At 40.2% G+C, this 61,923-nt stretch overlaps 2 protein-coding genes across 2 annotated transcripts; both read right to left on the reverse strand.

The window, feature by feature from the left end:
• Window positions 1–442: 442 nt before the first annotated feature.
• On the reverse strand, window positions 443–2,557 carry ptger3 (prostaglandin E receptor 3 (subtype EP3)). Its single transcript, XM_083911272.1, has 2 exons — window positions 1,636–2,557; window positions 443–892 (listed from the first exon to the last, which is right to left on the reverse strand). Exons 1-2 carry the CDS (start codon window positions 2,485–2,487, stop codon window positions 566–568), a joined length of 1,179 nt encoding a protein of 392 aa, XP_083767398.1. The 5' UTR covers window positions 2,488–2,557; the 3' UTR covers window positions 443–565.
• A 1,546-nt stretch (window positions 2,558–4,103) lies between these two features.
• On the reverse strand, window positions 4,104–9,135 carry zranb2 (zinc finger, RAN-binding domain containing 2). Its single transcript, XM_083940525.1, has 10 exons — window positions 9,018–9,135; window positions 7,596–7,648; window positions 7,397–7,505; window positions 7,126–7,208; window positions 6,956–7,032; window positions 6,625–6,768; window positions 6,380–6,537; window positions 5,790–5,849; window positions 5,122–5,271; window positions 4,104–4,909 (listed from the first exon to the last, which is right to left on the reverse strand). The coding sequence occupies exons 1-10, from the start codon at window positions 9,071–9,073 to the stop codon at window positions 4,852–4,854; spliced, it is 948 nt and encodes a 315-aa protein (XP_083796651.1). The 5' UTR covers window positions 9,074–9,135; the 3' UTR covers window positions 4,104–4,851.
• Between the last annotated feature and the right edge of the window lie 52,788 nt (window positions 9,136–61,923).

The raw sequence follows: 61,923 nt of genomic DNA on the forward strand, positions 1-61,923 counted from the left end.
ATACATTTCATGTAAGATATGGCAACGCTATTTACAACTTAATATAAGCAAATTTATCATTTCTTTCTTAATTTACATACATTAAAAAAAACACTTGTCCCTTAGCTGGCTTATGGCTTCAAGTTGTTGAGAGAAATGACTCAGTTCAGGGGGTAAAAAGAGCATGAGATGCATCACTTCCATATAAGTCATTTTAGAGTCACCCTTATTCAGTTCTTGGGAGATGTTATCAAAAGTGAAAACAAACAATGAGGGAGTTGCGGTCAGCCACGCTGCAGCCAAATGCAAATGGTGACACGGTCATGCATCCACATGCTAGTTAGGTGACTTTGAATGGAATGGGTTGAATGCAAAACAAACGCACACAGAGCAGACTTGGCTGCTTCTCATTAAGACTAAGACCACTCTTGTCTCCCATTGCACAAAATCCTTCTGCGGAGGACGCCGTAACACTGAATGTTTTTCCACGACACATCCAAGAAAATCGTGTATCCATTTTCACATCCATTCAATCTGTCCCGGCCTCAAGCTATGCACGAGATAGAAACTCCTGTGAAAGGTTGACTTAGCTACACTGTGGTTTATGGAGGTTGTTGCTTTCTTGGTTTTTCTTGTTAAGAGCATCCATTGCCGTCTGGGTCTCCTTCTGTTCCTCTATGGAGCAGTTGGACACTGCATTAGCCATGATGCAAACCTTGCGGAGGAGGATCTCCCTAAGGAGCAGATAGACCCAAGGGTCTAGGATCTGGTTGAGGGAAGCCAAGCGGATCGCTGTCAGAAAGAAGTTACAGTCCAACTGGACGTCCCGGCTAAAGGTTTGATTAGAGGTCACTGCTGTTGAATTGCACTCGTGTGAGGAAACCTGGTTGGAGATCATCATCAGCATCAGCACCTGAGAGGGGGAGGCAGGCATAATGTTCTTTGGTGAAAATGTACCATTGAGAAAGCCTTTCAGGTTAATTTTATATCATGTGCAAACTTGTTGGCTGAGAGATATTTAATGTCACTGAACTCAAGACAGGCACTCACTCTCTGCTATCACTGCTACCACACACTATTTATAGCCTTTTGTGGGACTATTAAATCTGTGCCTGACAATGCATGATCTCATACCACACTACGCAGACCCCCCAAACAGGAATCGCTAAGTGGATTGCTCCTTAATGGAAAATGGCAGCAGATTTTCAAAGGAATCATACGTGACAGCGTTTATCTGACTGGCTAGTATGGTTTCTGGGGCAGAGAGAAAATAAACAGAGTAAAAGAGGTAATAGAAGTGACTGAGTGAGTGATTGAAGAAAACAGTAAAGTGTGATGTGTGCAGTGGCTGCTCTTGCTTCCTTTCACTGCCCTGCCAGCAGGAGATGAAGCATCCCCAGAGATATAGAGATCTGCAGCTGTTTGTGACAGGCAGCTGACAATAAAATCCAATTACACTGTGAATTATGAAACTGGACAATTTATTATATTAGTACATTGGCTTTCACTGGATGCCACTATAAAAAAAAGAATTCAGTATTGTTTAAAAGATATTTTAGGTATGTTATATTATATCCTCAGTTTCATTCTGCCAGAGTGACCATTGGTGGTGTATGCTGTGAGAAATGTGTAGGCTGCAGTGGGCTAAAAACATACCAGCAGAGGAGACCAGCATATAAGCAGGACGCACATGATCCCTAACAGTTGAATGACGGTCTCCGTGGTGAGCCGTTCCCACTGCTTAGAAGACTGAGACGTGCCAGACTTTGTTTTACACCTTATTACTAAGCCTCGGATCGTCACTACATTGCAGGAAAGTGTAACAAGTAGAGAGAAAATCCCAAGTACAGCGAAAGTGATGGCGAAAAAAATATTGCCCGGCACTTCCCTGTCCCCTGTGCTGATAAAGCACCAGGTGCCCGGCCACTGGTTTGTGTATTTCCCGACCCCTGCAACGGGTAGCAGCGCAAAGAGCAACACAAGACACCATATGACAGCCAAAGTCTGTTTTGTCACACTTGTTCTCATGTGATTGGAGTACCAGTGGGGATTTGTTATCGCCATAGCCCTTTCAATAGCCATGGCGCTGGCCAAGAAGAGAGAGCAAAGGCCAAAAGTTGTCATGCACACACCGAAAAAAGCGCACAATTTTCCGGATGAGTCGATACGCTCCCAATTCCGATCAGCTCGGTAAACCGATATTACTATTGGACTTGTCAAAAGCTGTCCAAACAGGTCAGTGAGCGCAAGAGATCCAATGCAAAGCAAGAAAGACTTTTTCCTTTTATTTTCCTTTTTTTTGTAAGAGATATACACCAGAATAAGAGCCAGTGAGTTGCCCACCATGCCAGTGATCATCATGGTTATAGGGAAACCAACTGACACGGATCCACGACTGGAGTTTTTGGTGACATTGCTTTCGCGCAATGACTTGGAGACGTTGTAGTCCAGCATCCCCCCGAAAGTGGTTTGCAAGCCTTCAAGAAAATCACAACCGTCTTTAGTCATCCTTTCGGAAAGAATACGATTACATTCAGCAGATTACCCATGAAAGTGTCCGACATCCTCTTGCGCTCCAAACTACTCCAACCGAATGCAGTGCGTAAAAGCGCGTCGGCTCCTTTACGCGCTGGAGGCGGGACCTTTTAGAAAAGCGCAGAGAACAAGCAAACAGCGAGGTACGTGGTTTTGAATGTACTTATTAATTTATAAACCCGATTTTTGGAAACCTTGTAGGACATTTGCGATAGGGTGATCTCAGTTCATTCAATTTCTATTTATAAATACAGACTTGACCACGGCACTTTAGATCAGTGTAACACTATCGCATACACCTGCTCCGGACCCAAGCGAGTCATGATGCCAGAGATTATCAACCCATCTTGGTGGAGAGAGCACACTGGCGGACTCTGATAAGATATGGGAGTAAACAAAAATGCTCTGCGCCTCTTAGGCAGACAGATCACTTAAACATTGTCCTTGAAAGTTTGAGAGCTGAGACATCTCTGCTTGGTGATCATTTTAGGGACATTTAAAGAAAATACGGCATGCTATGCAACATTTTCTCATATAAATAGGCCGATCTACGTCAGCTAATACAAGTTTAGATTAAAAATGGTCATATTATAGCCTATTGCAAGGTGCGCACATTGTTATTGTGCTAACCTAGGACCAGCTATATACCTGCTGTTTTGTTAGCGTGTATATATATAAAACTATATATATATATATATATATATATAAAACTATATATATATATGCTAACGAAACAGCAGGTATATAGCTGGTCTTAGGTTAGCACAATAACACTATGGGCACCTTGCAATAGTGCCAACTCATGATAAATGTGTCCAAAACTTTTCAGTTTAACAAGTTGTATCCGGTTTGAATGCAGTCCGCGGCATGTTGTGTCAGACCCTGAAAGTGAGTAAAATGTCAATACTATTAATGTTTGACTTACGGCTTGATTAATTTCACTCTATATGTAGGCTATCCCACCCACTGTTAAAAGCAGACTGCATCTTTGGGTATAAATCACCATACCAGCAGCAACAACAATGCCACCTGTTGGCCACAATGGGAACGACAGCACAAGAGTACAGCCCAGTGTTAAGTATTTAACTACTCGGTACATAAGCCGAAGTTTGTTTTTTTAAACGTTTTTAATCATTAGCTTGAGGTTGAATTGAGCCTAATTTAGACAGACTACATTATAAAGTCAGATTGAATTTGGATCGCAGGTTAATGGAGCAAGATGTTCTATGATCTGCTAAACAACAACAAAAAAATCTGAAGCCATTTAAAGTCACATTAAGTAGGTAGTTAACACATTACAAAAAAAAAAAATGTCTTACCTGGCTGTATCACTGGAAATAAACATCTACCTTGGAGGACACTAACGTCAGGATAACTGTTAAATTTAATCTGTATGCCAGCTTCACCTCTTACTTGACAACTTCATTGATTTGCCCTGTATCCTGTTACCATACTTGATTCACTACACTAGAGATAATCTGGGTTTAATTACACACAGATTTAGCAGATATTTCAACAGTAATCATCAATGCAGGTCTCTCTAGACTTCTCAGCACTACCTTGGCTAAATCAAACGCATAACGAAGAAACAATGTCCACAGGAGTTTATTTACATGAGTACATTTGAGTTGTTTCACCAATAAGAAGACTGTATTGCCAAATTCTACTAAGAATCGGGATGTACTGTATGGCGATTGTTATTTTGGATGTACTAATTTGGAGCATGAATATCAGTAATGTCTTTAATTCAATAGTTTCCCTGAAGTGACACATTATGGGGAAGAACTTTGAGTGTTAAAAACAGGGGACAGTAAAGGGAAAAAAAACAACACTAAACAGCTAAACCAAAGAATGTTATCAAAAAGTAAAATACTTACCTTGAAAATACAAAGCAAAATATAGATTTATAGAGATAATAAAACAAAGGGGCATGTATTCATTTAAAAATAGAGTAACAATTTCAGATGTGTCCTAGGGCCAAAAAAGGTTTTTAAAAAGATGTTTACTTCAATTTCCCCACATATGAGTAGAATCAAATGCTGTCACAACTGACATACAGCCTCTTCACAGTTTATATCTGATTTTCTTATGGGACCAAACAATGTTTATTAGACACCTGCAGTCGCAGTCAGAGATCGGGGTCTATGTGGTTTTAAAAAGGGAGTTTGTGATGATGGGTAACGCCAGAGAGAAGTCTTGTTGCCTGTTTTTTTTAAGGGATATAAGACTTTTCAATGAGAATGGACAGCATACAGAAATGATGTGGTTGTTTGTCCTTGCAACAACATGCATTTTTCTACTAAGGTTTATTGTCTTGTTTTAATGGCTGTAATAAAGTTATTTCTTTTTTGAACTGGAGCCAGAATGGGAGGATCCAGAGGACTGTCCGCGGCACCTGAAATCACACAAACATCATGGGAAGAAGAACAAGGTCAGCAGGCTCAACTATTAGCTTTCATTTATGCAAACTTGAAACAAGAACATAATAAATTATATTAAAAAAACAATACAACAAGGCAAAATGTGAAAATATTGCTATAAATCTGAATTCCCACAAGCGATGCGACAGATGGCTAATAATCAGTGCTTTTCCACAGAAACCCAAACCTTTCGGACGAACGTGATCTAGAACGCCTCCGCTTGCTCTGTCCAGATGAGGACCTGGAGCGACTGCGCTTCTGTCCCCTCTCAGGTGAGGAGGAGGGTGAGCGGGACCTCTTCTGGGGAGAGGAGCCCTTTCCAGACCTGGAACTGGATCTTTTGGAGGAATAAACCAAGCACTGAGGTCAGTAAGGTCAATACAGAGTCTCATCAGTGTGGGTATTTATCAAGCTTCTCTGATTATAAGACCACCTAACTATGGTTCGATGGTACTGAGTACAATTTGACTCGAAACACTGAAGAAAATGTTGAGCTTCCCCTGATTATTGTGAAAGCCAGCCCCACTCATGAGAGATGCTTGATGAAGATCCCAGTGTCAGACTTTTGAGCCTCAGTGACGTTAAAACTCAGTTCATGTAGTCAAACTGTGTACTCTTCATACTCTCAGACACAAGTGAAACTTGAAATAACCCTACATAAAATGATTGACTGTTGGGGCAGTTAATAAATTTCCTCATGATTTCAGACCAAAATGATCATTTGCAGTGTGAAAGAGAACTGCCGTGAAGTAAGCACTATCCAGTCTTTGTTCAAACTTAAGCTAGGACTGTTCTGGAGCTTTCAGCCCCCTACATACACTCTCTAAGGGAGAGAGTGTATGTCACCTCATTCACCTGGAGTGGGACCTCGAGCGAGATCCAGACCTGGAACTTGATGAGCTTCTAGAGCGGGACCTGAAAGACAAAAAACAGAACCTTTCCAATATTTTCTGAACAAGAAAAATAGCTAGATGATTAACACAGCAATGAAATCGAAAAGCATTTAAATTGTGAATATTTGAATAAAACGTATTCTTGCCGTAAGCATAACTGATAAAATATTAAAACAAATATTCAGACTAACAAAATATGCAATTGGGGGTTTGCAGAAATAACCGAAAAAAAGAAAGACAACTAAAACCTGTACAGGTAACAAGTGCAAACAGAGAACCGGAGTGCGTTTCAAGACTACAATATGAACAATGCATTCCTTCTACAGACGCTTCAAAACAAAAACATAAGAAGATATTATCATCATCATAATCATTCCAGTCTGCACTGCATTCCAGTCAAGTTTCTAACACCACAGAAGGGGAGGGGTTGAGAAAACAGAAAACAACAAATCATCAGAACAGGACATGTAATTGATGATCAGTAAATCAGAAGGAAGATTGAGCTGATACTGACATTTTGCCCGGAGTTACCCTTGACCTGTACCCTTTTACCTGGACCTCGACCGTGAACTGGAGCTGGAGGAGCGCGAGGATGAGCCAGAACGGGATGAACCTGAGCGGCTGCCTTTTTTCTTTGCTGGCTTGTCCTCATCACTGGCGTCAAGTTCATACTTTGACAGGTCTCCGTCATCGTCCTCATCTTCTTCATCCTGGGGAGGAAGTGTGCAATATTACATTGTTATTAGCTAGTATCATATTTCTTCTTTTGAATTTACAGCTCGAGCCACCAATCTTACATCCAATTTGTATTTGGAAAGGTCACCCTCATCCTCTTCTTCCTCTTCCTCCTCCTCTTCTTCTTTTACTACTTTCTTTTCAGTTTCTTTGGTGGAAGGCGTGCTGTTGCTCCTTCCACGGAACTTTTTCTTTTTCCTACCAAACTTTGACATTAAAACAGAGAACATGAGCTTATCAGTAAAAATGATAACCTTGGTAAATGCAAATTAAGTAAAAGAGTTTCAGATTAAGATTCTAACGGTCAAAACATTTTTATGCTTGTTTGTTACCTACTGTATGTCAGCGAAACAGTTTCAATAATCAAACATTACACTTCCATGTACTACTCACTTCATCATATTCACCGTCAGATTCCTCACGTTCAATATATTCCACATTCTCCCTTTCATTGAAACCTCCGCCATAACCTGAAAGGCAAAGATAGAGGGGAAAAAGCGATCAATAACCTGTTTTCAAAAGTACAAAAAAACCCGGCACACACTATGTTTTTGTTGGGATACCTGTTCTCTCTTCAAGCTTTGCATATTTTGGAGTGTTACACATGTTGCACTCTGACCTCCTAGCCCAATTGACATTGCCGCATCTGTATGTGAACAAGAGGGAAGGAAAATAAAAAAATCTTTAAAAAATCTTAAAACATGGGCGGGAAATATTTGTCGTTTGATTATTGTATTCTGTGTTCATCAACATTTCCAAATAAAAAGCTATTAAAAAATAAATAAATACATTTATTATTATTTTTAAATCGTATAATTCACATTGAACACATACGTTTTGCATTGCCAATCATTGGCACTGAAGAGGCCTCTACTCTTCTCAGCCAGCGTTTTCCCAATTTCTGTTCCTCCAGCTTTCATCATCTTTGCCTCTGTGGTTTTCTCTGTGAAAGCAAAACAATTATTTAGTATCTTTTTGTCAGAAAACATTATGCTTCTGCAAGACATATGTATCTGCATAAAGAAGGACTCACCCCTGCCACATCTGTTACAACTCGTTCTTCTAGCAAAGTTCACGTTTCCACACCTGCAAAAGCATAAATAGTATAAATAGTACATTGTAGCTTAGGCTTGGGCTTGTCATCACATCATCCAGGCATGAGATGAATGTGCTACAAGCAGTGGTGGAAGAAGTACCAAGAGATTTTACTTAACCCTCCTATTACCCTTAAATTTCACTATCACCATTATCCTTCGGGTCAATTTGACCCCAGCAATTTAAACATCTAAAAAATGATCATACTCAAAGAAGTTACTCAAGTCTTTATGTCAGGTACTCTGTGTATTTGATGACTAGCTAAATAGCATTTAAAATTAAACAGCACCCCAAACACTTCCTTATACACCCAGAATATCTATAACGTGACTTCAGAAATTACCGATTCACAGATTTTTTTGTGTGTGTATTATTTGTAAGTGCTATTTTGTTGAATTGTATAAATACTCTGTTACAAGTAAAATTCCTACATTAAAAATGTAGTAAAGTAGTAAAGTATTAGCATTAAAATCTACTTAAAGTACAAAAAGTAAAAGTACTCATTATGCAATATTGCCTATTTCGGAATAATATATTATTGTATCATACTTATTGAGAGATTAATGTAAGTATCTAATGTTGCATCTAATAAAAGATGAGGCTAAATTTATAACAATGTATCCTATTGTATTAGTTGATAACAATTTGTATTAAAAGAATCTGAATCAGTAAAGTAAAGTAAGTCACCAAATACATGTAATGGAGTAAAAAGTACAATATTGGCGGAGTAGAAGTATAAAGTAGCATCAAATGGAATTATTCAAGTACAGTACAAGTATCTCTTAGTACTTGAGTAAATGTACTTAGTTACTTTCCAACACTGATTATTATTCATGTGCCACACCACCACACTAGCTTGTGTTGTGCAGCCTGTGTCAAAGGCCTGTGCACTGACAACAGCTGGCTTGTCTGTCACTTAAGACGTTTTAAATGCAGCGTGTGTGCAACATGATACTGCTGACCACCGAGGTTAGACTCTGCACATGACGACTTTGCTCCTACAACACTGTAAACACCACCCACAATAATGAACTCTCACAGTCCCACAGAAGCTAACGAGAGCTAGCTTGTTAGCTTATAAGTCTGCGCACACTGGCAACTTACATTAAGACTTCCCTGACAGGTCACTCAAAAACATGCCCTCACCCTTAGAGCACGACTGATAAGCCGTGTTTATTTCGCATATAATACCAGGCAAAAAAACAAGGTAAAGGGGAACTAGTTTGCTCAGCTAGTTAACGTTAGCCCAGAGTGCTACCAGGCCTAAAGCACGACCAGCAAATTAATCAAACACATGCTGCTACAATTCACCAGCAGGTGCGTACACATTACATTTATTCTAAATGCGAGGAGCACCTACTTTTTATCAGGACAAATCCAGTCCCCGTCGCTTACTCGGAAACTCTTCCCCGACATGTTTGTGCCTGTGACACTGACTCGTGTGCTGCAGTTAGCTCGGCGCTTCTTCCTCCTACTCCCTCCACTGATGCATTCACGTGCTTTTCAGTATGACTTTAAACTTGCTTTTTTTCTGCTGCTAATTTGATTACCCGTGTTTGTAAGATATTCTGTGCACAGTGCAAACGGCCCATCATAGTGCTAGGTAATGTTTTGGAGAAAGCAAAACCACTTTGTGTAGCAGTGTAAGGATACACGTAGCCTTTTATTCTGTAACACTAACGAATAAGAAGCACACAACGATTATTATTCTTTTCACGTATTCTGAATCAATACATTGTAAATATGTATGTATAAGTTGTTGTGAAAATCAATTTACCACAAACAAACGACTTTTTTGCAAGCTATTGTCACAATTGTACTTTTTTAAAAACGGAATGTCAAGATTCCGGAAAACACGTGAATGCAACATTGACAAAGAACAACCCTGTTTTTCTTGAGAAACATTGTATCATGCAAACAATAATAATAAGCACAAGGTACAGGTTTCCTGCAATTGGGGTTGTAAGGTATAAGGCTTAGACCTACATTATTACATATATGCATCACACACACACACACACACACACACACACACACACACACACACACACACACACACACACACACACACACACACACACACACACACACACACACACACACACACACACACACACACACACACACACACAGTACAATATGCCTATAAACCTGCTATTAGTAGCCTATCATGTGTTGGATAGACCCTCTTCAACACACATCATTTTTATTTAAAAAGAGGAAACAATGCTTCATAAAGAGAGGGGTAAACAGTTAAAGTTGTTTAACATGTATGTATTTGTTGTCTTTTTGTTTTTTATTCTGTTAGGTTCATGACTCATTTATTCTTAGTCACTATTTCTTTCTCTTTGTCATTGTGCAATGTTTGCTCTAGGTGCCTCACCTTAATGCCTCATCAGTCCTCATGAGTTTGTGACCCTGATCTTTCCAGTTCTGACTTCTTGCAATACCAGTTGTTGCAACTAGATGGCAGTTAATGCCAACATTTAACACTGCACATATTCAGAAACACCTCCCCTCCCCCTTTGGTCTATGTCATCTGCTCACACATTGTCAGTGATTTTGCTTGTTCATCTAAATAAGGACAGCTATGGTGTGAAAAAGTAACTTCAAGAGGGCTAGAGTGTATGTGCTTGCATGTACTCATATACAAATATCTAGTATCTTAATATACTTTATACCACAGCAGTCTCACGGATAATAGCTATCAAGCAAGAGCAAGCAAGAGTAAATATTCAATTTGGGTTATTAATTTTGTGAGTTTTGCAGAATGTGCTATTCTTTACTCTCACTGTCACAAAAACATTTAAGAGACCATTACTGTCGGCTATACGTGTCAGGCCCTGGTGTAGTAATATTATTAATACAATTGTGCTGGACATATACTGTCAAGCTTTAAGAACAATTGTTTCAGTGCAGTATGTGAATTATATTGTTGCTTTGTTTAGTTTTGTTATAGGATCTCCATTAGTTTTCCCGGGGTCCACAGTGAATCATTTGGTGTTGCTAAAGCCACCCTTGCACAAAAAAAACGAGGATTCTCAAAAGATCTGCAATACTATGGGACAGGTGATAGTAAGATGCACTCTGACATGATTGTTTTTTATAAATATCCAAGCACTATAATACTTGACTGGGTTACGGCTGATTTCAAGTGTTAGAAGTAAGTTTGGGAGTATAGGCTGTCCATTTGTTAAAGATGTCTGCAGTAGCATCATTACTAGTCAGAGTTCATCTAATTTCCCACAGAATAGATTAAAACGGAGGACAGGGAGGGAGTCTTCTGATGGTTTTTCTGTGTCTGTCGGTGCTGAAATAAAATTAGCAGATGGATAAGTAGTTGAAGTTTATGCACAGGAAGAAAAAGATCTGGCAGGGGGATATAATTCATGGTTTAGATATTCACATTATGAACCATTGTCATTTGTGCTAGGCTATATAATCCCATACCCATTTATAAACCAATATGTACTGTAGGAATAAAAACCCTAATCATGTCGAGTTAATTACCCTTAGTTCTTTAGTCACGAATGACAGCATCATTCGATAACAACAGAACTGTCAATCAGATGTAACCTTGCAATTCCATGGGAGATAATTTTACTGCCCTTAAAGGTCCCATATGTGGCCATTTTCAGGTTGGTTTATACATGTTTTGTTTTCTACTAGAACACGTTTACATAATTTAATATAAATAAATATTTATATAATATATATAAAAGTATAAATATATCTGCATTTACTCTCTGTCTGAAACACCATTTTAGGGCCTGTCTCTTTAAGCCTACATCCTGAAAATGCACATTCTGCCCTGATCGTTCAGCTTTCCGGATCTTCTACGCTCTCAGCATCTCTGCACCGTCATTGTAGTTGGAGAATAACCGTAACGATACTGTAGCTGCACTTTCTACCTATATATTGTATAGCTGGGACATCACAACCATAAAAAAGTCCTCACGGCTCATTTAAAGGCACAGTTTCTGAATACAGACTGTATGCATTTCTCTATGGATAACACATTTCAACACTTTTGCAGTATTTATAAAGCACCTCAACCTGCTTTATGTTTAAAAAAATATATAGAAAATTCACTTTTTTCGACAATATTGGACCTTTAATATCAGGGTAGTTAAGATACAGGTAGTAAGACCCCAGATGCTGTTGAACTACTATTAATAAGGAAGGAGGAAAGGCTTTAAGTCATTTCTATTGTGATAGTATTATCAGTGGCTCCAGTTTAGATACAAAGCAGAGCTAAGGCGGATCTAGAAGCGTCCTTGTTCACCCAATCTGCTGTCAGTCAAAGGCAAAGACTCTTGGAGGTCGCTGTCACAGCTGTTCTGTGAACCTGAGGCCACACCAGCAGCCATTTCAGTGTTTCAGCTGGAGCCTACATTCTTTTCTTGGGCCTCTGTTCCCTTTGCCTATTTTTGACAGGGGTGAAATGATTGTTGATGCATGTCGTTTGTATCTTGGACAAGATGGGCTTTATTTAATTGAGTACACTCAAGATGAACTGAACACGACTTTTTAATCATAATGTTTCAATCATCATGTATCTGTTAGGGAGACATGCACTTGATTTATGAGCCCCGCGCTAGGTTTATTATGGCTAAGGGCCAGCAAAAAATATGTTTCAGAGGCACAAGGCACATTTTATAGTTCATCCTCTTCTGTTAAAGGAAATGACTCTTGGACCCTCATCAATTTAATTCATACACAGAGACAAGGAATGTGGTACTGCGTGAAAACAACAGCCAGCCCTCACATATTGTTATTTGTTTAAGATGAGGCATCCTCTCCATTATGTTCTTGAGTTTTCTTTACTTCATTGAAGTCATTTTTCATAAAGGAAGACTCTTTTCCTCTCACTGAGATGGCTCATCTCTACTCACAGGTTTCAGCTGAGGATGTACTTTCTGCTCGCTTTCATTGTTGCACAGAAAAGAGTGAGAGGAGATATGGAGCAAATAAAGCCGTGGAAAAACTAATAAGGAGACATTGCCAATGCAGTGGGTATGTTTGTTTGGAGCACTAGAGTTGCATGAAAGATTCAGCAAAGAGTCAGGCAATTAAATAGCACTTAGGTAAACAATGTCTAATTACATTAAAGTGGCTTCACTGGTGGTAATTCTTTCTTAACTTAACTGTGTCCTTTTCTGGCCTATGTACAGCCAATCAGCTGATTAAGTCCTGGGTCAATAAGAGAGATTTGTCATGGTGTCAATGAGGCTTTGGCTAGGCTGACAACGTTTTCTAGGCCAGTGGCTGGTTACGGCTGAAGGTTCATGCACAGCAGAGTCTCTGACAAGGAAAGGCAGCCATGTATGCAGGTTCGGAAAAAACCTGCTGCAAGTCACCAGGGCCTTCCAATACTGACAGATGGCAGGGAGCTGTTCCAGAGAAAAAAGGGGTACTGTGAGAGTTAAAGGCCCATGGACGTTGTCACCATCCGCCCACCACTCTTATCTCAGTATCATGATTCAGCATTAATCACACAACCACACACAAGTTAACTGTTATTTTTTTATTATTTAATATATTAATGATCAATCTCAAAAAGTGGGGGAAAAAAAGGAAATAGAAAAATATAGAATTATACATACATAGCTATACACATACAATATACTGTATACAGTACATATGCATACACCCACACATACATACCACAATATAAATACATAATTGAAAATGTTTAAATTGAAATTTAATTGTGACTTCAAAATCTATCGAACCATGGATCAGTGGGGCTGTTTCCTAACTGAATGTTATGTGATAGTGTGCACTTATGAGGCATTTTTGTATTTTTTTCTGCACATTTGTCACAGGACAGTCCAAGGGGCGGAAAGCCGGGCCTGTGTTCAGACTTTAGTGGTGGGAGGTGAACTGCAAGGTGCCAGCGAACCACATCAGAATTATGTTATGCAGACTACTGCACAGTGAAACAGCTCGAGCTGGGAGATGTGCTGCTGCATTGTAGCGTATCTCCCATCCTGTCACCTGGCCCTTATCACTAAAGGACATTCATTTTGGGAGCCAGAGAACAAATAATTTCAAATCCAGGCTCACACCAACTGTTGTAAAAGCAATCTGCAAAACATGATATGTGTGAAACTTGGCGAAGACTTGGTAAAGGCTGGTGGTTTGATCCTTGGTTCCTCCTGTCTGCATGTCGAACCACTGAACCCCACGTTGCTCCCTGGGCGCTTTTCAGCAGCTCACTGCTCCTAAGGGTTGGGTTGAATGCAGATTTAAGTTGTACTAATGATTATATGTGAACACTGATCAATAAAGTTTAATGTGAGAGTGATAAATCTACAGTTTAGTTGTAATAAAATGCAAGATAGACTGATCATCAGATTTTAGGTGCATTTGAAGCCAATTGATCATTTTTTTAGTCACTATAGATGATGCCAATGCTTTGAAATTTTGTAAAGATTAGAAGAACTTTTTCAAAATCATGTCCTTTAAACAGAAGCATGTTTTGAGCAGAGACAGCCATATTTTCAGCTTGCAGGTGATCTGGAGCATTCCTCACTGACAATATCGATGTGTCAAGTCCAGCCAATCTTGACAGACCAGAGAATTGGAGGAGTGATGTTGGCACAAAGTCTGAGACCAGACATTGTTCTTCAAATGGAAACAGAGAACTCCACAGATAAAGTGTTTACAGGGTGAGAGGCGGTCTCACTTGATGATTCCCTTGTGTCTGAACAAAATGCAATATCTATACCCCTCGCTTCCATTAAGGCAAGGCCAATGGGACGTTCTCAAATGTCATTTTTCAAATGGTTTTGTCAGGTCTGTCTTGCAGACTCTTGTTTAATTGCTGCACATCACTTTTGGAGGCCGCCTGAAAAGGAAAGAAATCAATGTCCCTCTGTCCTGCTTCAACCCAAGGCAAGATGAAGTGAGTATCATTCACCCTGCACCCCTTTGTGTCAACAGAATACAATTTCCATTGTAAACTATATTTAACCCTTTTTTAAAAACAGCTTAATGTGTAATTAGAGATATTATAAGATGCTATTCTTTTTGAATGTTAAAATACATATACAATATTTATAGGCAAAATCCCCCCCTCTAGTGGAACAACATGGGACCTTATTTGACCGTCAAGAGACAAATAATGTTTTGATCCTGTTTGAATTGTGCCATGAATTACACATACAGTATAAGGTCGGTCAATTTAAAAGATAATTTTGCAAGCCAAGAAAGTCACCGTTTGGCATAAAACTACTAGTTCATTGAGCTGTTTCACACAAAACTAAATGGTACTGTGACATTGACAAACTGTGACTTTCTGTGCTTGCAAAATTATCTTTTAATTCATAGTCAAAAGTTATTTGTCACTCGCCATTCACGACTGTAAGATATTTCTTTCCGAATTAATGTCCTGGGGTACACCATCCATCAAAATCTCCCTCGCCGAAAGGGAGGGACTTCACCTCTCTGTTTGGTAATATTTCACTCTTTTCAATGGATGTTGTATATTATTGTGGCAGAGGAGAGAAAATGAGATAGAGGTTGAGTGAGGGGAAATTGACAGATGGAAAGAGTAAAAGGAACAGGAGATGGGTTCACAGTAAACAATACTCAGACTGTAATTAAGTGACCTGACTTCAATTAGAAGCATTATGCAGGGAAAATTGTTTTTGTGGTTTGATGCACTCAACCGTGCATTTGATCCCACAGTTCTTCTACCGTTATCTTTAACCTCCCACAATTCATTTCTCTTTATTCACTCCAAGTTTCACGTCAACACCTCACTCCCGGGCTGACAGTTACTGAAGAGGTAATCTGATTGCCTTTTAACAATGGCTAATGCAGGAAAATGGGAAGCGGCTTCATCGCAGCCTTGGCCTATGCGTCATCTGACTCTGCTCCTGGCTGTGACACAGTCCTGACAGTGGGGTGATTAATGTGATAGGTGGAATTTGTCTCGTTATGTTGACACCGGCTAATAAATGCCTTGTAAACAGCCAGTCACAGCTGTTAATGCATCATCATAATCCAGGATTAGGAGGTGCCAGGCATGGCCAATAAATGCAATTAGGTGCTGACAAAATTAATTCGCCCATACTCTGACTTTCCTGCGCCCCTGTCCATTCTGAGGGAAACTCAAGTGTGTCGTGAAATTCTCACAGGGTCGTGAGAAGATAAGCGCGCTGAAAATCTCCCCATTAAATAAAGAATATCTAACTCAATTTGTGTTCACTACAATACATAACGGTGGAATATTAACTCCAAGTTAGATTGAAATGAAAACAAATACCCCTGCTTTGCTCCTCTAATCTATTTGGATTTATGGAATTATGAACAAGTCAGTCGGCTTGGGAGGGGAAAATCGAAGGAGAAAACCGTGTCCCAAATGAATATAAGTGTGAAAATGTTATCAAGCTGAAACTCATCATGCAAATGCCGTATTTTATTCTTACAACCCTCAGAGGGATGACAAGACAGGTGACTTTTAAATGAGACTGGTCGTTACTAGAGAGGTCACCAGGACAGTCATTAACTCCCTGTCACTCATCTCCGTCACGCCTCATTGGTGGAAGTTGTGATGCATTTCTTCATGTTTTTACTCACCTTGCTTATTTTTAGCACCTCGGACTTCGGGCTGATGTTTTTCTAAAGATTATAAAAGGCACCCCCCTTTCACCTCTCACACCCAGTCAACCCGCCCTATTACCAGAGGGATGGTCAATTGAGATGATCAATTTGCATAATGGAGCATTAAATTGGGCTCATCACGACCTACCTCTCAGCAGCTTGCTCCCATGGAGGGCTCGTGGAGAGTGGCAATTGCTCTTGAAGCGGTGGCATGTATCCTCCTTGCTGAGTATTCTTCCACCATGCAGGCTGGTGAATAAAGCACCAGTCACTGAATAATGTAGGCTCTTATTCATGAGTAATCTGGTGCCGTATTGAAAAGTTCATGCTAAACGAATACCCGAGTCCAAGAATGAGGCTTAAAATATTAAAGTAGAATCAAAGCTCAGATTGGTTCCTTTGCCTTATTGTCAGATCTGCTTTGAAAGAGAAGGAAAAAAGATTTAGCTTTGATATATTTTCCCCAACGTAATATTACTCCTTTATTTTACTTTTTTTTAAAAAGAAGTGTTTCCTCAACGTGTCTAAAGGCATGCCATCCTCTGTACTCATCCATTCCCATTAGCTTAACATTGTACTTAATTTCAACGTCCATCCTCAGAGTGACCAGTGGTCATTTCGTGGACACAAAGCAGATATTTTGATTAACACCTACAGAGGAAATCTAAGACAGTTATCTTAGGCAGATTAGTTGAGCTTTTAAGAGGCATGTCAGAGCCTAAGGACCTGTGACGAATTGCATCCAAGGAGCTGCTCAGATCGGAGGCCGGCGGGCTGTGATTGATGTGTTTGCTGTGTGAGTGGCAGGGAGGAATGAGATAGAGCTGTCATTGCCTTCTTCTCCACCGTGTTGCCTTTGTTCGAGGGGTTTCCTCTAGGGAGAGTGATGTCCAGTGAACAATAAGGCAGAAGCTCCTTGGTGTGCAGGTTTTGTTAACTGGCCATTTGTAAGTGCCCATTTGGCGTGAGAACTGGCAGCTGGCAGCTAGAGCAGATTTCATGAAATTGAGTGCACAACTAAGATGGACTCCGATGCACATTTCAAGTCATTTTAACATCAATTTGATGTTTTTAAAAAAGCCTTTTTACTACATTCTCTATATTTTACTACAACCACTCTTCATGGAGAGGGCACTGGACGTAAAAGGGATTTGCTCATGTCATGAATAGTAACTGGAAAACTTTAATTCCCATGAGTGAGTGCTACCTTTTCCTGCCACAGGCAGCCTGCTGGGCTTCTGGCAGCCTATCAGCCACAGCCTGACAGGTGATTGACATTAAAGAACTATGAGATTCAGAGGTAGTTTTGAGGCATTGGTCTGATATGTTTTTATGAATCTTTTGTCAGATATTTCTGTGACATTGCAAGCAAGCTTTCTTTGGTCTGTCTTGTCTGTGTGAGTCTGAGTTTGGAGCCTCACGCAGAACGGTTGGTGGGGAGATTAATTGGTATGGCTCTGCATGCATGAGTACGATCTAATTTACCTTCATCAGTCGATACACAATAGTAAAGGGTTCCTTAACAGGCAGTGGTAAAATACATCTGATGGTTTCATTCCTGTTCAATGTCTGGTCTGTTTGGTGCTACTCAAGGCTGTCACTGAGGCCAGAAAAAAACAAACCACCCCGCTATCTGACTGGAATCTAACAGTTTCCTCATTTCATTTTAAATGTCATACCCGAAAGACAACATGGCTGAGTATTTGCTCCGGTACGCTCCAGATCCATACCATTAGCATAAATGGAGAATCAATTATTTCATCCCTGATGGAGCTGATTATGCACAGACAATAATGGCAGAGGGAAGAAGCCATAATTACAAGATGACCTATGTCGCCTTTCCACCATCACCAGTGTAACACCACCATGTTGGTATTTCAAGGGTAAGCTGATAATTACCTGATAAGAACTGCTTGGAAAGTGGGAGAAGCAGATTGGTCCCGTTTTCACATCTCTTTGAATACAGCACCCTTTCATTCAAATATGGACAAACCTTGTAACTTCTGCAACCATTTCCCTTCTACTCACATGCCCACTGTCAACACAAACAGGACTCATCATACGCAAAAATGTTGACTCTTCAATTTACATCAAATGTAACCGGTGTGTCATATTCTTCATACTGCTGCCCATTGGATGATAATATCCACTGGAATACAATTTAAATGGCTCTATCTCCTGAGGCAGAGGTGCTGTGATGTGCCAGCCATTCAGCAGCACAGCCTACAACCATCTAGTGCACAGAAGTGGGTCTTACCACTTCCATGTCATGCCCGTCGAAATGACAGATGAGGTAAAAGAAAGGCAGATTGAGGGAGGAGGGGTAATATGTGTGAAAGAGAACAGTAAGGGGAGGGTTTACCTCCACTGCTGAAAAACCACCACTCATAAAATCATCTCTTCTGGATGCAAAAGGAAATGTCACAGAGATAACATTAAAGAGCCACAAATTATTATTTGCTAAATGAGAATTTTGCTCAAATCTTAAATATGGATCAAGACTAGAAGCACCTTCTGAGCCATTAAACCTTTTACTAAAAGCAGCCCGCAGTCAAATGCCTCATCTTCAAATCAGTGCTTTCTATTAAGAGACCACCAAGCATTTAAAGCAGAATCATACTTTTTGCTTTGACTTTAAGAAACCCACAGCCTGCTGGAGTCATGGTGGGAAAAACTTGGTGTAGCCCACTGAATTACGAGTGATATCAGCAAATGCGTTGCAAGATGTTATTAATTATTTACATGGCTGGTAACACAGCATCCTCTTTTGAGGACAACTTTAAAGGCTCTCCTCTCCCTACTCTGGTAATAATGTTGACTATATTACTGCGAGTGAGTAGCATGCATGTATGTATCAGTCAGAGCAGGAATCAGTGTGAGATCAGACACCACTTCGTCATTTCGACTCCGCCGTTCCACAGCATGCTTTGAAGGGCTGGCTGCAAAGAATAATGAGGAGGCTAAGGTCATTTGGGATGACTTGGGTACCAGCCCACACACACATACACGCACACACACACACACACACACACACACACACACACACACACACACACACACACACACACACACACACACACACACACACACACACACACACACACACACACACACACACACACACACACACACACACACACACACACACACACAGATATCACCACAGAAGATCTAGAGAAATTGTTAGAGAAGGAGAAGAAAGTCTAAGGAAGTGTTGTTAAGATAGAGAAAATAATAGATATTATGTAGAGATGAATGCAGAGAGCATGCAGAGTCAAATAAAATGTGCCGTATAATGACTGGAATTTAGCATTGTAATAATTGCAGGTCAAATACTTGAAATATATTAAAGCATGGTGATCTGACTGCTGTGCAACTGTTTATCACTCTTAGATGAACGATGCTGAGCAACTGTGCGCACTTCATTAACTGTTGCTGAATAGAAAACATACTGCGAGAGGGAGACAGTTGGAAATACAGGATTCGCTTCTTTTATAATTCAACTGGTAGAGGTTGTGCGTGTTTCCCTGACAGACATAATAATAAATATGACCTAATGGTGTGCCATCCAACTGTCGGAGACTGATTTTTCCTTCTTGCACATCTCAGGCCCAAACTTCCTTGCAAATCATGCCACATTGCTGCCACCTTTCGAGACAGCTGGGCACAATTGTGTCTGGCAGATGTCAAGGCATCCTGGCAAAACAACACAAATCTGGGACAGTTGGACTCCGGCAACAAGCAGACGGGACATCTTCTAAATCCATGCCGCCACGAGAGGACACTGTTGATGTATCAGCCTGGAGGCTTGTTTATTAATATAGATGTACCCACCTTTTTAATAATTTCAACTACTTGAGTTTAACATAACACGTTTCAGATGAAAAGGTAAGTGGTAATATGCTTTCATCATCATCATCTGTAGATTGGGTTAATAAATAATGTTGAGAGGCCTCTTATTTCATACTCGAAGTGTGTGTGTGTGTGTGTGTGTGTGTGTGTGTGTGTGTGTGTGTGTGTGTGTGTGTGTGTGTGTGTGTGTCGTATATAGTAAAGGGGTATATGGCTAGCTATTTCATTCTCTAATAACCTCTGTTGAAATGAGAGTTTTGGGGATTGAGATAACAGCTGATTATCACTCTGTGTTATTATGATAAGCATGCAAAGAAAACTACACAGAGACACAGGGCATAGCCAATTATGAATATGGAAACCTATTCATTGAGTCAAGCCCTATTCTTTTCAGACTGTAACAGCCTGACACAATAGATATCATCTGCTGATTCCCAAATGACTTCCTGTCATGTTGATACAGATACAGGTTTAGTGGAAGTCCATTGGTGTGGTGAATTTTAAATATGGATGCCTAATCATTGAGCAAAACACTGGTAAGCCACAGTACATTATTCTTGCATTCCCATAAACATCCAATCATATTCACAGTCATTCCTGCCGCATGAATGTCCATGAGGGTGTATAATTATCAATAAGGGCCTAGCCAATGGAAAAAATACAGACAGATATTTTGTTAAAGTTTCTTACTTATACTCACACCTTGTATCTCTGTATTCCACTCACCAGATACACGTCAGTACAATGTTTATGATTAGAGGCATGTGATGACTGAAAATAACAATTTATTCCATAAATATCATATCATAGGGCGGCACAGTGGTGTGTGGCTGGGAGAGAGTTTGCATGTTGTCTGCGTGGGTTTTCTCCATGTTCTCCGGCTTCCTCCCACAGCCCAAAGACATACAGGTGTTAGGTTAATTGATGACTCCAAATAAATATGTAGGTGTGAGCGTGAGTTTGAATGGTTGTCTGTCTCTGTCTGTCTCTATGTGCCCTGCGATAGACTGGCGTGCTGTCCATTGTGTACCCGGCCTCACGTCCAATGTCAGCCCCCTGTGACTCCTTCATGGAAAAGCGGTTGCCTATGATTGATGGATGATGGATAACCTATCATATTGACACAAAATGAGGTCTCTTATGTCTGTGATTGTGGTGAGTAATCACTGTGGACATTTAAATACAGTGTATTTTCTCAGCAGTCCTATTCACTCACTCTTACGCCAATAGAGACAGGTTTATTGGATATTTTGTGGGTAAGGTGAATTATATCTCATTAAAAATAATACAGAGCGGGGGGTTATCACTGTTGACACAAATCAAAATTTTCACTATCACAGAACATATTGTATCAACCTTATTCCTAGCCCCTGTGATACCTCATGTGAATTATGGGCGTAAACCGGAACCGGCACTTTCCATGGCACAGTAATCCTCATAGCGTGTTTGGGGGGAAAAACATGCGGGAACACCACCTGTTACATCTCAAACAGGATAATGTGATCCAACCTCTGCTGTCTTTTATTGAACAATGGGAGGACGACCTAAATAAGGGGCTTCTGTCGCTACAGACCATATAGAAGATGGTGGTCAGCACGTCCCCAGTTTGAAGAAGCAAGCACCAGTAAAACATATTTTAGCCACCTGAAAATAGACCCACCCAAATAAATCAATATCAGTTCTATTGTATGCAATATTTAGAATATTTTCACCGCTTTACATTGTCATCAGACAGTCCTTTCTGATAGGGAACTGACGCTGCTTGTCGTCAGTGACAAAAAGGTTTTACCTTGCAGAACACAGGAGCTTCTGGTCTACTGCTGCCCCAATTGGTTGGTTTTGTTATTGTGTGACTTTGATGGTTTAAAGAGTCAGGAGCTAACAAAACTACTAAACTAATTGACGGAGGCAGCAGTAGACCTCCTGTGTTCTGCGAGGTAAAATTACTGTTTTTGTCAAAGGAGTCTGGTGGCTTTGACGAGAGCATAGATTGATATGATGGCTTCAGTTCCTCGTCAAAAAGGGTTGTCTTATGGCAAGATAAAGTGTTGAAAAAAATAAAAAAATATAGCATACACACTAATTTATTAGGTTGGCCTTTTTAAGGTGGCTAAAACAAGTTTAGCTGCTGCCCCCATACGGCTGATTCATAACAGTAATATTTTTTAACCTGCTGATGGATGATATTTGTGCTTGTGTTATTATTCACTTCAAATTATAATGCCATTATATGTGACATTTAATCATTTATTTTATTCTTTATTAGTTCATATTTGCAAGAAAAATGGAAATGAGCACAGTGTCACTTAAAGTGGTTACGAAGAACGAAGCATTGATCTTCTTTGTTGAGAGTATAACTCGTGTCCCTAGTTAGCCTTTCCTAAAAGATAAAACAATTAAAGATTACAGTTTTTCAGTGCTTCTTCCAGACTTCTATTCTCTGTAGCAGCACCGACACTACACCCCAAGTGCGATGTCCTAAATTAGTCCCTTGTTCACACATGCTCACTATGCCATATATCAGTAGTTCCCAACCTGGGGGTCAGGACTTCCCCAAGGGCTCCCAAGATAAAATGGAGGGGTCACAAGACCAATGGGAAAAAAAGTCGATCCCCCCTGTGAAACACTGAATACTTGAACCTCCACCTGGCCTCTTAAATCCTTCAAGTGAAACAGTCTTTAAATTAATTTACTTTTTGGTTGAGCTTCTTACAACTTATGTCTACATCAATGCAATAACCTGTGATTTGGTGTCAGATGTGGAGTCAGAAAAGGTTGGGAACCGCTGCCGTACATAACAGATCAATAGTTTACTCTCCATATCAACACTGACAGGTGCAGTGTCGCACAACTGTAATTTTTACATCTATCAATTGTGATGTATGGCATTAAGTTGTTTATTGTGCATTATACAGAATTTTGGAAGAATAAACATCCATCGGAACATTTTCCAAGTTTTTCATTCCGTTGTTCTGAACTGATCCAGAGACTTTTCCGATCCCCAGCGACTTTGTCTTCGTTAAAAACGACTAGAGTTGTGTTTGGCGACTCTGTTCTGTCACTCTGCGGTTTCTTTCCCCACCGATGGTTTTTGAATTACAATGCAGCCTATAACTTCTCCACTTTTACAGTATATTGTTTAATATTGCATTTTGTGTGTGTGTGTTTCTCCCTGACTTATCATGTTGTGTATGTGATTTTGAGTACTTGAATGTGTGTTTGTAATTGTGTGGCTACATCCAAATATATACAGCTGTTGCGACTGTCCTCTGTGGTAATCCTGACACACTTTCATTCTGAAATACGCCTCACAATTAATTCTTCGAGTTCTCCATTATGGGCTCCAGATCATGTTGGTTATATGGGGGGAGAAACTGTGAACGTTGGAGAGCTCTGGTTCTTCACATCTCCCTCTCATTACAATGCCTTTGATGAGTTCATCACGTCAGGGTTGGCTAATGGGTTTGAAAGGCGAGTGTCTGCTTTGCTCAAGGCTTGCTGACAGCAATAAAAGCCCGCAAGCCCTCTGCGGTGATGCCTTAGATGTGGAGTGGCCTTGTCAGGGGTTGACAGCTCTGCACGATGGAAAAGCCAAGTTGAATACATTCTTTGTTATGAGCTAATCAATCTAAAACTGATCAATAATTTAGAACCAGTCCTTTCAGGTGGTCCAATGGCTCTTTTTTAACTCCACTTTTGGTCTGTTTGTGTGTGCACGTGCGTGCGTCCGTGTGTGCGTTTGTGTGCGTGTCTGGCTACAGCATGTATACATGTAACTGCCTCTTCAACCCTGACTCCTGCTCTTTGTATCTCAATCCTCTCCTTGCCTCTGTTTGTTTTGTGATGTCTTTCTACTTGTTGTTGATGTGATCCATGATGTGTTGCTCCAATCATGCAAAATGTCCTCCACATCCTACATGATTGCTTATACAATATTATCAATATAACTTGTTTAATTTAACGACGTTTCATATATTTCATTCTGACTATTCTCATTTGACTAGAGAAGGGTTGTCCTCATGCTAATCTATAATATGTCATATGTCAAATATGTTATTGGTCTTCAAAAGGAGACTGGTCTTTTCACAGAGGTGGTTAGGTCAGTAACATTTCAATCCAGGGCACTTGATTGCAGTATACCAAGCAATCCCCACGGAAATAATCTAGGATTATCCTGTTGCGATGCTTATCCCCCATATATCTGAAATGGATTTCCCCAAGACATCAATAAGCACATAGCTGCAGACTGCATAGACTGCATTGCCTGTCATCTGTGTTGCCAATTTTCTCCATATGTGAGAGTGAGAGTATTACTTTATGCCACTAGACACAAATCCAACTTCTGCCAGCTTCCCTCAGACTCTGGACCATGCCAAGCAGACATTGCCAGTCAGTACCTCTGTTGGTAGCAGGCAGGCCTCAAGGAGTGCAACACACACTTGTGTTTCATTGACATTTGCTCTACTCCCTCCTTGGGTTTTCAGACAGCAATTGTAAGATACAGATCTAAAATACATTTTTGATAACATCTTTAAGCGTGCGATCACGAGATTTGTTGTCACTGCGCCATTGCCAATGAAAATCTATCTGACCTGACTCAGAAATTTGATGACTCAATCCTGATGCACTGGTGTTAAGCACTGCTACGCTATACTATGTGACATATATTCAAATATTACAATGCTACAGACTAGTATTCGTCCATCAGACTAGTATTCGTCCATCACCAAAGCCTCATGAGCAGCAAGCTCTGTCTTATTACTTCTGTTCAGTTTAGGCTATTTTGGTGGATGGTTCTATGGAAACAACAGTGCGAAAAGTCTTCATGGGCTGGAACAGGGTGAAAATGTAGCGTGGTCTGAGTAGTGTCTTCAAAAGGTACAGCACCTCTGTGTGGCGTTCACTCAATGGCCCTCATTTATCAATCTTGCGTGAAAATAGGCGCAGATCTGAGTGCAGAATTGGTCTACGACAGAACGCACGTGTGATTTATGAAACATTCGTATCCGACCAATCTCAGCGTACGAATGAGCGGGCCTTGATAAATGCGGCGGCTGAATTCAATCGTCATTAACATGTTACGCCCTTAAATATTCCTGGTTCGGAGGCCTCGCCCACTGAGGTCAAACATGGAGAGACGAAACACTGGTTAGAAAAGAAACTTTTCCGACACAGAGATCGGCATCCTGACATCCGAGATGGAGCAAAATAAAGATGTGCTTTTTGGCAGCCTTAAGAGTGGAATAAAAGGGGCGTGTAAAAACGCTGTATGGAAAAGAATAACGGAGGCAGTCAACCCGAAGCAGTGCTCCACTGTGACCCGTGTGCATGTGTGCGCACTGTTGAACCTGCGCTCCTGCTCTGTAGCGGGGTTTGCCAGCGGGGTTATTAGGTATTCCGTTAGAGGATAACCTTTGTCACCATCTGATACCTTGTTTGATTTAATGCAATTTATCGAGGGTAGCCACTTACCGAGGAGATGACTTTGGCTCTGCAGTGCGCATTCCTGCAGCCGTGCGCCAACACATTCATTCATTTACTTATTCATCTTCAACCGTTTGTCCCTGTCGGGGTCGCGGGGGGCTGGAGCCGAGCTGTTTTGAAATATAAAAGAATCGTTTGCCCCCCCCCCCCCCCCCCTCCCCCCTCTGGCCACCTGGCCACCACGTTGATGATGTCTTTATCAGACACTGCTTAACCACACACCCAACCATCTCTCAAATGAAACCCAGCTCAGCAAGAAAAGTAAAGAAAGGAACTCTAACCTCTAACTCCTAACTCCTAAAAGAACTAGACTTTAGCTGTGAATCGTGCTTGGGCACAGTACGAATGACCCTAAGAAAAATTAATATACCAGGATATGGAGAGAGTGGTCAGTAGAGGGTATTGCATGTGAGCATGGAGGGGAGGAAGGAGGGTATCTTCAGCTCACAGGCCATCTATTTTATATACCATTACCGTCCCTACTTCAAACTATACAGTGATATACATTTTAGCCCATACCGCTCTAGTTGTAAGGTTCCAACATTATATATACATATACATTAGCTTGGTGACTGGCATGACAGGGTAGCACATTGTAGTAGATACTGACAGAGCAAAAGAAAAAATTGGAAATTGTTTCTTAAAATATCAAACAGAAAAGCTCAGGCTTTCCAAGTGGCATGGTAGGTACAAACGGACAGTATGACTGTTTGTGCTGCCCTTTGAATGACAATCAGAGTCAAGAGACCAGTGGGAACAGATGGATCGGGTTTAGAGGTGACATTGATGAACTCTGGCGGCGTCTCCATCCCCCATAGTGTTGCGATGTCCTGGCATTCGCGTGGGGTTTATAATATGTGCGTCATCGGTTCCATGCGGAGTAAAGGGTTGTTGGTGTGGATGAAAATCCACCTGACTCCTCCCATTACTAAATGTCTGACCTGTGTTGGTTCTGTCTGGAGGGGTTGTTGTTGTCTGCTATTTCTCAAAAACATCTTTGCAATAAGCCTTTTACAATCATGCTGAGAGTTCCAGGCCTCTCTGCCTGACATAGATGAGCTCTGGAGCCCAGCCCAGGTAATAGATGATGTAGGCTAGCCACAGGCCATTGATGAGCAGCTCTTGCTACCAGTTCTCTCCCTCCATGCTTTCCATTTTTCCCTCCCTCCCGCTCTCCTGTACACTCCTCCCTCCAAGTCTCCTAGGCATGCTGCACCTGTCCCTGCACCAGAAATACCCAGGGATGCCAGCAACCCAGCAATCTGTCACCTCCAGGGCCTCACTGACATTTTTAATCAGAAAGTGATATGATCACGGGTATAGACTATATTTACCCCTTTAGCAAACCCACTCACTATACTCAAGGCTTACCCAGGAGTGATTTGTGGGGGTTGTTGTGCAGAGAGTGGTACACATTGGTTTTGGAGAGAGGTAACAAAAACAGGAACTGTGTTCCCTTTTGAAAGCTTTTTGTCTCTGTGCCGTTTGTGGGTTAGACACAGCTTTGTGGTTACCAAGGCAGAAATACATCAAAGGATACATGTGATGGAGTCCAATTATTGGAGTGTCGGGATTAAAAGCCAATATGTAAAACATACTCTGCCACCCTTTCATGCTTTCTTAGTCTCAGATGATTTCTCCACAGCAAGAAAATTAAGTTTTTTTATGGGTAATGCTTTAAAGCAACACAACAAACACAACATATTAGTTAATTTAATAAAGATAGTAGATATTATGCTTAATCAGGCTCCAACATTGTTCATGTGAGTACCAAAGAGTGGCTTATGAAGTCTGACGAGAAACGTTTTGTTCACACCCAACACTGTATTTACCTGTGCCAAAAAGTTTACTCCGTCCCATTGGCAGTTTTTAAAAGTGTGTAACTGGCCCTCACTATAAAACCTTTCTTTTGAATTATGGGATGCTGGAGCCTCAAGGAAAAATAACAAACAATCTCTTGAGAAAAGTATTCTAAATAAACCCAAATGGAAATTGCTTTTTTTTTCTTCTTTTACCTCAACAGTGCTAATGGATAATTAATGCAACAATGAACAGGAAAAATATCCTATATAGTCTCTGTCAGGACCCTGCTGAGGAGAAAATTCACACACAGGCAGATGTTGCCCTTAGGCGACTGATCTACAACAGGATTTCTCTCTCCTCCCCCGTCTTACCGTGGACAATAAGAGACACAATTATAAAATCATCTCTGTATATGTAAGAGGAACAGTGTGCACCTTCATTAGAGCAGCTGTGGGCTGTTGAAGCAGACAGGTGAACAGGGCAAGTAATCAAATGAGAAGTTCAAAAATCCACCAACCCCACCAGAGAGATAAGCTGAGCTTTTTCGCTGAACTTAGCTGCTGTATAATTAAGGGTTATGGAGTGTCTCTCATCTCACTATTTTCTATTGCTCTTTGTCAGAGGCAGCCCATATAGTCGTCTGTGGCTGTGCCCCATTTCCCAGATAAAAAATGCCTTGGTAAGGGAATGGCTGCCATCCCCTCTGTGGTTGAATAATGGTGCGATGCCCTTGCTGTGCAGCCCCTTGGGGATTATGTTTCAACAGTAACCTGCCAGAGTAAAGGTTGTGGCAGTAATTAAAACCAAATATTTAAGAGCTGGCCAGCGGTCCAACTCTGAATTTTCAGATCAATGTGGGCCAAGCCCAAGGACCTTGTTGCCTGCCCAGGGCTCCGTGTGCCCCACAGAGAAAGTCAAACAGATTGAGTCAGCTCAACTCACTGAGCTGAAAGGCTGCAGGCCTGCAGGGACCTCTTGTTACAGAGCTGGATTCTTTCTCTCAGTGTTTACTATAGAGAGGAATGGGATACACTGCTGACAGCTCTGAGAACTAATCATGTTCACTGTGCTCAGTTTTAAACATTTTTAACTTCAATGTTAGAGCAGCCTGCTTCAAATGGGTTGTTCAGCAGGAGAATTTACAGAAGTTACAGAAATGGTCAGACACGTCATCCCTCAGTTCAGACATCGGAGAAGTGTGTGTGTTTGTGTGTGTGTGTGTGTGTGTGTGCGTGTTGGTGTGTGTGTGTGTGTGTGTGTGTGTGTGTGTGTGTGTGTGTGTGTGTGTGTGTGTGTGTGTGTGTGTGTGTGTGTGTGTGCGCGCGCGCGTGTGTGTGTGTGTGTGTGTATGGACACTGTTGATGTTTACTGGCAGCTTCACAAAGCAGCATTGGAATTCAGACCATCCTCTAACACAGGTTTAGTCAACATAACTCTATTGTTCTGACAGAAGTGTAAAAGGCATTCATAGAGCATAGTAGCCCTCAAAGCCAACTTTTAAAAAAGCACTTAATTGTCTTGTGTAATGATGAATATTTTGAAAAGCATCACATGGCAGCACCCCGGTAGTTGAATGGTTACATCCCACTTAACCACGGCTCTTGGGACATGTGTAGCACGTTAAAATTCCTCTGTCACCCCATGCATCCCGTCTGCCTCTAATAAAACCCCAAAATAATTATGAAAGGAAGGAACATCCAGTGTAACTTCAAGAGCTATAGGGCCACACTTGTCCAGGTCTTGCAGCCCCTTTTTGAATTGAGTCAGTGTTTTGATTCACTCATCTTACAGTCAAAAATAATTCAGGAACCAAAATCACAGGACGACTGCCAACACTGCTCCCTGGCAGCCTTCTCCTGGAGGCAGTTAGTGAGCTGGCAGATAACATCCTTCGAGGATCCTCACATCCTCTCTCTCTCCACTATTTCTTCTAGACGCTTCCCTAAGGCTAAATACTTACAACTTTCATTTATACCCTCTGCATTCACATACTCAACACATACAAGTAAAGAATAGTTTAAGTTAGCGCAAACCAGCATCAACACACAAGTTCTTAACTTCTTGAAATACTTTATTGCTCATAATTCGTTACATTTTCAGTCTGTTTGTTGTACTGATTTTGTACTGTTTGGCTATAAGCTGAAGTTTTTGATGTCAGTAAAACAAATGTTGACAGCGTGTTAACAAAATTCTTAATGAAAAAATATAAATTTTCATTTTTACAGGCACTGCTGCAGTTTGAGTGTTGAATCAACATCAATACTGTTGGTCTGAATGCCATAAACATGATAATATAAAGATCATGTAAGGAAACGTGGCGTGGGAGTGGATTTTTGGGGGAAAAGATGCAAACAATTGCAACTCCTTTGTTGCGGGCTAGCTTCTGAGCCTTGTGTTGGAAGTCTCCCCACCAAAGGGGGTCCAAACATACACACACACACACACACACACACACACACACACACACACACACACACACACACACACACACACACACACACACACACACACACACACACACACACACACACACACACACACACACACACACAGGCTGGAAGTTGAAACAGAAAAAAAAGCCTTTGTATGTGACTTCTTGTGAGGTTGAAAGCTTTTCTGTTGAAGCGTTGGAGGTGCGGGTGCAGGAAATTAAGAGAGTAAAGCATTGTTTTCAACATAATTCAGTGTACTCAGTCTTCTGATAATAGAATAGAATAGAAAAGACAAACAGAAAAACAAAAACATGCTCATATTAAACATTAGAAATAGCCCATGTCAATGTCTGTGGCTTTCAGACAGAAAGTAAACAAAACTAAACTGGTATTTAAATCAAAATTCCAACTCTCTGTCTGCTATATTTTTTTGTCTTGCTAACTGAATGATATTGTTTATCAAACTGGATACTACTCAGATGCTGATTTTACATTACTATAATAATAAAAATGATATACTCACATTCAACACTGCACTCACCTCTCCTTGGATATTGTTGCCTCTTTTTTATTTATGTATTTTTATAACTCTCTTATACTACAGTAAAGGGAAAACACCTTACCCAGCACAATGAAATACAAAAATACATCAATACAAAAATGTAAAACCAGTCTCATCCACAAATACAAAGGTGTGAGGGATATCACTACCTTCCAGCTCCACTATTCTCTATTAAATTTGTTAACCGTAGAATCATACAGTTACAGCAAAGTAAACTGTTCTGTGTTGTTCTCTACAAATACGTGTATATACAGGCCACAATGAAGGAAAACCCATAACACTGTACAATATACTAGGTGTAGTGCACATTACCGCTTTACCTTTAGGTACTTCACTGTGTCAGTTTCTCTCCAATTGTATCTTGTAAAATAGTTTCATCTGATGTCTTTTCAACACTATCTATTGTAAAGATGCTGACAGAGTGGATATTTTAAAAGACACCATTTCCCTCTAAGGCTGCACTCTGGATCTCTCTCTGTCACCATCTTGCAGATCTCTTCCTCTTGTTAAGGTGTGAAAACTGTTTTTCTGCCACTAGCACAAAATAGTCGTCTAGTCCTACACAATGAAATTGATATCACTGTAAATGTGTGCTGTACTGTCAGTACTGTGATGCTGTACATTACTGTACTGGTATGCACTGTCCTTGTTCCTCGTGTATTTCTTACAGGATGAGTTGCGGACATGCAATGACTTTTATTGATTTTTTGTTTACTATGTCTTTTTACTTTAAACTCTACTGTATTGCTATAACACTGAACACTGTAACATGAATAATCCTGAGAAGTTGACTGAGTACATAGCTGCTTTCCCTGCAGACTGTGTATTACATGGTGTACAAATGTGACAGCTCTATGTCTTTGTATTCTTGTGCGGCTTTCTCCTTTCTGTTGACTTCCCGTCACTAGAGCACCACGGATCATTATTACTCCTTCTCGAGCAGGCATTTGCACCTGTTCATGATTTACCTGGTCAGATTCCTCCATGTCCAGAAATTATAGTGATTGTGTGATGGTCAAGCTCTGTAATGTCGGACAAAATACAAACTCATGAATAGCACCTGTCAGCTAACTTGACAGAATGTATGATTGGTTGACATAAAATGCCGTGAGAAGATCAAGTTTCACCTGACAGGCAGTTAACCAATTTAGCAGACATTACAAAAAATCTCTACCCTAATTTTACTCTTGGTGTATATATAGTATATTCTATTATACTGAATGGACAAAGATTCAGTATGGCTTTTATTACCAAACAGCTAAATCAGGAAATGTTTTCACTTTTAAAAATGTCTTTCTCTCTCGTGTCCTGCACAGACATGAGTTGAATCTTGCAACACATGCTTAACTCCACTTTGGTATCGTCTCAGCAGGTGCTTGGTACTATCCATAACTTTTGCTAATGGGAAATCAAAAAAGAACAAGTCCAGGCAAGCAGAGCTGTACCGCGTAGTGGAAAAGTGCCATTAGATCCATATTACTGTAATTGTGATGTAAGTTAGTTAATATTCACTGTTTTGTCAAAGCATGGAGGCTGGATGCTTCTCCTCTGATGGAGATGCCATTTTTTTTGCTTCAACATGATGTTCAGTGGAATCAGCCATATCTTACCTGAATGCCTTCAAATTTGCTGTCTATGTGTGTCTACCAGAGAGGCAGAGAAAAGAGAGAGCCCACCTTCGAGAAGTAGGTTCTTCAAAATGTTTTTGGATATCCATTCAAGGTCAGATGTTCCCCACCTTTGCTAAATACTGTCTGTCTGTCTGTCGTGACCAAATGGCTCTTCTATAACCCAAACAGCAACACTACTAACTTTATTATCCACAGCATCGAGGACCATAAATAGGACAGCAATTCTAGACCTCTACTTAACATTAGCTGATATTTTAATGACATACAACAAGCAAATATGTCCTGTTGATAATTACTACACCGGCTACTATTACTGGCATTATACGGTGAATTGTTTCTGTGAGACGCAACTCTAAACAAAAGCACCTGGCTTAGGAGGGTTTGGTTGCCCTAATCAGTGTAGATGTGCGTTCGCACAGTGCAACACATTACTGGGAGGAGCCAGACTGACCTGATTTAATTTTATCTAATGGGAATGCTGGTGTGCATAGATTCTCTGAGGGACAGTGCCTAAAATGAAAAAGGGTCTAGGTTAAGCACTCATTTTTCTCACCAGGTCATATGGGAGCAGCGAAAAAAGCTAACCAGAGAGATCAGTGGAGCACCTGGGCTGGCTGGAGAAGCACTTAGGGGACACTTAGTAAGGACCAAGGGCTGTACACCGAGGCATTTGAATTGGCCAAGGGCAAAAAGGGCAAAAATAAAACATGGGAGCGACCCATCAAGGCACACACATATCATGATTAAATACATGCTTTTGTTAAAGAGACACTCAAAAGGGCAACCCCACTGAATCTGAATTTTAGCAAATATGCCAAAAAAAAAAAATTACCTATGACAGACATGCAATCTGTTTGTGAACTCCACCTACCCCCACCATCAATAGGATGTATGATTATGGATGGATAGTTGTTTAAATTTGTGTTAAAACAACCCTAACTCAAATGTGTTTTCTCATGAGCATTGTTTAAAGCATGAGCCTCATTTTGTGTCATGGCATTATTAATAAACAATCTGGGTCACTATCATAAATATGGGGCAATTAATTGGTTTCATTGTAGGTCTCCGAAAAAAGACCCAGATCTGAAAAAAACAGCATGTATGTATTCCACTGGGGCGACACCAAATAGAAAGAAAATAACCAAAGTGGTTTGAGATGTATCCGGCTGAATTGGAGTCTCTGAAAGGACAATATAACGGTTTCATACAGCAAGCAACTTGTCACAGGAGACCCATTATTCCTATATCAGGGCTACAACTCACAAACATGTAAACATAGAAATAAAGTTGCTTATGATTGCAATAGTGACATGAATGATACATTTTGCTTTTAAATTTTAACTTTTGATGAAGACTGTGATCGTTATCATTCATCCTAGTCAATTTGCCATCTATGATTCAGTATTTGCACCTGTGAAAGTATATTCACTACCAAATGTGCCAATCATAGGACATGCAATCTCCTCTTGTGTGAGTCGTAACACCAGATGTATAAAGTCAGTCCATGTGATAGTGAAGCATAAATATATAACAGGACGATAAGCTGCAAAAACTCGGCATAAGTACATCTTTTTGTAGGATAAAGTTGTTCACGTCTCTCTCTGTCTTGGTAGTTGCCATGCTGTGCAATGTTTTCGGCAACATCCACTTATAAAACTAGTACTGCTACATATCCTGCCTATTGCATGCAATTTAAAGCTGTAATTACAACATCGATTAGCTATTAGCGTGTCAATATTTTGGTGGTTGACGTGATTAAAAGTAGTGTGAGCCTGTTGTTGGAATACCTGCTCTACATATAGGTGGGCAAATGGTTTTGTGATTTAATAACTACATTGTATTATTCTAATTTATGTAATTACACTTGCTAAAATGTTTTCCCCAGATCACATCTGTCCCCACTTTAAATTTGCAGATGATTTTTGGCTAATTCTAATTATTTCATACATTGCAGACATTAGTATTTAAATGTTGATTTACAATGCCCAGGTATTTTGTTGAGATATTTTTGTTATTTGTGTAATATCTTTGAATAATTTGTGAACCATGTAACATTAACACATAAAATACTTGTATAATAACTGTGCTTGAGGCTGTGTAATCGTGTATCCACAGTGCATCCAGTCTGCCAGCAGAACAACCCTAACCTTACGCTGCAACATTACTGCATGCAAATTAAGTGAAAGTTTTACTGCTAATTGCAAACTCTGTTTATGTTGATTATTTCCTCTCTCATTGAACTGATAACAGCCATCTTCTATTAGAAAAATAATAAGGGTTGTGAGTTGTGGGGTGGTTTGGGGAGGGCGGCTTGTGAATGCAAAGACTGAACCAACACTAAACGGCACATGGATATAAGTCTTGGGAGTGTTTATCAGCAGCTTATGTCACGCATGGACGGTAATATGAAAACAGTATAATTTGAAAAATGTCTTGGACAGGAGCACAGAGTGAATACAACAGGCTAGGAGCTTACATTTAAATAAAAAATGACACCGTTTAGATTTAGAAGCTTTATATAACATCACAGGCAGATTACAGCATATAACATGTACTTAATGTTCAAACTATGTTTATTGTTTGGTCGTTCACAGAGAACAGCAGATCTCAGTTGTCTGTACTTCAAAATATATTAAAATGGAGATTAGGGAGCGTTGTGGTGGCTGAGCGGTTAAGACGCATAAATTAAAAATGTTTCCAATTCAGTTCCTGCTAGGGACATTTGTTGCATGTCATACTTGCATACTCTCTCTCTCTCTCTCTCTCTCCCTCTCTCTCTCTCTCTCTCTCTCTCTCTCTCTCTCTCTCTCTCTCTCTCCCTCTCTCTCTCTCTCTATCTCTCTCACTCACTCTCTCTCATTCTCTCTCTCTCTCTCTCTCTCTCTCTCTCTCTCTCTCTCTCTCTCTCTCTCTCTCTCTCTCTCTCTCTCTCATTGTTTCCTGTCTGCATCTTTACTGTGACCTAATAAAGGAAAAGGTTGAAAGATGATCTTAAATAAGTTGATCACCATAGTAACTCCTTATTTGACTCATGCATCAAAGTCTGTCAAGGACATAATTCAAATAAAACTTTACAGGGATTTCAATAGAAGCATTGCAAACCTAACTTTGTGTAGACATACCAACCATACAGTTTTCCCATTGCTAACAAACAGTAAACATACTGTAGTACAAAAGCACTGATGCACATAGTGTTGTTGTTGTTGTTGAAAGTCAAATTATGCCAGGTTTACAGTCAACCATTATGAGAGCTGAGGGCTGTGGCCAGGTGAAGGCTAATCTATATTAGATATTAGATTAGGTTGGAGAAAATGAGTTGTGATTGTGTCCTGTTTTTCTCATAATGGGCGAGCGGTCAAGTTCATGTTAGCAAATCTTTAAAACCAAATTTGAGTCAAAACTGTCTTGAGGCTGTCGAGACTTGTTCCAAGTGCACTCTCGAAAATCATCTGACCCAAAGAACTAAACAATATTGATTTTCTATACATTTGATTGTTTGGGAAAGACTCATAATTACTATTAGCTGTTTCTTTTTCAAATAACCGACGGGAAAGCACTTCAGTTTCTTTCTCACCGTTTGCTGCAGTCTGGTCTCTACATTTCCACTCTGGAGTGAGTCAGGAGACAAAGGCAAATCAGCACCTCAGCTGGTGACCCAACAGGAGGGGACTTTATAGCCTAATAACCATTCTTTACCTTGTACCCTGTCATACTTTCTCCAAATTATCCCAAACTAGCAGGGAACTGCTATTATTGTTGGGAACTTTTGTGCGTCTGTTCTGCAATGATTCTAATGTAATGCAAATGTAATTCCTTATATCTGGAAGTAAACCTTTGTTGTCCCCCTACTTAAAGGGGGAGACCCTACTGTTTTAAATAACTACAGGCCCATCTCAAAACTGTCAGCCCTGGCAAAGGTTTTGGAATCCTTTGTTAGTGAACAACTGAAGGATTTTTAAAATATTAATAATGTTTTATCTGACTCTCAATCTGGTTTTAGAAAAATGCATACAACAGCAGCTCTTAAAGATTCAAATTATTTTATAGAATCTTTGGATGACAATCCCTGCAGCCCTCTTTATTGACCTTTCTAAGGCATTTGACACAGTAGACCACTTTGTGCTTAAGCACAAACTACCTAAAGCTGGACTTTTTCAAAGAAATGTTAGTTTAATAATAATAATAATTATTATTATTATTAAAAGGGCTGTACCTCTCGCTCTCTCATTGTTAGTAAAGGTGTACCCCAGGGGTCAGTCCTGGGGCCACTTCTATTTATTTTGTACATCAATGACATGTGTCAAATGTCAATTCCTACTTTTATGCTGATGATACTGTACTCTACAGTTCAGCACCCACCCAGAAGGGGCCATCTCCCAGCTACATATTGTTTTTAACACAGTTCAAGAACATTTGTATGATTTAAAACTGTGGTAAACTGTTCTTTAACTCAAGTGACTCAAAATCTGCCCTGAATCGTCTCGGGTTTGAAAATTGACTGTGTTTCCAGTTATAGATATCTAGGTATATTAATCGATGAATCCCTCACCTTAGCAAATCATATTCAGCAGCTGGTAAAAAGATTAAAATTGAAACTGGGTTTTTATTTTAAATCAAAAAAGAGATTTGTTGCTGCCACTTTTATGTCAGTTCTGGAATAAGGTGATGTTGTATATATGCAAGCCTTGTCTCAAAGCTTATGTACTCTTGACACTGTGTATCATGGAGCTCTGAGGTTAATCACTGGTTTTAAAGCACTTACTCATCACTGTTCACTGTATGAACAGGTGGGGTGCTGCTTATCAACACGCAGACTGAGACACCTGCATATTCTCATTTATCTTAGGTTTACTTCCTTCTTACCTTGTGTCTTACATCAACCAAAACAATGTTGGGACTTACAATCTTCAGTCTCAGGATTTGTTATTGTTGCCTGTTCCCAAAGTCAGAACTGAACTGGGAAAGAAAGCATTTAGGTTTGCTGCTCCCTCAGCCTGGAACAGGTTAGAAAACTTTAAAATAAAGCGAGTTGATCTCATTAAACACTTTTGAGGGGACCTGGAGGCAGAAACACCCAGCTGTAGATGTTATGCCTGAGGCTTTTATTATTTTAAATGAACTTGAAATGTTTGCTGTTTTGGATGCTATGTGTTTTACTGTTTGTGTCCACGTTTGTGTGAATCTAAGACTATGCTGCTGCCCAGAGAGATTTTTAATCTCAATGAGTCTTTTTTCTGGTTACATAAAGGTTAGAAAAAAAAATTGCAGACTTGAAAGGAAGGGGCAAAGCTTTTAGGCCCCAAGTATTCTGAAAGGAAAGCATGCCTGGAGTGTGTTGAGATTTATTCCGGGAAATGACACAGGCTTTGTGCTTGAGCTTAGTAGATTGCGGCCCTGTTGATCTCCTTTGTCTGATAATATGCATGTGCACTTTAACTAGAGGTGGATCACAGGAATTCATATACGCAGAGGTCATTAGAACAGAAACGGCTCAAACAGTGGATCACATTGTTCTTCAGCCACTGATAAGCTCTCTATATCGTTCCAGTTTTATCGCCAACTTGAGGCCATTTCTTGTTGAGTTGAATGAGTGGAGCACAGCACAACTACTGCTATGGTGAGAATTATGACTTTTCCTGCATGGGCACAGCAAATTAAACCATTTTTTATGCCACTAGGAGTTTTTTTTTTTTACATACCATAATGGGCATCTGGACTTAAAATGTTTTTTCCCCCAAATAAAACAGTTTTTTTGTGTTTGCTCCTGGAGTACCTAAATATACTCTGCATTTTATGGTCTCGGATAAAGCATAAATATTTAGTGATGTGGTTTATGAGACAAATGTGCATTAATGGAATGGAAACTATAAAGTAGTTTTGTCAAGGTCCAGAAGTTTTACTTAGCAACCAACAGGAGATTGACCGTGTCAAACGTGTTCTCACTTTCTGGAAATATTCCATTTGGTTCAGGCGAGGGGTGCTGGGTAGAGGTGGAGGAGGCAGGGCATGACTCGGATTACAGCGTGGTCACTGGTTCTTCATAAACAATCGAGTCTCTTCTTTGAATTTGTCTGAAGATTTTTGGTGTCAGCCCTTACAGACATGAAGTTCCCGGATCTTGTCATCTCTCCAGTTAGACCTATTCTAGGCGTTTTCATTGACTCTTCTTCTTTGTTTTATTCCAGTTTCATCAACATGCTCAATGCGAATACACAGTGACCTGCGTTAGTCACACAATCAGACTTTGCAGAGACTTCAGGCATCACAGCAAGACAACATTTTCATATTCACCTCATACAATTGATAGTGAATTTATTTGCAAGCACTTTTACTGAGCAACATTATTTTTCATTAAAGTGACTGTTTGTCCACCTGATGAATGTAAATTTTGTATTCACTCTCTTTGAGCTGTTTTTGTTCTGCAACAACTTCTGAAGGAAATATTTGAATCTTTACGTGCTAAATGCTCCACCATGTTCACCAGCTAGTTGTGAACTTTGGATGCTTGTCGTTTAGATATTGTACAGTGTTTTTTCTTAGAGCTGCCTGCTGTGTCTAGAAATGACACTGAGGAGAGCAGTTAAAAAAAAACAGTTAAGTTTCAGGCTATAAAACCGAAACAATAAATTAAAAGATTCCCAAAATGTTCCATAGAGCTGAAAGTAAAGTTGGATGAAGAGTCATTTGATCTTTTATACAGTAAATATAAAAATATGGATTAGAGCAGCATTAGCTTGATAGTCCTGTAATCAAATATTTCCTCAAGTAACAGTACAGTACAGGTAACAAGTATTACCACAAAATGCTCTTAGGGCGCACTCACACTGTCCATCCGTACCGTGCCCCAGCACGTTTCACAGCTAAAGTCTTTCACGGACCGTTTGGGAGAGGTGGGCTTCTGTAAAGCACGTTTGCAAGTGCGCGAGCGCGAGCACAAGGCCTACGGCGGTTCTGACGTAATTTTATGTTGCCTGTTTGGACATAGAAAAATAGAAGGACAGACCATGCGCAGACATTTTAGAACAATGGCAGCGAAAGGTTCATGTTGGTGTGATGTGGAGGTGGAGTGTTTACTGCAGATCAAGTACCCTAAAGCACGGGGCACGGTATGGACGGACAGTGTGAGTGCGCCCTTAAAAGTTGTCAACAGTATTCTCTTTATAAATCCAAACCCGAATTGTCAGGAATGTGCTTCAGATCTCTGTGGCACCAAGAACAAGATCTCGAGAGTTACCTTCCCATTAGATCCTGAGTTTTACTTACTAACTCAGGAAAAGTGTCGGATGATCTTCAACTAATTCCCAAATTACATTTCTGGAAATCGCTCCATGTGTGGCCAGGAAATGCAGTAATAAGGAAATGTGATCCCTCTCTCCTCATGGATAGATCTTTGGAAAGAAACAGTTGTATTCCTTTTGTGTTTCACTCTATGCACTTCTTTTTAAACTGGGTTTTGAAGAAATGGGGTTTATTGGGTCTTTTGGGTCATTCTTGAATTGTTAAAACTAATCTGACAATAAAGTAAATAAATGGTACTCATAATGCAGAACGGCTGCCTTAAACATCTTACATTATATCATATTTTTGAATAATGATTATTGGAAAATAGCAGCATTTTAATGTTGGTTGGGTTGAAGCAATTTAAAAAAAATACTTGGTATACTTTTGAGTAGGTTAGTGTTCAACAATGCATCATAATTTGTACATTAATTAGTTTAGTGTAAAATCAGAATCTGCACTATTAACTAACTAGCTACAGTTGTCAGATGAAGGGAGAGGAGTAAAACATACAATCCTTCCCTGTATAAATAAGTGTCATGAAAGTATAATGTAGTAAAAAATACTCAGATACAGTGACTTAAAAAGTGTAGTTTAGATCAGTACTTGAGTATACCACTGCATACAGTTAGGGCGTAGACATTACATAAAGATGAAACTGCCCAGTATGTGTGGCAGTGACAGCAGACAGTAGGGGTCCTATGCTCTCGCCCTTGCTCCCTGCCACCGACTCTACAGATCGGAGGGGGTGAGTGAGTCCTGTTGCTAGGATACGGAGCATGGCTCTTAAAAGGGAGCAAGAAGAAAACAGTGAAGCGAATGATTCTCCCCACAAACAAACCTGTCTTTTCAGGCATAGCAAAGATGTCATCGACCAATGACACCAGCTACTTTTACACACGTGTTCATGGTGCTGCTGGTGCTGGTGACGACGACGTTACCAGATTCACCTTCGGAGAGAGAGGCAAATGATCCATAGAAAAAAAATAATTCATTTATAATTCAAAAGACATCAGTGATATTGACACATAGGGCCTATCAGAGGCACAACCATTAATTCTCCATTTTGTATTTGTTCATTGAATGCATTAAAAAAGCATTAAAGCAACACCCTTTGTGCTGCAGCCAGGTGGTTGAAGTTCAAGGCACTTTGTTAAAGTGACTTTTTCTTCCCATCAATCAACAGCACTACTGACCCTAAAACCCCACACCGTAATTGCCTTCAGGATTAAAATGGATCGGAGCCTCCGCTGAAATCCTGCATGCATTTTCTATTAGTTTTCACAGGCAGGACGTCTGCAAAATGCAGGCTAAAAGTAGGGACACAAGGACAATCTTGGATTAGTTTTTTCCTCTTTTTCATCTTTATGAATATTCAAAATACTTGCCGGGGAGTGTAAATTAAGCTGTACATGTTCCCATCTGTTGTGTCTTAAGCAGACAGAATAAAAAATGCAGCTTTATGCTTGGAGGAAAACCAAATGTCTGTCAAAACCCTGTGTATTTTTGTTTGTTTTGTTATTTACATGTATTTAATATTGTTATAGGCCTCCACGAAGAGATATGATCACTTTAGGCTTTGTTGCCTATCAGGCAATAGATGCAATTATATCAAATATTAGATTACATAACATTAGATTACAGCTTGGTGCCTATTATGAATACAGAGAAGGTCAAATGACTCACTAGATTGCCTGTAATATGATTACATTTGAGACAATGGCGGATAGGAATCTATGAAAGAATAATTATGTTATCAAATGCATGTCACAGAAGCCGTGAGTTGCCGTTATGTACGCTCTGAAAGCCAGTTTGAGATGTAAAAACTGCAGAATCAAAAGACAGCAGCATTTGCATATTTATAACACAAAGAGCCTGAAGAATGGCGTTCACACGGTAATTGGGGCTGAGCTTACTTGGACCGTAAATAGAACATGCAAATTACATGCAGCAACTAAACATGTTCCACCCTTACATTAATGAATGTTCCATCCCCTCCCACCACCACATGCATTGTTTGGTTATTTCCTCTCTCTGTGTAAAGCAAGTCCTTGTGCAGCAGTGGGGAGGCAATGCAACCTGCTCTCATTAGGAGACAATGATGTGCTGAGCTGCGTTCTCTTCTAGTGAAAGCTGCAGTTAACCTTGTGTGTGTGTGTGTGTGTGTGTGTGTGTGTGTGTGTGTGTGTGTGTGTGTGTGTGTGTGTGTGTGTGTGTTTGTTCCAGACAGGCTTCAGCATTATGCCCTCAGTCTATAGTTTACAGTGTATGGATCTGTGCTAAAAGAAAGTAGCAATGTGCCCCTTTCTACCCTGTCCATCTATTACACACTCTGTCCTCTCATTCTGGCTATTATCATCTCTTTGAGTTGTCCTCTAGGTCCGTCCCCTCTTTTCTTGACATCTCCATCTGGCTCACAGGATCGATAGATGTATGGGACCAGAAGGCACCACATTTCTACTGAGACAACAGCAAAGTGCATTAAAAAACTGCTTGTTAGTCAAATGTTCCACTCGGCTGCCCCTTCCCAGCTGATTCAGTCTTGTTTTTGTCTCCTTCTCTGTCTTTCTCTTCTATCTCACATTCATTTCAGCACATGAATCAATGTTCTTGTCTTTCAGAGAAAGACGGAAAATCTCTAATATCACTGTGTTACATAGTTGTGTCCCTTTTTTTCTACAATATTTGCTTATAAAAAATCAAATGATCACTCACAATAGCAAGAGGCTTTCAAAAGCACTGCCCTATGAAGGAAAAGCGTTCGCTTTAATCCCTCTTACTGAGAAGAGAAGATGTTTGATGTGGGTGTTGTGTCCAGCCAATCCGCGCTGGGCCACTGAAGTCGTATTTATAAAAGCTGCTTGATGAATAACGTTTATGTAAAGTCTGTCTGCCGGGCTGAAAACTGCCTGGTTTACTGACCCAAGCGCCCATCGAACGCATCAGTCCTCACTCTGACAGGAACCATGAAAATACGTTTTCTGCCTGTAATCACATATCTTGGTCTGATTGCACTGTAGTGATGGTGTGTTTTCGACGTTGTTTGTGTCTGGTGGATGGGTGTGGAAAGGTGAAAGAAACAAGCAATTTGATCCCAGTGTCAGTTTGTTTCTTGCATATTGCTCCTGTGGGAAAACGGCTGAAACAATTTGTTTTTGTGTTATTGAGCGGCGCCTGTAATGTCTCCATTTCTCTGCTCGTTTGACACTGAAATTTGTGTGTGGCAGTTCAACGGCAGATTGCTGATCTAAGTTGTTTTCATTCGTAAAGCAACATGCAGGACATTTTGAACCGAAAGAGGTTCCATAATCAGCACTGTTTTCTACCACTGTCAACACTAAACCAGATTAGACCCCACTAACATGCAGGTGTGGTCCTGGTAGATTTCTACAGCTGATGTATTGGTATTAGATGGATTTTTTTTAGCAGTGTTGCAACCAGACCAAAAAATCTCAACAATTCTCAGATGGACTGCCATGGAATTTTGTATTTTGACATTCAGGGTCCCCAGAGGATCAATTGTTATAACGTTTGTGATCCTCTGACTTTACCTTAACAGCTATCATCAAGTCAACATATTATTTTGTTCAATATGTCGGTTCATGACCAAATGCTTAAATAACTACATCATGTTTTGTGTTTAGATTTGATTACTGCCGTGATATTTCTAAAAGCCTTTGTTGTCAAAACAAGAAAGGATACAGGCCTCATAAATATTCCTTTACAAATAAAACAATAGATACAGTAGAAGTGAGAGAGAGAGAAACAAAAAGAAATGTCTTGAGATTTAAAGTTTACAGTTGGTCATGGATACAGTCGTTGTTAAGTAGATGATCAAATTAATACTTTTCTTAGCAGTTTTAGGGACTTCCTGTGCTTCGAAGTTCATTTTTGACATTTTGACAAAATAATCTCAGAGCAATTTCATGAAAACTCATGCAAACTCAATTAGCCTGGCAAGAACAGCTACCACAGTGACCTTGTGGTGAGATTGTTTTGTCAAAAATAAATGTCATGTTTTGCCGTTTACAGTACGACCACTTTGTGACCAGTGGTTCGCATGAACCACTGAACATTTGAGTGAACGGTTTATAGATCCAATCCTCCCCGATAATTTCAAACATGTTTGATATTAAGGCGTTGTAATATAGATGATTGTGATTAGATCTGTACTTTCACAATAAGCAATGCCAGAGAGTCCCGGAGCACCTGATGATGTCACTAAGCAACGGTAAACACTGTGGCTAACGGCTAGCATGCTACGGTTGACAGATATTTAAACAGATGTCGACTGCGCTTGTTTAGTCTTCTTTGCTTTCAAGTCCCTGTGTGGACCAAGTATGGAGCGTCGACTGGTGGCTGGAGAGTTGCCAGTTCATCTCCTGGGCACTGCCGAGGTGCTGTTGAGCAAGGCACCGAACCCCCAACTGCTCGGGGCGCTGGTCACTGGCAGCCCCCTCGCTCTAACATTTCTCCTCAATTGCATGTATAGGTCCTGGTTGTGCATGTGTGTATTTCGGGCCTGTGTGTGTAACATGTATGATAATAAGAGTGAAAATTGAATTTCCCCGTGTGGGATAAAAATAAAGTAATTCTTCTTCTTCTTCTTCTAATGCATTGATCTGACTGGCACGATAACCTTAATTTTCAAATCTTATAGTGTGTGTATGTTTGAAAACATGTAATAGAAAAATGTTTGTCCCTGTGGGATGCAACCTAACCCCTAACCCAATTTCAAAATCAGTTAGGTTTCTATATCTTCTGCAGTCTGAGCTTTAGTGACTGTGGAATAAGGTTTTGAAAAATGTAGAAGATAAAGTTTTTAGTAGCTTATACAGTCTTTCATGTTGACTTGTCTCACAGTGTAAGGGACAGTCCCAATCAACCGCCTGTAAATGCCAAAGAATGTCCCCAAAGTAACTCAAAGTAATGGGCTTTCCTTTCACATTCTGTACAAATGGCAACAAAAACAATGGCTGGCTCACACCAGTCAATATATCATACAATGACACGTAGGCCTACTGTATAGGACAGTGCACCTATTAGCGTGTACCTAATGTGTCTAATCTATCATGGTGGACGTTCGATCGTTTCTTCTGCTGCTGCAGACATCACCTTAGTTAGCCATCTTTTCCCCTCTTTTTCATCTGCTAACCTCAACAGGAGCTTGTCTCCCTTTGAGTCATTTTTGATGACAGAGGAGTTAATGTGGCAGGTGCCAGTTCCCGCTTTCCTGGAAAACATAAAGGCAGGCTGCCAGGCAGGCCACAGTGATTTAATTGGAATAATGTATGAAATGAGTCAGAGTCGCAGGCAGGGAGTGTTAACTCTCAGCTGTGCCAGCTTCGACAGAGATCAATGCACCTAACCTCAATTCAAGAAAACATTCCTTAATGGATCCCCCCGGGATCTACACAGAGCCTCTTCCCTTCTCCTCACTTATTTATTTATTTTAATCTCTTTTTTTTTCCTTTTCGGCTGTGGCGCACACTTTTTAATTATCCGCCTGAGGATTACCAGGCCAGTGGGAGAGGATGATTTTTTATCCTGTCAGACCAAACAATACTTTTTCTACCACGGGTGCACACCCACCTCTTTTCATATATGTATGTATTACTCGTGAGCGTTTCACCTGACAGCATGTTAAGGTAACACTTTGATCCTCTCCTGTTTGTAGCCTGACGTAACATTATAGCCTGAAAGTAGCCGAAGCCTTTCCCCCCAGTAAGATATGGTCAAATTCTGAAGCAATTCAGTGTGTTCTTGTCTTCAGTTTAATATTTGGAGCACATTGATGACGTAATTGTGGGTTTCATCATCACTGTCATTATCTTGCAAATCTATTTGACCTTAAAATAAGAGATTTAAAATCATTTTGATGCTGTTTTCATTTTGAGGAAGCTAAGAAGAGAAAAGGACAGAGTGACTGTGCAAGAGGCCCACAAACAAGAGTAAATCTAGGAATGGCTGTTAATTATAAAATAAATGGCTGCAAGAAAGACGCGGAGCTGGCCATCTTGCTGTGTCTTGTGTTGTTGCACTCGCTTGATAATTGGCTGTATTGGGAACGACTCGCTAGTTTTTGATCATGAGTATTGTGAGATCATAACAAATGCATGTGTACATCTCTCTGTATTGCACTCTGAAACTGTTGGGGCGCCAAATAAAATAATAAATACCAATGTTACACAATGTTTCTTTAATGCCCAATTTCCCTCAAGCAATCACACACTTCTGCAAAACTTACATTGTATTCATCTTTGCACAATGCAACAATGTATTGACTTGCAGCAGCTCTCTTTGTAAAAGGGAAATGCTTATTAATTAGGTCTGCTGTTGGTGTCATGCTTGTCTCGCAAACTGAACTGTTTTCGGTGTCTTCAAGCTGTTGTATGCAGGGAAAGAAACATCAGAAAACCACAAGAGTTGAATGACAAAATATTTGCAGATGTGACACAATTGGATCTGCTGCTCGCCCACGGAGAAACACGTTTGAGAAAGGAACTCTCATAGCTTACATCTCAATGTTTTGTCCTCATGAGAGGAATTAATTATTCATTGGAGTGATTTACTTCCCAGTCATGGAAAAGATCCCAAAGAATGCCTGGATTTGACAAACCTCCACATACAGTCAAGTTGCATCAGTGCTTTTTTATTTTTTAAGGGAGACACTACAGGTGAATAGAAATAAATGACTCCCAAATAATCACCATGAAACTTCCCCAGTTAATAAGTGACATTAAGACAAATCTTTTTTGTATTACAAGTTTTCTGAAATGTTATGTTTAAAAATGCCTATGAGGCATTATCTTATGAAATATGTCCTACTTTGCATACATTTTCAACTGTGGACAAAGGCAGGTTCAAAATTCTTATCTCCTTTTGTCGACATATTATATTGGAGTCGCAGGTTTTTACAGAGGGGACTTTAGATATCTCTTTTTTATCACTTCATGAATGAGAAAATACTGTCAGCAGCCATGAAAAAACTATTTTTACCATGTTTTTAGAAATAGAATGATCAAAGCCCTCCATAAAAACCTTCAGAATATAGGAATAAAACTTGAAAGTTTGGTGTATGAAAGAAAACATATTTTAAGAAAACTGCCTTTAAACGATACATATATTTTAAAAATTCCATACCTTTTGCAGGGCACTGGAGATGAAGATGGTAAAAAAATGTTAACTAATAGATATCACCACGTAAGTTCCTCTGCTGATTAGTTACATTAAGACATTATTATCTTTATTACAAGTTTTGCCAAATGTTATGTTTAAATATGTAAATGTAGCGCTATCTAATGCTAACTTTCAGTGAATTTAAGAGAAGATCTACAGACAAAACAGACAAAGTGTAGTAAAATAAACACTGAAATGTGTATTTGGATGTTTTCTTTTTGACTAGTCTGAAAGAAAACAAGTCAAGGAAGCAAAATGGCCCCAAAAACTCAAAATGATGATTTTGCCTGGGGTTGTCTCCCTATAATTATGTTCGGTGTCTTTGACCATCAACACATTTTAAGTGAAAAGCCACAAGCAACTGTCCATTCAGGAGCTGATGTGTCTCCTTATTGCCTTCTTTCATTAACAAAGACATCACAATGCTTTTAGGAGAGAAAGGAATTACAGCACTTTCGACATTTACAACAATTACTGGCCCGTGGCTGTCAGAGATAGAATGACACTATATAATAGTCTGACAGGTTTTATACATTTCATTCTCAGACGTGCAGACATTACGTGATTGCATTCGATCCAGCCTATTTGAAACATTAGACTGTAGCATCTTAATTAATGTAATGAAACTTTAAACAAAAATAATAATGACGTGTCTTCAATGTTGGATGATCCCAACAACCTTATCGTTGAGGCCGGACAAATATGTTGTATGCATTTCCTTCCTCATTGAAAAATGAGAAAACAATTATTTGAAACCTGCCTTGTTTAAATCCATGTCTGCTCGTTACCACTGGGTTTTTTTTGTTTTTTTTCTCTGTACTATGCAAGGCAGGTCTAATAAAATTGTTCACAATCTTTGTCAGACTGTTTTGAGGCATGTCAGATGGCGTGATGATAGTAAATCACAGCGCTATCATAAATACAAACAAAAGCAAAAAGAACATCTTCTAGAGCGAAACCACAGGCAAAAGGACTCAAAAGCACAACTCAGGGAGAAGGCTAAGATGAGGTCAGGAAAACTAGCAGTGATCAGAAACAAAAACTGGAACACCACACGCTAGGACAAGAGCTGGAAAGCTTAACATAGGGTACAAAGATGAACTGGCATTAAGAGAGAGGAACACACACTCTGCTAGTAGAATAGTCAAAAGAAATAAGGTCCTATGTCTTTTCCTAACAGCTTTTCTTGATGGAAAACGTCATGATGTCAAGGAAAGATGTGAAGGAGAAATCAATCAATCAATCAAATCAAGAACAACAAAGACAACATCTCAGAGTATCCGACTTCACTAAGAAGAAGAATTACTTTATTTATCCCGCAACGGGGAAATTTAATTTTTTCACTCTTATTATTAATCATGTTACACACACAGGCCCGAAATACACACATGCACAGACAGGACCTATACATGCAATTAAGGAGAGATGTTAGAGCAAGGGGGCTGCCAGTGACCGGCGCCCCGAGCAGTTCGGTGCTTTGCTCAACAGCACCTCAGCAGTGCCCAGGAGATGAACTGGCACCTCTACAGCCACCAGTCCACGCACCATACATGGTCCACACAGGGACTTGAACCAGAGACCCTACAGTTCCCAGCCAAGTCACCTATGGACTGAGCCACTGCCGCCCTCCAAGCCTCGTAATCATGCATTCTATGCAAACATGGACAACATGGTGAGAAATATTACTTTAATACCATTTTATTTTCCATTTTGCATTAATTCTGTCTATTTTCATGTTAAGATCTTGGTGCATATCATCATTCTTGTGTGTGATATGTCATTTTGAATTAAAAACCAACAGACTTCTCTAAATGGTGTGTCACTTTAAATGTTGTTGTGGGACAGCATTATATCCCCAATGGATGGTCAGCGTATCCTTTGTTAAAGGAGATAACAAAGGAAGCATTGAAACCCCCTGTCCTTATCACTTTGAGAATTCAACCAGCTCTTATCGTGGCTGCCACTAAAATACTTCCAGGTCATTTTACTCAGTTAGGGACCTTCCTAAGCAAAAAGGATATTCAACCGCAGCCCCAGACTTGGGGTGCATTCGTGAATAGTCATTTGGAGGACCAGAGGGCACTATAGTACAAACTGGACCATTCAGTTATTCAGAGCACCACCCTCGTGGAGCAGCAGAGTGTTTTGGACTTTCTGTCTGAGGAGATGGAGGCACAATGAATGTTTTAAATTAACTGTTTGTTAATTCATATAGAAATGGAACGCTCTGTCTCTTTGAATTGATTTCAGCGTAGAGCGTTGGAATGGATTTTTGAATGTACCCTTGATAGAAACTAAAAGACACAAGGGCAGGAATTGAAATTATCTATGCATTGAAATAAAGCAGGAAAGTTTGAATGAATGACACAATAGAAAACATAACTTAAAGAGCTATTTGTGCTGCACTTAAGGCTTGAAAATATAGCCAAACAGTGAACCAGCTTTTGACAACAATGCTGACATTTATAAGCACCACAAAAGGATTGTGGCCGAACCCAGAGGAAAAAGGGCAACATGCTTTTGAAGTTTCTTGAAAAAAAGGGTCTTACCGCGGTAAAGGGAATAATCAGATTATTAAAGTTCCCCCCGTTTACATGATTGGGGGAGAATGGGAACATGGTTAATTATAATCCATTTCTCATATTGTGTTTCGGAAAACTGCCTGCTCTTGGTCGTACCGTAGAATTTCCACAGAGAAATAAGTTCTGTATGATGTTATTGCCACAGCACCACCATCTTCATTTTGGGTTGTCCTGATTGGCTGTCAGGTTAGAAGGTGAAAGCTTGTCTTGTCAGTGGTTGCTTGTCGAAGTGACATGGTGTCAGGTTCTTTGTGAAGAACATTTATTCGTGACAGTGAAGGTGTAAAGTTTGTTTGTTGGTGTAACGGGACCAGCAGCGTGTCCATGTAGGAGACAAGTTTGGACAGACCATGTTAAAGCCTGACAGCTGATTTCTGCATGAAACAAGATGTTGTATGAACGTCAAGTTACTCATCCTTGAATTTGTCTGCTTGGCTACTGCGATTTGACCATCAGATGTTCTTGTAAACATCACATTACTGCTACATTGTGAGTCAAAATGTATTGCTCACACTTATTGTTGCCACACAGTATGATGTGTTGTTTTCAGTGTATTCATGCACCAGTATACAGCCACGGTACATCTTGACAGGGGGGCTGTGGGTAACAGATGTGACAAAGCCTTTCCTCTCTCTTCCTGTATGCATGGATCTTTTCCTGTCACTCCAGTCCCACATCATCCACTGGCCACAACATGTCACGCTGAGATGCGCTGATCAAAAAGCCTGAGCTGTCACCACAACCTGACATTCACATTCCTGTTCCCCTGCACTCATAGTGGCTTGAAAAAAAGAAACCAGATCATTTACCCCCTACTGCTTCCTTCTATTAATGATAATAAAAACAAAAGTGATGATGTAAGATCACAATTTGTCCTCAAATCATCTGATGTTAATATTAATGTTTTAGTTAAACTAAAACAAATACACAGGCTTGTGGACCAAATGTATGCCATTCACAAATTCAAATTTACTTGATTTAGTTTAACAATGTATTTATTTTTATTTGATTTAGTATTTGACATCACATAGATTGTAGCATTAAAGTGCAGGATTGGAAAAAAAATTGTCTTGCACTCCCTGGCCCTCCCATAGCACCGGGTCTGCACGCAAGTGCCAGTGTAAAAAGGACGGTACTCTGCGGTTGAGAATACAAGAAAAATACAGCAATGGCGAAAAGTAAAAGCAGAGATTGCTTTGCTTGTACTGGCAATGAGGTGGAACTGGTACTGAAAGTAACACATGAGGCTGTAAAGATGGTGTAAAACAGACTGGTAGACATTGCAAAGCAAATTCAGCAACATATTGAAGTGATAGCGGGAGCATTATCCCCCGCTTTGGATGTTATCACTCCATTATATGGATGTAATCAGTGGTAATCTGCATTAAAGGTATGGTTTAGAAGGTGACTGCTACACCTACCAGCAGGTTCAAAAGGCTGTCATCAGCGTTCACATGGTGACCACTGCTGTGAAGAAAACCTTGCCGTCACTCTTTAACAGTCTGGGAGTCTCGTTATGAATTCGAACAAAATGAACGTCACTTGGTTAAGTTTAGGCACCAAAACGTCTTGGTTAGGTTTAGGAAAAGATTGTAGCTTGGGTTAAAATACTAAGGAACGGTATATAAGAAAATTATCTTAAAAAAGTCACCGGTGACTTTTGGTTTCACATTGGAAGCAAACTCTCGGTCCCCTGGGTGAAAGTCCTGCATGTGTTTGAACCCTCCACCACCCCAACCTTCACACTCATCATACTACATCATCTTACAGCGCTGCAGTCAAGCAGTTGAGAGTGATGCTGACGGATGATCCAGCTTAGCATTACAATATATGATGGCCTACTAAGGCAACTAGGAGGTATAGTAGGGACATATCGCCTCATATCTATGGTATTGATAAGCAACTGATAACGATCATTCAATTGTCTGAAGCGGTCAAATCACCTGCATTATTCATCGCCGATGGAAGCCATGGCAGAGGAAAAGGAGGATGAAAAATCACAAAAGGTATGTCAGACCGCCATAACTGATAACACTGACTGACATGGGTGTCTGCGTCATTTTTTACAAAAGTCTTCATTTCTGCCTGTCCAGACTAAAATGCAACCCTGAGTTTCAAACTAAAACCGGTTCAGCAGCTTTTCCAAGTGCTTTAGGGGAAGTATGGATGCCAAGTGTAAAAAAAGCAAAAGTGATGTATTTTAAAATAAAAAAATATTAGTACGGATGTGGCCTGAGAAAAAGAAGGACGACAGCACAGCAGTCTCCTTACATCAGCTCAGCTTAGCATAAATAGCTTTAAACTACAATACCCATAATTCTATTCAGGTAACGTCTCATTGCTTGAGTCGGATTCACCCTCTGCGGAACAAAGCATAAATGGCTGCTTTGTCCTCGAAAATTGAGGAGCTGAACTTCTCTCACATCTTCTGCTACACGTGGCTGCTTCTATTGTTGCTCAATTGTGACTTTCTGAATACCCTGATTACACCAATCTCACCAGCAGAGGTATGTGCCCCCTCTGCATATCCATATGGGCCTTTTATTATGGTGTGACTGCACTTTCAACTCAGTTTCTCCTTCTTCTTTGAACATTTCTAATCATACAGTAAGGATGGTTAGAGGAGAATGGAAGTAACATCATGACCGTGTAAGTTCGTATAAAGTATGTTTAGTTTATTTGGATAATTTAGGAGAAAAAAGCATTTTATCCCTATGAATTATGTTCATACCACCCCATGGTTTATGTCATTTGGAGAGAGAAGATGTGGAGGTAGTGGTGGTGGATGAGTGTATAGCACATTCGACTGTTGGAGACCAGCGTTTGTTTCCTGTCACTGACTCGCACTTCAGTCAATTCCGTCAAAATAAAATGATTTGCAGAGTTTCCTGCCTGTTATTGTCACAGCATCCCTTCCATTTGCCTACCGCCTTCACTACTTGCAAGTCGCGCGCCTCTCTGCAGAGCGAGTGGTCTGAAAGAGACAGCAAGGAACGGCGAAGAACTGATAAGTCAAGAGGCTAGACGTGATTCAACATTGGCTCTGTTTTCAGTGAGGGTGGAGGCTAATGCAGCTTCATCCGGAGCTAAAAAGAGATTAGATGGTGGCAGAGTTTCAGTTAACAGTTACTATAGCTCTGTAATATCATCTAGAATTAGCGTCAGGGCTAAAGTCACTAGTAGTGTAAACAAAGCAACTTCCTCACCGCACACGTCGTGGGAGAAGGAGTGTCAGAGGTCAGGCAGGGAGAAGAGGATGAGACTTTGAAGGGAGGTGGAGTTCATGTTTAATATTTTTCTAAGTTCTGAACAACATGCCAAAAGGGTAAGAATAGCTTTAAGCATACCAAAGTGGCCATGCACAGGTATTTATCGTAAAGGTATTTTAAAAACAGTGACTCTGAACATTAAAAAACAATGTCATTGACTGTAATTCAGGGTTTTGCAAAATCTTCCAATATTATCGTACTTTAGAGGGTTGCTGTAGCAAAGCCAAATGTGTTGACTTAAAGATGTCCTCCAGGCATTAATTGTTAACCTTGTCGTTACATCTCCCCCATCTCTCTCAATCAAAAATCCAGAATCTATGAATATGCAAATATTTGTTTTTACGCTTTTCACCCGGTATGTTGTAGTTGGCTTCAAAACTAGTCGTGCTGGTACATACAAATCTTCAATTCGGCTTTGAAGCAGGAACACAGAATCTTAACCCCCTTCAGCCCCCTTCATGTGAAAAACAATCCAGTCAAACTCTCCACATTCATCATTTTGTAATATGAATGGCAAACATCCAAGTTTAAGTATCAATAAGCAGAGTAAAGTCTTAAGCACAGGGGGTCTTCACAGTCAGGAGTGTAAGCAAAATTCATGGTTTGATATGTGCCTTGGGTTTTCTGAGAAGAAATGCAGGGAATCATTCTTTGTCATTTATTTTGAGAACATAAACATTTAGCCTCATCGCTTCAGAAAACGTTAATAGAGTACATTTTTGTGCATTATAGTTTGAATTAACTTTTATTGGAGTCAGCAGTCCAGTTTAATGGTTTTGGCTTACAATTCAACAGTTTTTGTTTTTATTTCAAGACTCCCTCAAAATGTTTAAACTTTTTACCCAGTCATATGATTCTCTGCTGCCTGGTGAGCCTCCATTTGTAGTGAGACTTGGGTGCTGGGGCTATAGATACTTCCTGGATGACTGCTATGCTCATTTATACAGTTCACGCACAATGGAGGGACACACATGAAGCTCAAACTCCTGTGATAGATTTGAATGATGCTGTTACAAATTGTTTAGTATGGTTTTATATCTTACACAACACGCATAAACCAAGCATTTAAAACATGTGAAGTATGACTTTAAAGACCAGTTTCTCATTGATACAGAGGAACTGGTTACATCATTAGCAATAAAAGAGATGCAGTGTTTCTGTCTTGAATGCACAATGTATCAATTCAGTCATTTCGATGCTTGATACAAAAATAGTAGAAAGATGTGTGCACTGATACATCTCTGTCAAACATCTATTGTACTGCATACCTCATTCATGCATTGTTTTGGCTTTCCACTTATATCACCATTCAAGGAGTAGGCCATTATATATAATTCATTCTGATTATTTACCATCTGAGGCCCCATGGTGAACAGAGAAGCAGAGGCTTAAGAACGCCACGGGCCAACAGATCATTTGTTGCTGTTCTATTTCCTCTAATTGAAAAGCAATGAGAAGCATGAGTAATATACACCCAGGACACCCAGGTACCTCCTGGAATAAGAAAATACTTTACAGTGTTTCATATTAACAAGTTTAAATATAGCTGGCATTCTGTAGCTGCAGAAGATGGAGAGGTGTTGTGAATATTTTGAAAGCAGCACAGGAGATAAGTAAGAAAGACGATGCTACAACAGCCTAAATTAAGATTGAGCACAGGGCTCGCTCTGTTTATTCTAGTGTGAGGAAGGTGAATTCATGTGGGAGATCTCATCTGATGACGTGCCAAAGCGTCAAAAAACAAACAAATAAAGAAATCTACATGACTGCAGTCTTTTGAAACACTGCGAGTGTGACGTGATTGGCCTTGATGCCTCTCATGAAAAGATGCGGGAAACTTGCCAGACAGTCTACTCTGTTTGTTTGTGCACTGTTGCTGGTTTCAAACTTTCACCTACAAATATTACCCATTGTCATCGGTGTTCTCCACTGGCCGGTGCAAAACCAATTATTACGGGCGACTCTGAATTATGCTGTCAGTCAGCAGCTTTCTGCCAGGTTCTACAGGTCAGCCCTTGGGTTAAAATACAGTAGAGGCGAGAGAATGAAAGAGAGTGGTGGAGTGCGATTAACTGCTTATTATGTAAAGGCGCAGAGGAAGAGCCAAGATGAGGCCAAGAGGTCATCATTTATTCTATGCATCCGCCCTGAAATCCTTAACGAGCCCCTGACTCCACAGGCTGCGGAATAACAAACAAAAAATAACACAAAGCATGAAATGGGGAGAGCAACGGCGAGCTCAGTGGTAACTGTCCATTTAATTATACAGCTATCAGAGGATTCATTATGACGCTATAAACTGAACTCTATTTGTGTACTGTGTGGTTCTGGTTCCACATTTTGAGTTGTTCCTCGTTATTCGACTGAGAGATTTCCTATAAATGTACCTGGGTGAATTGACCTGTGAATAGACACTGTTGCCATGGTACAAGCTGATCCAGTCCCACAGTTTCCTGCTTCATCTGTCCAGCTACTTTATATCAATCCAGTGGATATGGTGACACCTTTTTAATGATCCAAGTTTGCAAGTTATTGATTCATTAGTCATTTCTTTTTGTTGTCATCCACACAAAAGCGCCCAACCCTCATAGGCTGATGGCGTGATTTGCAAACAGCAAGCTAGCATTATTGTAAATATGATTGTAATTCATATTACAGCATTAAGCCCTATTCAGACGGGACTAGTTTTACATGGGGACATGGGTAATGGTCATTTTTACCAGGGGTTTCAGTCCCATCCGAATGAGCCATGTCAGTAATAATTCCAGAGAATATCCGTCAAAATTACGACAATTTTTAACTTCTGTAAAATGCTGTGGAAAGAATACCTGTAAAACATGTGTTGATATACCGTCATATCCCGTCAACACATTGTTTTGAGCATGGATGCGCTTGAAGGAGCACTCTGATCTTTTTTTAGGTAATCGATTCTGTCCTTTAGTTTTGTGATATCAAAAATCAGAATCAGAAATACTTTAAGAATCTCAGGGGGAAATTGTTTAAAAAGAAGCTACGTAGGACGCACATGGCCACAGAGAGATGACGGCAGCACCTAGATCAAGTAACCCCTCCCACCTCGTGTAGAATCAGTGATTTCTTAATCCTGTACTATTTTAACATGGGGCCGGTCAATTATGCCCAGTCTCACTGTTTTGGCTGATACTTGGCAGATCAGTGCTCTAAGCTTGGAGCAGAGGAACAGAGGGATCTGAGGGGACAAAGACCCCTCTAGGGACAGGTTGTGGGCAAATATGTTTCACTCCTTCAGGGAACCCAAACCATCAATTTATTAATTTTAAGCTGTGTCACCCGCTGCATTGTCATTTAATCATGAAACAAACACATACTGTAGGTTGCAGCCAATGCAACATGCTACAAAAGTTGGCGTGAGAGAGCTCTTCTGTTGCTCTTACTGTAGGGTTTGAGTAGAATCGATAGGAAAGCATTTTATATATAAATGTACTTTGTTATGATTCTTTCTGACTGAAAGAAAAAATAAACTCTCCTGCAAAAAAACAAAAAAACTTTAAGTCCAAAGATTGTTATGGCCCCACAATTTTAGTGTTACACCTCAAAATGGCAGATATGAACTGAATTGTCAACTGCCTGATGAGAAAAAAATATAATTAATGTATTAGGAGTCCATAGGAGATGGTGCTGCCAGCTGTCACCTTTGCCTTGTAAATTTGACTTGCATGGTAAATTGTAAGGTTTCTAATTTTACTTCAATTGTATTGAAGTTTTATATAACACGAAGAAGAAGATAAAGGCTTATCGTAATTAATGAAAAGAAAAGTTCGTCCTCTTTCTCTGAGCTTTGGGAAGGCACAGACTGAAGGTATCTTAGTGGTGATCACGAATGACCCATAATAATTGGACTAATCTACCAAACTTAAATCTGGAGTGCTGAACCTTTGTCTACCCTCTCCCACCTCCAGTGCATTTAGGAGCGCATTTAAAAGAAAACAACGTTAATCTTTCCTCTAAAGGTCGAGTTTTATTTTTATACAGTTTAATTTACTCCAGAAACTTTTCTTGGACATTTCTCAAGATTTTCCGGTTGATGTAAAACGGTGCACTAGCGCGGTACTGTCACCATAGACACCACAATTAAACAAATGTTTAAAATGGATAAATGTAGGAAGAATGATCCTCCATTTGTACGATGAGAAGCTCTCTGTGATCCACTTGTGCTTGTTCCAGAAAGCTACATCCAGTCGCAGGTCCTGAAAATCATTTCTCTGTTGCTATCACTCAACTGCCTGACCCAAGCTGTTTCCTAGCAACAAAATGTCAATAAAACAGTCATTATTAGAAACGCACTATGTACACACTGTCTAGTGTATTTCACCAGCAAGGGCCGCACCATCAACAAGATGCATTTGAACGATTCATTTATTTATCCGACATAGCATCTGGGCACGACGGACCCCCTTAAGAGCCTACAGAGAGGAAGAAGAAGAGGAAGAAACATGAAGACAAACAGGGTGGGAGGTAGGTCCTGAGAATCTGCTAGGTAGCTTCAAAGAGAGGGCACCCACTATGAACTGTTACACCGCTGAACAGCATGCTAGGTATATCCTGAGAGACCACAGATGTAACATTGCAGCAAATTCAATTTAATTTCAAGCATCAGCGATGTAACTGTCAGAATGAGCGCTTTTGTTCCCAGAAATAGCCTGGTCGCAAATAGCTTGCTATTAGCAAATAACGTTTATACTCATACTCATTGCCCATCCCTCATTCCAAGATGCAAGAAGTAACACTGGAGGCCAAAAAATTGGCCTGTTTTCACACTGTTTTGACCGGGCACAGCAGTAGTTCACTTGTCACCTGATAAAGTAGTTTCTTCACGGACCTCCTCATTTGTACTGTAACCTTAATTTCACACAGTCCCCATGTGTACGTCTAGGCATGACCGACAGAGTAGTTTTAATTTGATCACTCCAGCATGAACCACTTTCTGCACTTTTCCACGTGTCTATCCTCAGGGAGCATTTGTCAAGACAGCCAATTCATCAGATAATAAAATAATGATAATGGTAATTAGATTAATTCTCCTGATCACGACCCGTGCAGTTTGAATGCCGATTACTATGTCAACACAATCTTGGCGTGATTTTCCAGGCTGATAGCTGTGTGCCCCAATCAGAGTGCCACATGTGTATCCCAGGGTCTATTGAAATAATAACTTCAGCTCCTCAAGCGTAGTACAACTTTTACTTCCTCCTTTTCATGCCACTGCACCACTAACAACAACTCTTCTGCCTGCTACGAAACATTAGCCATCAATTATGTTGTAATTAAGAAATATCTAAGCTTTGGCACCTACGACCACATTGCAAATACTCCACAGCTGACTGATTTGAGTATTGAAAAGCAAATGGGCTTTCAATTTGGAAAAAGGATGCAGGCTAATTAAGTTGACCTTAAAATTGTCTTTTATTTGAAATGAACACCAGAATGTGAAGCAGTGACTGTTTTAGTAAAGAGTTACATGTGTTAAATATGCAGCTATACTTCACCAAGGCGCTGACTTCTGCAACCTAGTCTAAGCAAACTTTTTTTTTTTATTTCATGGCAAATAAACACACGAGTAGACTAACACTGGCATAATATTTGTTGCTCTGTCAGTTTTTGTTTGTGTCATACAGCGCTGCCCTAATACTGGAAAATATTAACCTGAACAATTTATGTATGCAAATGCACATTTGTACAACACAGATTTCAAGTAGTGTGTGTGTTATAGAAGCTGACAGCAGGTTTTCCAATGCACGGCCGGCTTGAGGAGTTGGTTTATCACTGCTGGCCGCACAAACGTCACACCCCTTAATGCCAGAGAGAGCTCTTCATCTGAAGCAAGCAGGTGCACACACGCATGGTCTCACACTGAGCCATACCTCAGCCTGAACGCGTTAGCTCAGCTGTTTATGCATTTAATGCCAGCTACAGCTGAACATGCGGCAAGCCATGAATCACCCTTTTGGGCGGTATAAATCATCTATATTGTTAAGCTTTCAAAAGGACAAAGTAATTTATCCTCGGTTCAAGGAGACACGGACGTCTTCAGACAAATGTCGATGACGTGTTTGTAGAGAGCCCATAACAGGCTGTTGAGCAGGGATGAAATCAACGCCATGTACCAAAACAGTGCTAAAACCAGCATCCTCTTGCTTATCAGTGCCGTAAAGGGAGGCACACGCACAGATGTAAGATGGAGATTGTGCCAGCACTCTCTCCTCCGCCCTACAGCTGCTGTTGTAAATTATCACCTGTCATATCTGTGACATTTTAGCAAAGACACTTGATGTGGTGATGCAGGAGATACAAACTTTTGGGGGATGCTCTGGGGGAGTTTTGCCCCCCATGCAAGCGTTATCAGTCTATCTAAAGAAGATAGATCAAAACATAAAAACAGAGGCAGTATGTTGCCTGAACAGAGATCAGAGTTAGGATGGGCTGATTTGTAATTCACCATGCCTAATCTGCACCAGACGAGATGCGTTTGTTGAAAACAGCTCTTGGTGTTGTGAGACACGAGGGCTGTTAACACTTCACACAGGCAGCACGGCTTCCCATATGTCCAGGTGGAAAGTTAAAACACAAGCATATCCACGCAGGCCTCACATGAAAGTCACAAGGTGCTTTATCTATCTTTATTTATTTAAACATATGTTCAAGTTTCAAGAGAAAATAGCCTCACCTCAATAATGAGAAACACCTGTAATTACTTGGAAATGTCAAGTTCTTAAACAAAGCGAGCATGTGTTGGAGACGGCGAAGAGTTACAGCTGGCATAAAAGCTCATGTCTGGAGGTAAACTGCGTGGTGAGTCATTTTGTATTGCAGGTTGTTTCTCTAATCGCCTTGTTTTTCTGTCGAAGTTTCTCCTAAGGGAGAGCAGGCCAAGTTCTGAGATGGAAACGACAGAGGGGGAGGACACACTATTCCCGCGTGGGATTGTTCTGTCTCTGTAACGGAAGCAGGGAACCTTTCAGCCCACCAGCTCCGCACGTTTCTACAGGATCAAATGCTGCCCACAATATGCCAGTTAGCACTCTGAGGAAAGTTTTAACAACTGAGATCATGTTGGGTCTGTGTATTTGAGAAAGATTCATAATGAAAGGGTTTTTATTTAAAGGCAACACACGCTGCAGGAACATTTATCAAAAACAACAGTTTCATTTACATCTTGCCCTTAAACTTTTACTTTTCATTGTAAGTTCTCAATGGGCACTTGAAAATGATACAAATAAACTTTACTAAAAATTACCTGTGATCTTCTACCTCTGAGGTTAAAGTCTGATTAAGATTAGGGAAAATACACTGCTAAGTTAAAGTTAGGTATGTGTAACCATTCTTGTCATGGGTCTGTGTATGTTCTCATTTGTCCAGGTCATCGTTATCCCCAAAGCAGGCCAGTCCCAGCCTGGTCAGTTGCGTTCATGAACTGAGGAAGCCTCTTGGATGAGAGGTGAACTAGACAAATAACCAAGTCCAGTTGCTTTTGACTGATATTGCTTTGGGGCATTCTTATCATGGTTAAAATAAACCAGTCTTCACTGTTTGTGCAGTGAAAACTCAAAACAGGGGTAAAAGGCTGGCCTGGGTTTCTCCAATGGTAATTAAGTCTGCCTACCAGCACCTCTAAAGCTCATCAATAAAAACGTTACATCTAATGTGTTTAATCTGTTCCAAGATGCTCCTCAACTCATCCTCCATCTTAGTTTGAACTGAAAAAACAGTTCAACGTTTTTAAATTTGTTTTTAAGGGGGTTAAGTGTGACTATTTCTTGGCAGGGAGCAGATATGTAACACGTAAATAATTGTGTTAGTGGCTTTTAGAGGTGCTTGTAAGATGCTCGGTTGAACCAACATGTCCAGTCAACTCGACCTTCTCCTTAAGATAGATTTGGCTACTTCCTTTCACAACTACCTCTGCAGCAAGTGAAGCTCTCATTTTCTTCAAAGTTGCATTTAACCTGCAAAATGCCACATTTTGAATTTATTAGACACACATGGGTTGAGTTATTTTTTTCAGTTCCATTGGATCAAACACAGGACACCTCAAAACCTTTTGGATCTTTTTATTAAATATTTTTGCTGAATGTTTGGGAATTGACAAGGACACCTCTTGTGTTAAGAGAGCCATTTGTGCTCGTCGTCTGATACAATCAGGTAATGGATTTGTTCAGAAAGTGCTGGTCCTTCAGATGCTTCACCAGAATTAGTTTTGAAGGCCACTCTACCCACAGATTTACCTGGTATATTCCTGTCTGTATAGACAATTATTAAAGCTGCAGTGCAGAACTTTTGTTTCCCCCATCTGGCAGTGAGAGTAATTCAGTTGTTTTTTTCTTTATCTGAGGAATCCAGTGCAGAAACATATCTTGGATACTTCTTAGGATTTCCCGTCAAACTCCTATCTGCTGCTGCTTTGTCGTTACGGTCTGTTCCCCCTTCCTGACTCCTTCAGCTCTGGCTGGTTGGTGTAAAACAAATCACAGACCGCCTGGACACCAGACACCCCAACTCCGGTGTTCCGCAAAATTCAGATAGCTGTCCTTGGTGGCAATAAGTCTAATCAGCTCGGTCTAAACTTGTTTGGCGAGGGCTTGAATGTAATGTGACGTTCATTTATATGTGAAAGACACACTCTCCTTTAACCACCTTTAAGCACCTTTAAACGTATTTTTAGCAGTTTTACATACAGTTTGACAGGCTCCATGACACAGCAGGTATGTGTTGCACTGAAGGATGGATAACAAATTAGAGTCTAAAAATTAACCAACTTCTAGCGAACACAGTACTAGTTTTGAAAAAAAACATGCTTACTGTGAGCAGCATGCTGGGAAGACAAATCTCCATGTCTCAAACCTTTATATGTCTCCTTTGTTTTGTTACTTTGAGTTATTATTTCCCCTTTAATAGCATGCCATTAATTTGGGTTGCCATTTTCTTGTACAGAGAGGTGCCTAGTTAACAAAGGGAGAAGAAAAGCCATTAAAATGAATGGCTTTCTAATCAACAGAAAGCGTCCAAGGCACAGAGGCTCAAGTTGTTCCCTGAAACCATCTTAATCATCCAACAAACACAATTATCACTATTGTTTCCGTGTAGGCCGAGTTCTGCCCGTGTTGTTTGACATCTGAAGTCACACTTTTACAAACTCTCAAGGATTTATTTAAAGTAGGACACTGAAAAATAAATCTAAACAAAAAGCTTTCAAGATGTGGAGCAGCTTAGTTTGATCATTATTGTCTTATATGTTTACTTGTCTGAAAGACAGTACTGTGGTTGTTTTGTTTTTGCCACATTGCTGTAAGGAAAGAAGAAGAAAAAAAATCATGACAGGGAAACTTCTGTTATCTCAGCAGGACGTCGTGCAGCAAGCTCTCACTGTGTCGCATTTGTTCCCAGACACATATGCTCCGTAGATTCCACTTAGTTCATCTTCATTTAGAAATCTGGATGCCTGCTGAAGACATAGTATGTCTCTGAGCCAGAGAGAGGGTGGTGTTTTATTCTTTTTTAATTCTTAGGTGTTTATGAGAGATTATACATCAATGTCAAACCAGAAA

Source organism: Echiichthys vipera, assembly GCF_963691815.1.
Source record: "Echiichthys vipera genome assembly, chromosome: 3".
Taxonomy (NCBI): Eukaryota; Metazoa; Chordata; class Actinopteri; order Perciformes; family Trachinidae; genus Echiichthys; species Echiichthys vipera.

Excerpts from the sequence above, each read along its gene's own strand:
- ptger3 (XM_083911272.1), bottom strand. The coding sequence starts at position 2,487 with ATGACTAAAGACGGTTGTGATTTTCTTGAAGGCTTGCAAACCACTTTC. Across the intron at positions 893-1,635 it reads TATGCTGGTCTCCTCTGCTG|GTGCTGATGCTGATGATGAT; the intron begins GTATGTTTTTAG and ends TCCCCCTCTCAG.
- zranb2 (XM_083940525.1), bottom strand. The coding sequence starts at position 9,073 with ATGTCGGGGAAGAGTTTCCGAGTAAGCGACGGGGACTGGATTTGTCCT. Across the intron at positions 7,649-9,017 it reads TGGATTTGTCCTGATAAAAA|GTGTGGAAACGTGAACTTTG; the intron begins GTAGGTGCTCCT and ends ATGCTTTTGCAG. Across the intron at positions 5,272-5,789 it reads CGCTCGAGGTCCCACTCCAG|ATCCAGTTCCAGGTCTGGAA; the intron begins GTGAATGAGGTG and ends TTCCTCCAAAAG.